This window comes from Cyanistes caeruleus, chromosome 14, assembly GCF_971803275.1.
Source record: "Cyanistes caeruleus chromosome 14, bCyaCae1.hap1.1, whole genome shotgun sequence".
In the NCBI taxonomy this organism is placed as follows: domain Eukaryota; kingdom Metazoa; phylum Chordata; class Aves; order Passeriformes; family Paridae; genus Cyanistes; species Cyanistes caeruleus.
The window spans coordinates 20,308,648-20,379,085 of NC_141714.1; the positions used below are offsets into that span (position 1 = coordinate 20,308,648).

The 70,438-nt window shown below is 49.3% G+C and overlaps 2 protein-coding genes and 1 long non-coding RNA gene across 10 annotated transcripts; 1 reads left to right on the forward strand and 2 right to left on the reverse strand.

Annotated features, from left to right (window-relative positions):
* Positions 1–2,480: 2,480 nt before the first annotated feature.
* LOC111928534 (uncharacterized) lies at positions 2,481–45,191 on the reverse strand. Of its 7 annotated transcripts, XR_015276131.1 has the most exons (7): positions 14,698–14,725; positions 8,421–8,573; positions 5,950–6,914; positions 5,592–5,870; positions 5,400–5,454; positions 4,944–5,118; positions 2,481–4,224 (listed from the first exon to the last, which is right to left on the reverse strand). XR_015276131.1 is itself a non-coding variant. In XM_086850093.1 (6 exons), the coding sequence occupies exons 1-5, from the start codon at positions 45,143–45,145 to the stop codon at positions 5,066–5,068; spliced, it is 462 nt and encodes a 153-aa protein (XP_086706219.1). In that variant the 5' UTR covers positions 45,146–45,191; the 3' UTR covers positions 2,481–4,224; positions 4,944–5,065. The 7 variants fall into 7 exon arrangements, 2 of the variants coding, with proteins under 2 accessions (XP_086706219.1, XP_086706220.1); XR_015276133.1 differs by lacking the exons at positions 5,950–6,914; positions 14,698–14,725 and adding an exon at positions 44,070–44,196; XR_015276134.1 differs by lacking the exons at positions 5,950–6,914; positions 14,698–14,725 and adding an exon at positions 44,076–44,177.
* On the forward strand, positions 14,252–18,338 carry LOC147650622 (uncharacterized). Its single transcript, XR_015276136.1, has 3 exons — positions 14,252–17,163; positions 17,233–17,418; positions 17,505–18,338. It is a non-coding gene; the product is annotated as an uncharacterized LOC147650622 (long non-coding RNA).
* A 222-nt stretch (positions 45,192–45,413) lies between the features above and the next one.
* Positions 45,414–49,248, reverse strand: ZIC3 (Zic family zinc finger 3). Of its 2 annotated transcripts, none has more exons than XM_086850091.1 (3): positions 47,849–49,248; positions 46,945–47,108; positions 45,414–46,313 (listed from the first exon to the last, which is right to left on the reverse strand). In XM_086850091.1, exons 1-3 carry the CDS (start codon positions 48,891–48,893, stop codon positions 46,131–46,133), a joined length of 1,392 nt encoding a protein of 463 aa, XP_086706217.1. In that variant the 5' UTR covers positions 48,894–49,248; the 3' UTR covers positions 45,414–46,130. The 2 variants fall into 2 exon arrangements, with proteins under 2 accessions (XP_086706217.1, XP_086706218.1); XM_086850092.1 differs by having other exon boundaries at positions 46,062–46,313; positions 46,996–47,108; positions 47,849–48,903.
* Positions 49,249–70,438: the final 21,190 nt, after the last annotated feature.

The following is a 70,438-nucleotide window of genomic DNA, read 5'->3' on the forward strand; positions in this document are numbered from 1 at the left end:
AGGCAAGAGAGCTCAAAAAAGGCTGAATTTTATTCATTAGGACAGGGCAGCAACAGCCTTGCCCTGCCTTCCCCCTAACATGACATTTAATCATCTGTTCTTCACAAAAGTGGGTGAGCACGTCTGATTTCAGTGTCCGTTTGAAGGACTGTTAAAGGACAGAGCCAAAAGAAAGGAATAAACTGAAGTGGGATTGAGGAGGTCCACAAGCACCACTGGGGGACACAGCACGGGGACACAGCTGGCACATCCTGCACAGCTGGGCCACCAAGCCTCTCCCAAACCCCCCCACAGCCCGGGCAAGATGAGCCCAGGAGGTACCAGAGCTAGTGACCCACCCTGGTGACCATCCCAGTGACCCACCATAGTGACCATCCCAGTGACCCACCATGGTGACCATCCCAGTTATCCACCCTGGTGACCATCCCAGTTATCCACCATGGTGACCATCCCAGTGACCCACCCTGGTGACCATCCCAGTTATCCACCCTGGTGACCATCCCAGTGACCCACCACAGTGACCATCCCAGTGACCCACCCTGGTGACCATCCCAGTTATCCACCATGGTGACCATCCCAGTTATCCACCATGGTGACCATCCCCATGACCCACCATAGTGACCATCCCAGTGACCCACCATGGTGACCATCCCAGTTATCCACGCTGGTGACCATCCCAGTGACCCACCCTGGTGACCATCCCAGTGACCCACCCTGGTGACCATCCCAGTGACCCACCCTGGTGACCATCCCAGTGACCCACCCTGGTGACCATCCCCATGACCCACCCTGGTGACCATCCCAGTGACCCACCCTGGTGACCATCCCCATGACCCACCCTGGTGACCATCCCAGTGACCCACCATAGTGACCATCCCAGTGACCCACCCTGGTGACCATCCCAGTGACCCACCATAGTGACCATCCCAGTGACCCACCCTGGTGACCATCCCAGTGACCCACCATAGTGACCATCCCAGTGACCCACCCTGGTGACCATCCCAGTGACCCACCATAGTGACCATCCCAGTGACCCACCCTGGTGACCATCCCAGTGACCCACCATAGTGACCATCCCAGTGACCCACCCTGGTGACCATCCCAGTGACCCATCCTGGTGACCATCCCCATGACCCAGCCCGGTACCGCCCAGCCCGGTACCGCCCCACAGAGCTGCCCCACGCTGCTGCTGCTGGGGCAATTGTCAAATGCAGGAGGTGGTTCCTGTGTGGACACCTGGGGAAGAAAGGTGTTTAACAGTGTCCATAAATGATGCAGACCCCACGATCACTGGCTGAAGCCGAGATGGCTTCTTTGAATTTCACACCAGCTTTTCACACGCCTTCTTTCAGGTGGGTACTCTTCTTTTTTTAAACTCTTTTTCCCCAGGTACCTTTTTGAGCTTATTGCTTATTTTCCACTTTGTTGCTTAAAAAAAACCCCAAACATTGTTACAAGACCATAGCTAAGCATCTGCAACTTATAAAACATTTAAAAGCTTTACATTTAACCTATCTATTGGCAATAAAACATACTCCAACACAAATCCACTATTTGAGACAGATGTTTGAAATATGAATGAATGTTTGAATATTCAGTTTTAAATACTCATGATAAAAGAAGCTGCAGAGACATGCCATTGATCTAATACTTGTTTGCACATTCCTTAGGGCTATGCATGAAGCATAATGGGATTTCTATGTTACTAAACAACAAAAGGTGTAAAAATGCCTTTTCAGTTGCAAACTTTGTTCATTTATTCCTGTGGCAAAAGAATGCAAATCTTAAGTCATTTTTTTGTGCGCTGACATCAAATCTTTCTCACACAAAAAGTTCCTTAAAGAAACAAGAAGAAAGTTCAGAATAAAGTCATGCTTCCTCCCCCACACGTCCCTGCAAAAGGAGAAAAGAGAAGGAAATGTCATTTAACCCAATTGTACCTGCCAGCTAAAAGCAAAGGCCAGTTAAGTGGGTGACTCTAAGCTATTAGGCATGTATGTCAGAATAAACACGGGTTTGCAAGATCCAGGCTAAGCATTTGTGTGGTTAAGCCTTCAGCACTTCCACTGCAGGAATTTCTGCAGGAATTTCTGCCCCAGCCCTGGGGTGAAGTGACAGAACCTCTTCACAGATGGAGGTGGCAGAACAGCTCTACATGAAGGCAAATGATGGCTGGCAACTTATAAACATGAGCAAGAAGACACTCAACACTCCCTGTTAATACCTCTAGTTTTGGTCTTTTCAACCTTTCATGTGTAGAGTAGGAGAGGAGCTTTATTTTCACTATGAAATTGCAGATATTTAAAATTAATACAAAATCAGGAACTGAAAGAATGGGGTGGTGGGATGCATTTTCAAGGAGTGCACAGAAACAGTGTTAATGTCAGAATCAATCCTTGAGCTATGAATAACTTAACTTCAAAGCTGATTGTACTGTCTGACTGAGCACCCTATGTCTTCAAGGAAGATAAAGCCACATATGTAGTCAAACCAATGTTTAATTCAGATTACGCAGAACAATACAGAAACTTGACTGAAGCCAATTAAACCAAGCTTTCACTGACTGATAAAAATGCCATTTCACATCCTTTCTGTATACAGCAGGGAGCAGTTTGAGAGTGTTACAATTCTGAACCACATTCACTGACCAAACACATTTTTATGCTTAAAACATCAACAGCAGAATTTCAATTATGACAGTTGATATTCTCCAGCTTTCAAGATGTGAAGAACCTTTACCTCCACCAGGAACAAACCCTCATAAGCCTATACCGACTTCGTAGAAGGACAGAGAATATTTTCCAATGAAAAATACCATTTGTGTAGGAGATTGTTTAGAAAATGCAAGATGCTTTGCTCAGGCACTGTGCATTTGTTCAAGTGCACTCCACTACCAGTATTACTCCTGCCACTCAAGAAAGAGGTGAATGTAGGCCCTGTTCTTGCCCAGGGCCAGATTTTGGTTAATCTGTGATGCCTCATAGGAGCCAGTCTGCCCAGGGCCCTACCAAACAAAGAATAGGGACAGTTGTCTCCCAGCTAATGTCCCTGAGAAACAACACACCTCAAGAACCTGCACTTAATAGCTGAGCTGCCCAGACACAAAACATTTATGTGGACTTAGAAAAGTGTAATGAAACATTTCAGACTTCAAAATTTAGCATTGTGACTCCATTGAGTCGTTATTTCCAAAATAAGAGTTAACACAAAAGTATCCCAACCCAAGAATTTAGAGTTAACCTAACTTAAACCTTTTGGGATCGAATTTCATGACAGCCAAAAATTTTACAGGTAACTGATGGGTGACCATAAAAGGCTACAAGTTGGCACAGCTACTGGGCAAGACAGACTGGTTGCCATGCAGTCAGGTGGAAATGGCAGCATCTGAAACCTGGGAAAAAGCCCCTTTATCCCTGCAAGGAAGAAGCCAGAAGATTACACTATTGATTATGTTCAGCTACAAGTCTTCCACAAAGCCCTATTTCTAAAGGGCTGGCCCCAGTGCTCCTTCCCAGTTCCTTAAAGATCTATTTTCCCTGTGCTTTAAATCCCCACTTGTAAAGCAAAAGCAGCCTCATCCCTGTCCTACACCCTGCCCACCTGTCTATGCAAGTCCTTTGGGGTGAAAGAAGTGCAGGTAAGGCCTCACCTGGGGGTGTGTTCCTTTAGGAGTGACAAATACAACCAAAAACTGTATGCAGGAAATAGTGAGAGCCCAAGCAACTCTTGGAAAGGAGCAAAGTTGGAAAGCAGCTGTTATCACCTTAAGTCTAAGCTGTGCCATTGGAATCAGACAAATGGCATGCAAGCAATGTTAGCTGCCAGCACTAAACTTCTCAAGAGAGAGCCAGGAGCAGAGGGAGAGAACAACTGAGCTACCTTCCAAGAAATTCTGTGATTTTCCAGCTGATGGTGCAGCTGTAAAACTGAAGAGTCCAGGCTGGATTATGCAAAAAGAGAAAGCCAGTGAGCAGTCAGCATATTTCAAAACACACTGGTGAGCTACCTGTGGAATTCTGTCTTCTTCCTCGGCCCTCATGTCCATTTTATTCAAAGTTTCAAAGGCACACTGCTGACATCCTCTCAAGGGCTTGGTGCTGGCCAGCACTCACTCCTCGGCCATGCAGATGCCCCAGTCCCCTGTCGCTGGCACAAACCGAGAGAGATTAACACAGAGGAGAAGAGGGTTTCTTCAGAGCTCTTCAGAATGGACAGTGTCTGACTCTAAACAGGGGGATAAAAGGAGAGCGGTAACTGTTTTTGTCAAGATGGAGAAGAGCGCTTTAAAAGCCTTTGAAATAAGCAATTTCCCCTCTCATCAGTATCCTCTTGACTGCTAAGCTCCCTCCTTTGTCCCTCACCTGAATGGCGATCAGCAATGCATGACTGGCCAAGGGGCATCAGCGGTGACAACAGCAGCGCAAGCACTGCGGGAAGGAAAGGCTGATCTCTAAAGACCTCTCTGTCCCATGGACAAGAAGGAAGGAATGGAAAAGCATGACAGCTTCATTTGTCCTGCCTATTTTGGCACAGGGTATCGGATTTGCCATCGCTCATATTGGCTTTATTTGGCATCCCATCTCTGAAACGAATCAGAATGGAACGTGCAGGAGCCCCTCTGCCGAACAAGCTTCCACCCTACAATCGATATTTTTGTTTCTGACCTCAAGGATGAGGCTGAGCAGCCCTTCCACTCTCTGCTCATTTGCTGTCCTGTCCTCAAACAGCTGCAATGCAACCAAGAAGTTTCCTTTTTGCAAAGCTTGTTGTACTTCTGCTCACACTGGTCTTGTGTTCCACCCAGCTGGCATGTGCCTAGCAGCACCCTGAGCACAGTCAGAGCTTATACGCAGTTAAAAGAGCACCAAAAATCAGCTTCATTGCCATACTCAGAGGGAAAAAATTTATTCTTTAACAAACTTTTCTCGTTAGGGATATTTCACCTGTGATACTTTAACACTGCTGTTGAACCTGACTGCATGAGGAAGAGTTCTCCAGAGTTGTCTGCCACGTAGAGATTCTTCAGGAATCCAACTCCATTCAAGTACAGAGCATGATCACCATGTTAACACATCACTTCTGAAGGACCAGACTCCTGTCTTTTACAAGGTTTAGAAGCTAAAAAATAAAAGTTTTAGAAAACAAGAAGGGAGTTGAAATAAAAGCAAGCAGAAATTAACAGTCTGTTACTTTCTCTGTGTGGTCATTTTCCTAGGGAAAAATGATATTGGGACAATTCTCTGAACAACAGTGACCTAACAGAGACATCACATGTAACACCATTTGCTCAAATAATTACACATCATTTAGATATTAGTCTTCTATCTCAGTGCATCACAAGGGAGTCTTAGCTTTTTGAGCACATGCAACTCCCATTAACAATAATGAGAGCTACTCACATATTCAGGATGGACAGCACCTCTCTTGGGAATCTCTGCCTTCCTCGTAGCTCATCTGGGGAAACAATAGAAACGTAACAAAGGCAGACCCTAAGTCAAGGAGGATTCAGACACTGACCTGCCATGAGTGATTCCCAGCATTCCTCAGCAGTGATTGCTCCCCCAGCTCCTCAGGAAATATGGAAATATTACCGGGATGCTCCTCGCTGTGCTCCGGAGCAGCACACCTGCCCAAACTCTCCCCAGAGCTGCTCTTGCTCCAGGCTACACCACCAGGCAAACCCACATTAGCAATGAGTGAGAATCACTTTCTGGCCATCCTGTTTCACAGATTCAGCTTAGTGGATCAGATGCAGATTTTCAGATGGCCATGTTTTACTTTGGCCAGCCAGTTCTGCTGGCAGCTTCTGTCAGGGCTGTGTCAATCAGCATCATCCTCCTCTGTGGTGCTGGTGCCTTGAGAACTGACACCTGCAAAGGACAGCAGAAGTGTCACTCTTTCCCCACACAAGTGTGGCAGCCATGTCCCACAGACTGTACAGGCATTTACCCCGTCTTCTCCTCCACCTCCTCAGCCCTGTCACATCTGTAGAGTTCTGATCAAACTGCTCTGCACAGCTGTGCCCATGAGGAAAGTGCATTTCCATGTGCTGCACAAGCTTTATTCCTGCTTAGAATTCAGCAGAAGTTCCAAGAGAAGAGGATGGAGGTGTCACTGTTGAAGCAGAGGACTGGTCATCAGGGGCTTTGAGCTCTATATCAAACTTTCCTGTTGGGAATGAAACCTTTTTCACTGATGTTTCAGCCTCCAAAATCGTGACTGCACTACTTCTCAGCTCTCTGGAGGAATGCTGAGAAGACAGCCAGTCTTTCTGAAAGCATTTTAAAAGCAGAAATGCTTGTTAGCTTTGTGTGTCTACACTAGGCCTTCCATCATGTCCCTTGCAATGTCTCTCCAGTCCCTTGCTTTTGTTTCACACCCAAATGCTTGTGACTTCAGCTCACACCAGCGGGGCTGATGGAGAGCACTCTCCCCTCAGCAATCAAGTCCAGCAGTAAAATTCATCAAGCTTAACCAAATCAACAGAATTTCAATGTGACACTTCAAATAATAGCATAAGTTACAGGCTGAACCTCATGAACTGTTAGAAAATTATCACAATTAATTCTTCGTTTTTATCAGTAGCCTCAGTGCTCAGTAGATAGAAATAACACCAGAAATAACTTCCAGGACTGCATCTCCCAAATCCAGAGCTGCTGCCTGCTGTGATGGGCAGCACGGCCTCATGTCCTAACAAGTCCTTCACTTACATAAACTGCTCATCTAAACAGATCACTTTTCATGGCCAACGTGGTTGATAAATGGTGTTCCCTTTATTTGCACCACTCCACAGTCATTATGAAACCTGGTAAAGAACCTTCTCCAGAGCAAAGCTGAGCCAGGTTCATGCTGCTGCAAAGTGCTGATTCAGCTTTCTGGTTGTTTATCACTCAGAGGAAAACATCACTCTGCAACTGAAGAGAACAGTACAGAACACTCCAAAGAAGAGAAGCAGTATTTTTTCAAAAAACCAAAAAAATCTACTTAGCTTCTCTTTCACTAGTTATCATAAAATCAGAGCTTAAAAAAAAAAAAAAAAATTATTTCAGAGTAAAACAGCTTCCAAGATCACGATGCCATATTAAATTCTTTCCCAAGCTCAATAAACTATGACTTATAAAACTTGTAAAATCCTTACTAGACTCAAGACAGCTCCACATGTGTCTGTGGCAAGAAGAATGGAACCTTTTGCTAAACATCTGCTAAATCTTGCCTCTTGGCTGGAACAACTCTACCCATCCCAACACAGTGTCCTAACGCTGCTGACTGCAGTCTGGGACTGATAAAACCTCTGTCTTCACAAAAAAACTGCTCTGCCACGTGCTTTATCTTGGCTGTGGCTGCTCAGCCTTTCCAGCAGTAGTGCATGGAGGCACAACTCTTAGGGCAGCTACACCCCAACAGTGGCATGAAATGGTTCATCACAGGCTGAAATCACCCAGCTGTCAGCTACAAGAGGATGCACCAACAGCATCTCCATTTCATACACTACCCTGGGCTTCTGGAGTCCAGCACCCTTCTTTGTGAGCAGCCAGGTTATTCAAAGAAATTGCTGAGAACAATCAGAGAAGTTACAGAAAGTAAATCTGCTTGTGCACTGTATCAGCAATCAAACACTTCCCACGTGATTCTCTGTAAAAGATTTTTAAGAATAATCTCTCCTTAACGCAACAGGCATTTTCCTATTTTGAAGCCACACTACAACTCTTGATTCAGAAGAACAGAAGTGTCCTGTGTTAGTTAATACTATTTGGAATAATTTGCTAAAACAGTTCAAACCATGGAATTTACAACAATTTTGCTTGTGTTTGCTCAGAGCAGCTTTTCAGCTTTAAGAAGCCTGTGATATTACACTGACCTGCAGAGATGCAGAACAAAGTCACTGATGTTTCCAGAGTCTGCTGAGAGTCGTTTCAAAACACAAGTCTTTATAGCCCAAGGAACAGATCTGCTGAATGGGAGGTTTGCCCATCTACAGCTTTAAGAAGTGCTGGTCCATGACATGGGTGTGAGAAGTTGTACATCTACAGACCAGCTGAATTTCCCACTCTTTAATGACACAATCTCTCCAGCTCAATTCTACTTCTTACTGTGAGATACTCAGCATCCCAAATATTATTTTTTAAATTAGCTACACCACAAGACACTTCTCACTTCTTGTGAGCATAACAGATATTTTTTACCATTAAATACCTCTTTTTAAAAAATTCTCTTTTCTTCTGACAGTCCACCCAATGCATTTGCAATAAACAGGCAGTTCCCCCATTGCATCTCTGCACAGCCTTATTAGTCTCTAGGTACTAGTCTCATGGACTTGACTGATTTGTGGCAATAATTTATTTCCCCACATTGTAAAGCCTTCTATTTTCTGAGGCTGTCTCAAACACTGTAAAATACTATATATAACCCAAGTAATTTACCTTGGAGCACAGCAATGCTCAAGATGGTCTGACTTGGTCTTTAGCATGTGGTGCACCATAAGCCATGAATATAGAAGCAATTCTCCCTGGATGTCACAAGTACTTTCCTTTGCTGGGGTGCATTTTTTTGAAACTGGAAGTCATCTTGACAACCTAAGCAAGGAGACCTTTCAGAAAATTGAGCACTGTATCACCATATTTATCCCACACACCTCCCTCCTCCCAGATGGCAAGAGGACAGAAAGACAAAAAGCAGTCTGCATTCTCACAAGATAAAAAGAGATCTCTCACATCTAAAAAAGAAAACACTATGGCAATCTGGGAACTCCAGTGCATTAGAAGATTAAAGATAAATCATGTTCTGTGAATGTCAAACATGTTGTTGTTATTATCTCTAAGAGGAGGACCCCATTGTGCTAAGTACTACACATGCTCAAACTAACAGGCTCTTCTTGTCCCAGAGGCCTCATAACCCAAGATAAAAGCAGTATTGTTGCCCCTTTTTATGAAGGGGAAGTGGGACACCAGAAGATTCAGTGACTCGAACAAGTTACTCAATGAAGCAGCAGATCTGAGAACTGAACCCAGATCCAAGTCTCCATCTCATGATTTAATCCTCACAGTGTTCAAAATCAATTTCAGTTAAGCAGCATCTAAGCTTCAAATTGGCACCCATGATTATTTCTGCTTCTACAAAAAATTGATCTATTGTTCATTCCCTCATTCATTTTAGATTCCTGTAAAACTCATCCTTCAGTATATGTCCAAAAGATACAACACAGCCACAAAAGAAAACACTTCTACAAGCTGATTACTTCCACATTCAAATTCAGAGTACTGACATCTATCTTTAAACAGGCACTTAAAAAAGAAACCCCACACTAAAAACCCCATTACATGGAAGTACACACAGTAGCAGTACTGTGCCTCACGTGATCACAACTTCTAAAAAAATTATTACAACACTAGAGGAGGAGCAATTATTGTGCTGCCCACGAGTGCAACATTAAGAACTGAATTGCTCAAAACTTTCTGAAAAATCAAGGTAGTACAAACCAGGAGTTGGATACCTAAAAAACACAACCTAGTAGCTATCCAAGCCAGTGGCTTCAAATTCCTGCCTAATTTCATAGTATGAAGTAACTGGTGAAATCACACCCTGAGTAAGTTACCTAAACATTTGTCCATTTAATATCTGAACCTAAATCAGTATTTCAAAAATCCTGAAAATGTTTTCTTCTCTTGGGAAATAAGAGAAAAAAGTTTTAAAACAGAATGAAGAGGGATGTAAGTTTTCTGGAGGTGCACAGAACAATATTAAACATTCTAAATTTAAAAATAATGTGGGAACAAACTCAGTAATGTAGAGAAGCTGAAGAGGTGCACACTGTGGAACTGTGACCTTTAGAAGAGTTAACCCTGGGTTTTACAGAAGAGCTGAGGTAGAAGATGACATTTATGAGGCAACAAGGCTAGACAGGGAGCTGACCCCGGGGAACCATGAAGTTTGTGCAGGGTGAAGAAAATGAAAACTCATAATGAAGTTCCAGCACTTTGGGGTGGGGAAAGAGAATAGTCTTGCCAAACTGGATGGCTCTACTAGGCTGGAAAATGTCCTTTCTCATAATCCAAGGGCTACGTGAACTGCAACAAGTTCTTCCAAATATTTTAAAGAAAATACTGGCAAAGTGAATTCTATTCCCATCCAGTGGGCTTTGTATACCTTCTTCAGACAGCAATCAAATTTGATTTGTTCTCAGTATGCGGTGAGAGACTGGGGTTTGGCTCAGTTTTAAGGGAGTTTGTCAGAAAAGGTCAGAAGTACTGGAGGAGGGAGCAGAGTTCTCCCAGCGGAGCAGACTGCTACTGCATTAACCTGGAGATCACCAGTGACCACAGCAAAACTCTCACCTTCTTTGAGAAAGCATTACATTCAGCTCTTTAGAGTGATTTAGATGATTGTCACTCATCCCTCTGGAAGAGAGACTGGGAAGTGCCTCCCACGACAATTGTTGGGATTTAATAGAATAAGAGTTAAATAAATCAATACCAGAAACTGAGATTCCACTGAACATCTTGGAAGTGCATGCAAGTGGACTGTTCTTCTCACTGCTGGCACCAAGCCATTCTGCTAACCCAAGTTTTAACTCATTGAACTCGATTTGTTCCTATCCTTTTCTTTGCCTTAACAGCACATTTTTCCCCATTTTCCACAAAGAAAAAAGTACATAGGGCTACCTAATGTTGCCAGATGCTGTGTTTGGCAAACTGGGAATAGTAAAGCTATGTTGGATTACTGAATGTGTCCAGAAAAATTTCCCTGTTTATGTCCGACATTTCAACTTGGTCTGCTCTGACAGGTTTCTGGCTTTATAGCAAGAAACTCTAAACCAAATATTTCCAAACACTACCTCAAGAAAATGAAGTTTGCGGAGTTCTTCTTTGTAAAGGCCTTCTTTAAAAATAATTTTAAAAAATAAATAAATAAAACCTATAAACAAAAAAAACCCAAAACAACAACAAAAAACCAAACAAACAAACAAACAAAAACCAGCACCAACAAAAAACCTCAAACTAACAACACCACCAAAACCTTCAATAACCAAACCCACAAAGTTTGGTTTATCCTCCTCAAAAAAGAGACCATTTTCCTGTTAAATGCCTTCAAGGACTAGCAAACTAGAGATATTTTAAGTAACTCCAGAGAGTAGTACTAGGACAATCACCCTTCCCATGCAAATTTCTCTCCAGTATCAGCAACCCCGTATCTTTATCCTCCACTGAGTGAAAGTACACTTGGAAATTAACAGAAATTTCTGTCAACGTGTTCCCTTTCTCCAGGAAATTCTGCAGCAGCTCCAAATCTGTCTTCACCGCTGGAATGCTTCAGTTACTATCTGGATAGAAACGTGTACTTCTTTCATTACCACCTTTGAGAGAAAGAGCACTCATTTCTTTCAATCTTCTCCCTGGTAATATATCATCCAGTGTTTAGGAGGGAAAAAAATAAAATAAGAAAGAAACATTGTATTCTCACAGGGAAAGTCAGATCTGGGACACTGCTAGGAAAAAATAATTGGTCCCATTATTACCACTGTGTCTAGCTTTACACTTAAGGGAGAAATATGTCTGAATAGCTGGTTCCATCAGCAATGCAGATAGAGGAGAAATTCCCACAGTGCGAGGAAGTTTTCACACACTTTGAGAACGTGACCACACACAATACACACGACAGTGGAGAAGAACAAAGCAGCCAGCCTCAGGAAGTGCCCCTGATTGTTTTCGGATGATTAGGGACATATGCCAACAAGCCTCGAGTTGTTGAGGGAAGCTTTGCAACTTGGGGAGGTCAAATTTACATAACACAATTAAAGATACCAAGTTGTTTGGCTCCATATAAAACTCACATGCAGAACAATGTGAGGTACAAATTTAAGACAATTTAGTTGCTTCAGACCAGTTCAACCAAGGGACAGCTTTATCTTTCAAGTTGAATATGTAGGGGAGAGGTTAAAAGTCAGTTACTAATATAAAAAGTTAATTTACGTTAACACCATCCTCTTCTTTTGGAATCAAACCACACAGACTTCAACTAATTACAGCAATTTTGGAAAACTGCATTAAACCAGCACGAACATCAGGCCTTCAAACAAAAAATACTGCCTACTATTTTCAGAAGTCACCATACAGACCTAAATATTCCTGGATCGAATAAACCACCTGAAAAATAGCTGCACTTAAGTTAGCAGGGATTTGCCAGGTTGGAGCCCTTTCCAAGGAGAAGCCAGAATCATTCCATTCCCATTCCAGGTGTGAAGGCACAGTCAGCCTCAAACGCAAAGGTTTCCCTGAGCCCCGCAGCCCTGCACTGCTGCTGGTGCCAGCTCCCAGAGCCCTGCAGTGACCAGCATCACCTCGGGGCTGGGCCAGCAGTACCAAGGGATGCCTCGAGAACAGCTCAGCTCCACAAGGACTGCTCTCCTCTCTCCTCCCCAGACAGCCAGCCCAATAAAAACGCATTACATTTCCCTACAAATCAGTCAGACTTCTTCAGAGAAGCATTAAAAAGAGCCACTGCGGCTTAAAAACCCCCAACAAGATAAACTAAACACAGTACTTGGAGAAAAATGTAAGGCTTCCTGTAAATTAAACTGAACCTTTTTACATAATAGATCGCTCACAGCTATTTGTAAGGAAGTGACAAAGCTGCTGCAGATCTTAAGATACTGTAGGGAGGTTCACAGATGCACTTATGTAAATATTTTCTGACAACTGCTACCGAAAACATTTTTGAAGTTATCAAAAAGAATTTAAAGTATTTTCCACTCTAGTCATTAACGTTTTATTTGCAAAAAAGCATTACCAGAAGTGTCGAGCAAAATGCTCGGTTCTGCAGAAGGTGCCAAGCGCAGGCAGCAGCGCTTTCAAACACGCCTGGGGTTTGAGCCCCAGCGCTGCCCCAGCCAAGGAGCAGCGAGTGCCCACCGTGCTGCCAAGCTGCTTTTACTGCTAAGCTCAGCAGGAACTCACATTATTAACAGGAGCTCCACTGAACTCTGCTTCGGGTGCTACAAGAACTTAGTGCTTGAGACTTGACACCAGCTGTCCGGCTTTTGCCCAAATAACACACCCTTTGAGGGGGACCAGGGGCAAAGGACATGACAAATCTTCACTGCTGGGGAAGACCAGGTGAGAGCAAACTGCCAGGAGACCACATCTGAGCTACAGATCTGAGCTTGACAGCTCCTCAACCATGTAATTCATTCCTCTTCTCAGAGCTACACAGGGCAGACCTCAGAGCACAACAGATCTTCAGAGCTGCTCCATCTGCTCTCAGAGTTCAACACCACACTGCACTAGGGATGCTTACAGAAGTGTAAAAGACAACTGGACATATTTACAGCACCATCTTCTGACCAAAGCACCCAATTAAAAAATCATAGATTACAGAAAAAAAAAAAGAGAAATTACCTTGTGTGTGTACTCACATATTAACCCCACACATAACCCATTTCTGCAAGTTCTTGTTAGTCTAATAGAATTAATAAATGCCTTTTTAGTTGGCTCCTTTTAATTATTTGATTTCTCTGTATGGGTAAGAAGTATTTATAATACCCTTCACTCTACCAAGATATCAGGCAGGTCACACAATCCTGGAGACATGAAACAGATTCTTCTGTCCAGAGGAAAAGACACATTTAAAATTAAGAAATGGTCAATACTGGAGCACGCTCTCTCCTGACTATACAAAGGAGTGTAGGGAGTTTAACCCTACAAATACCCACAGTTTTTCCTTCTGCTGTCTGGACACAGACATGTGAGGTCAAGGGCTCTGGCACTGAAGCTGTGACACTTATTTTCTATAGAGGAACACCTTTAAATGCTATAGAGCTTCAGCAGCAAAATGGACATAACTCCAACTTTCCACACACAGCTGGGAGAAAAAATTGATGCTACTCAAGTCCAGAACAACACTGTGCGCTGCCTGGATTTTACACTAGCTTTGCAAGGGTTCTCGTTTTTGGCTGGCAGGATTTCAACTCTTTTTAATTCCCAGAAGCTCAACCACAAATCCCTCTTCTCCTCCCACACAGCTGCACTGAAACTCCCCAAGCTCCCAAGCGAGGCAGCAGCAGAGCAAACCTCCTTGGGAAGACACAGGGCTTTGCTTTGCTCCTCTGAGCATCTTTTAGCTCCAGAAAGGCCAATCTGTAAAAATCTTCAGACTGATAAAGAGACACCCCCTGAGCTTGGCTCTTCCCCTCAAGCTCTGTTATCACTGCCCACAGCACTGACTCCTGGCTTTTCCTGCAGTTCAGTCAAGGGAGCACAGCCCTGGCACAAGCGGGACTGACAAGATCTGGAAGCACCGCCCAGAGATCCAAATTACACAAGCGGCAAAAATAGGTTCGAATTCCGGAGCACTTCCAAAGCCGGACGGTGCAGCAGTTCCCAGGGCTGAGACAGGGCAGCAGAGCCCGCTGTGAGTCCCAGCTCGGCCTGCAGGAGCTCGGTGCCGGTCCCCGGCCCCCCTGAGCAGCCCGGCCCGGCCCGGGCCCAGCTCGGCTCGCTGTGGGGCAGAGAGAGACCTCGAACAGCCCAAAGCAAAGGCCGAAAAGCTCATCCCCACCGGCCCCGGGCTCAGCCCCACGGGCCCCGGCCTCATCCCCACCGGCCCCGGCCTCATCCCCACGGGCCCCGGCCTCATCCCCACCGGCCCCGGCCTCATCCCCACGGGCCCCGGGCTCATCCCCACCGGCCCCGGCCTCATCCCCACCTCTGTGCGGGGCCAGCCCCGGACACCCCTCCCTCGTGTCCCCGGGGCAGCTGTGCCACACCGAGGAGGTGATTCGGCCCTTCCCGAACCCTTTCCAGGCTGCTGCCATTGATGTGCCCCACAAATGTATTCGGCTTCGCTTGCCAAAAACATACAGGAGCTACAAAAGAGGAAGATGTCTTTCAATAGCTCCTAAAATGACTTTTGCTCCTTTCCCTAAAAAGCTGCAACGTAAATTAGGGCAGAGATGGGCTGCTAAAGGAAGCTCCTTTGTCCCTGTTTTGTTAGAAGAGAAAAATAATTGTTGGCTTTCCATCAGCCACCAGGAACAACTGCTGTGGTGCCATGCCAAAAGGATTTGCACCTCTCTGTACTTCTTTGTGGACAGCTCAGATCTGCTGTTCTCTGAGTCAGTGTTTCTTTATTATGGCATGTATCAAAAGAGCACCATTGTTTAGAATATGCTCCTTATTTCACATCGGAAAGGGAAAATGATAGGAACACAGGGGCTCAAAGTTTGGAAGATGAAAAGGCAAACACAATAAAGACAGTTGTCTTTGAGCTTACAAGCCTCTGACATGTCACAACTGCAAGCACTGAATCATCTCCTTGGTGTACCTTGTGAACCACTTTCACTTCAAAAATAAAAATAAAGCACCAGGATTCTTTATGTCTTGACAAAATCTGCAGTGCCTGGCATTCAGCAGTGTCACATTATTTCCCTTGCAGGTGACCTGGGAGGGGTTTTCAGAAAATTGATTTCTGTTTACTTTCATATGTTTCTTTACAATGGATAAATAAAAGTCTGAAGGACCCTCACCTCCCTCAAAATCTTCTTCTGTTCTCATACACTCACTGCCCTCAAACTACTTTATTTCTCAGTAGCATGAGGAACTCTGAACACAGGCTCATCCCTCTGTGTTGACTGGTATCACACTGATATTGTGAATTTTACAAGTTGAAGTGCTAGGAACACCTAGCCCAAATGTACCTTACCCCCAAGCAATTGCCCCAGTAATCCACTGGACAGAGAAGCTACAAGGCTCTCAGCTCTGGCATCCCCTGCCCAGCCAGCTGCAGTAAGAAGGTGCACAACTCATGCAGGTGCTGCTGTCACACAGAGCTTTGTATCAACCCACATATTCAACTTTTCAACAGCCTGAAAACCCAGGTGGGTACTAGACACAGCACAACAAACCTGTTGGTTTTCACTGGGAATGACAGAGACAGGAGCTAGAAGATTCCTGCCTTTGCTTCCAAGCAAGAGACATTCCAGATGTGTTTAAGCTTCAGCAAGCACACTCAAATCCACTAACCTAGAAACATCTGGAAAGCAGAAACTCTGCAACTTCTAGATTTCACCTGGACCTTAATTATTTTTGCATCCATATGAGTATGAGGCAACTCTGGCCTTCTCTCCACCAGAAGGCTCAGAATGCACAGACCACACCAGAGACCATCACAACAGCCTGGCTTTCGCTCCAGTGCAGCACACAGAACCTGTCCAAATCCAGTATCAAGATGATGAGCACATTCTGAGCTTCTGCAACAGGTTTCTGCAGGAAAACATTCTGCCTTGATATCAGACTTTCCAATGACATTTAAATCACCATATTCCTCAGCAAGCTGTTCTAATGTTATGCAGTACTAAAGTGAAGATGGGTCTTTTTGACCCTGTGTGTGATTCCTGTCTTGAGGAATTGGGCTGTATTGTGCCTTTCTTTGGAAGATCAAAGAGCTCTTTATTAAGAAACACCTGCTCCCACATAAAAATGTGCAAACCCTGAGCATCCAACAGGGCCTTCATTTGCTCCATTCAGAGATGCCTCACCTGGTCTGGATCCACTGCTGTGCCCTTCTTAGAGGGCAAACAGCAGTGTCGGGCAGCATTGCAGCAGAAGTTAATCCAGTAATCCCATTCCTAGTACTGCCTGCTAGACCTTTCCAAGCACTAAAAACACACAGAGACTTCAGTCATTAGTCAGACCTTTATTTTTACAATTGAGCAGAAAGACAGTGGGGTTTGGCAGCCAAACACAAGCCTTGGTTCCTGACCTGTCTCGTCAGTACTGGTATCCCTTCTCCTCTCTCTCCTCCTGGAGAGGGACTCACGGCCCTTTGAACCTGTCCAAATTACCAGTGCACCTTCGGGCAGCATCCTTCCTCAGGGACCAAGCTGCCCACGCCCAGGGCTGGGCACTGCTTCCCCTCCCACAGCGCCGTGCACAAAGGTTCTGCTGCAGCTGCCAGCTCCCATCCCACTGCAGAGAGAGGTTATTAACCTGGCACTGCCAGCTCTCCCCACTCTGTTTGCAGGGGCAGCCGCTGCTCCCTGTTTACCCCTGGCCCTCGCAGCAGAGAATGGGGAGCTCAGAGGCTCAGCCCAGCTGCTCCCCACACCCCAGCAGCTGCAGCAGTGGAGCAGGGGCACAACAGAGCAGGAGCTGCAGTGGAGCAGGGGCTGCAGTGGAGCAGGAGCTGCAGCGGAGCAGGGGCTGCAGCGGAGCAGGAGATGCAGCGGAGCAGGAGCTGCAGTGGAGCAGGAGCTGCAGCGGAGCAGGGGCTGCAGCGAAGCAGGAGCTGCAGCGGAGCAGGAGCTGCAGTGGAGCAGGAGCTGCAGTGGAGCAGGAGCTGCAGCGGAGCAGGGGCTGCAGTGGAGCAGGGGCTGCAGCGGAGCAGGAGCTGCAGCGGAGCAGGAGCTGCAGTGGAGCAGGGGCTGCAGTGGAGCAGGGGCTGCAGCGGAGCAGGGGCTGCAGTGGAGCAGGAGCTGCAGCGGAACAGGAGCTGCAGCGGAACAGGAGCTGCAGCGGAGCAGGAGCTGCAGCGGAGCAGGGGCTGCAGTGGAGCAGGGGCTGCAGTGGAGCAGGGGCTGCAGCGGAGCAGGGCTCAGCACTGCTGGGTCACTGGCCCAGGGCTGCCCACGGAGCGTGGCAGGACTCCCCTGGGTGACCGGCTGGAGGAGTTCCGAGAGCCAGAACAAAGCCCAGAGCACTAACTATCTAACTGGTAATTACTTTCTGGTGAAGACTGAAAAATGGGTCATTAAAACCGTATTAAACTGTTTTCATTAATACAAAAACCTGATTTACATTTTTTTTCCCACAGAGTCATTATGTTCCAAACACGCTGCACGGATGATTTATTTAATCACAACCACATGGAATAGCAATTGTAAGGGCCTATGACAATCACTTTTTTAAACCAGGAAACCTGGCTTGCAATAATTGTCATGTTTTCTGTTAGCCACCCTTCCCACTGCTGTCATAAAGCCGCTCCTTTCCAAACACTGCCTTCCTAGTTGCACATAAAAGCAGCACAATCCACTGATACAATTAATAACGCTGAATATTTAGGTCAATGTCAGTTCTATTAATTTTATCTCTTAAAGACTCACACATTTTCTAAACAAGTCTAGCCCTTTGGGGGGTTAAACTGTAATTTGCAGTCTGGTTGTGAGTCCCTATCACATAATAGATCAATTAGGTTGAACACTCTAGTATATTAATCTTATTCACACATAGTAAAGGCAAATATGGCTAATTACTGTATTACAATATTGCCTACTTTTTGCAAATATGTATTAAGGAAAAGAGGAGTTTACTACATTGAACTATCAAATAAAATTGTCTTGATATTAAGCTGACAAGGAAGGTGAATGCCTGTATTAATCCATCTTATTTTTCCCAAATTGATATCCACTGGAAAATCTGTTTGTTATTACTAATGTCTGCATCTGTAGAAGAGGCTCTTTCATATCAAGAACTCAGTATTTCCCTTCGAAGCATGGTTTGCCTGTCACGGTATTCTATGAAACAGTATCTCACAGTAGTGAGATCTCTTCTGCCATAACTATCAGCTTTATTTTCGTACTTCCCAGTTATGAACAAATGGTAGGATTTCAATGACTCCAGAGAAATGCAGGTACTGATCCAAGTCTAATTTCTGTGCCTCTCCCTGCAAACTCGCATGGCCAGAGGGCTTGTCTCTACGATGAAATTAATTGAATTCAGTTTTTAAATGACCAAGTTAATCAAGATTGGCACAACAGCTAACTGGCCAGCAGAAACAGGGAAGAGTCACGGTCAGCATTAAGTTTACCTGAGGCAAGCTGAGGTGAGCCTGAGCAGGATTTGTCCTTGTCTGCTTTCACTAATTAGCAGGTACCAGTTAATTCATCCATAGATTCATAATAAAATGGGACAAAGAAAGTACTGTAAGAAGTTACCTAGTCTGCCTTGAGGCACCATGAAAAATTAGTTTAGATGTGACTAAATATCCTAGCAGAAACCTAATTCTATTCCCTGTTCTACTGATCTGCTGTGTGACCAAGACAGCTCCTCTCTTCCCCCGCTGTGGTGGTTTCCCTGGCCCCATCTCATTCAGTTCCCACCCCAGACCCCAAAGGGAGGAACTCCCTCTCCTGCCCACATGGCACGGGCACAGTGGGGCTGGGGGAGCTGCTCTGGGCATCGCTGCACTCAGATGTTCCACACTATTAGGAGCGAACACAGGACACAAATTAAGAGGATGGCTGTGCTTAGTGCTTCCCTAATGTTTTGCACATTTGAAATTTCCAGCAATAGCTCACAAGCTGTGAATTTGCTAAAGTGGAAACCAGGCCAATAACAATAAAGACAGAAATCTAAATGCTTGAACTGCTGCAGCAGAAGTCTTGTATGAAACACCTGACAAAAACACAGAGATTAGCTTGCCCACATAACAGACAGTAAATTCAGTGAAAACATGTTCCTTCGGGGAACCAACAAAAAAACGAAAAAACAAAAACCCGAGGGAAAGAAAATGTGTAATTTCTTCTATCCCGCTGCAGCATATGGAATGTCCTGGATCTCAGGATCAGTCCACAGGACACAGGTGAAAAACAGGTTCCTCAGCTTTTTTAAGAGCACACAAAATGTGTTTATGCTAAGCACTTACACATCCCAGAAGCCAAGGCAGTCCCTCACCACATGAAACACGCTGGGGTGTGATTATTTATACAGTTCCACACACATGCACACTCCCACATACAGGAAAGAAGCTGAGCCATGGAGGATGCAGGAGCCAAAATACTGATTTCCTGTCTTGGGCTGACATCACTGGTGTACTATTTGCTATTGGAAACCTCCTTGCTTAGGAGCATTTCCCAGACTTCTTCATCTCTCTTCTGCAAAATTTGGGAAGATCGACTATTCTCAGGTGATCCACAAAATAAAATGTTCCATAATTGACTCTGCTAAGAGCTTATACAGCTGCATGAATTATAAATTATTATTTCTGCCTTGAAAAGTATTATGACATAGTCTGAGACTACCCTTAGTCTTTTCCATGCCTAGAACTGTTCCCAGCTAGAGCTGCTTCACACACTGCTGTTCCATAAGCAAATATCATTTCTTAAGTGGGTCATCAATACTTTGGGTTCCCCTTCTCACCTCATGGGCCCCAACTTCAAATCCTCTCTAGAATTTTTTAACTGCCAAATAGAAGGAATGCATAGCCAGAAACATCCAGATGTTTGTTATAAAGGATCCAAAATGAGAGTAACAATGGAGAAAAATTTCCTATTGGCTTACAACAGAATCAAATGATCTCTGTGCTCCACTTACCAAAGTCAGTTACTGAATTAAATCTGTTTCTTTTGTTTAATAGAGCAACCTCAAAGAATAATCAGTCTCTCAGTTCTAGGAAATCTGTGCAAAGGACCACATTTTTGTCCTTGGTTGGACCTAACTGTACTAATCGATAGTTTAATTGCATCATATGGAGCCAGCACTTGGAATAATTATTTTGACAACAGCATGATCAGCAATAGGATTATTGACTTCATAGTGCCAGAAGCTCCCAAGAAGCCAGACTCAAACTACACAAAAGAACAACACTTAAGGATGCCTGGAGTGAGGCAGAATTCTCCAGGACAATCTCAGACACGAAGTGAAGTATCTTCCACTTGTACCAGCAGCTGCGATCTGGAGCGCATGGTCAGTGCTCAGCAGGGAAAGGCACACGGAGGAAACGGCTGGGGGAGCTGGAGCTGACTCGTTTCCACCAGTGTCCAGCATGAGGGGAGCAATCAGCTCTGCCAGAATTATGATTTCAGACAATACCTGCTCTCTTCAAACCATGACTGCGTTTGGGGAACACCAAAGGCATTTCAGAGCCACAGGCACTGGGATAAGGCTTGCTCATACCACAAGTAAAGAGCAATTAGGCTTGCAGGTTTTTGCCTTAGCTATATTAATTTATCTATACTTCACTTATTTTCCTGCACTATTTTCAAATAAGGCATTTTAAAGATTTGCCTTTGTTCTGTGCTGCATATTATTTTAAAGTACACACCAACCATCAACAAAGCATAATTTTTAAGACTCCAAAGAATCCAGGCATATCAATAATCCAGGAAACAAGACAACTCATACAGAATAAACAGGAGTCAAATTTGGAGGTGTAAAGTATTCTACAGCAGAAAAATTAACACTCAAAAAGGAAAATGTAACTAAAAGAAAGGTTCACAAGGAACTGTAAGAGTTAATACTCTCTCCCTCCATTAAGCACATCAAGAGTGTTCCTTTTCCTAATGAGTTAACCTCTTATTATTCAAGTTTAATGGGGACATATATTTGTTTAACCCTATAGCCTCAGGAGCCAGAATTTCCTGGTGTTAATTATATGGCATATATTCAGACTCTTCACTAGCAATGTGAAATGACAATTCCTGCCAAACCTTGAAACCAGAAAACTCCAGCAAACCTCAGCCTGCCTGACAGAAGAAATACACCTGAAGGTTGTAACTCCCCATGGTTCCTGTAGTCCAGTTCCTGCAGGACAGTGGACCGTAAGCTTAGCACTCATCCTGCTCCCTAAAGCCGGCTTGGACTCCTGTAAATTAAAGAGGCACCAGAGAGAGATTCCTGGGGAGCAGGGCAGCATTACCTTCCCCTTGTCAGGAAAGGGAAGTCAGCCAGACAGATCACACACCTGGGCAGAAATTCCACCTCGAGTTTCTATTTTAACTCCAATGTGTATGGAAGTGACTGCGTGTGCACAGGACACTCTGCTCTGCTGTAACAACCCTACTCCAGATGGAATTTGTGCTGCTGCTTTGGTCTCCTTCTTTCAAGAGAATTTAGTAGGAAGAAGAGCAGAAGCCATCCTGTAACAAGATCTCCAGCAGCACCAGAGAGCCACTTTAAGCACTGAGCAGGGAATGGATACAGAGCCCAAGGGAAGGGATGTGCACATGGGACAGGCACATACACACATCAGACAGTGCTCACTGTGGAACGAACACACTGAGCCCCGCAGAAATCTCCTCCCTGAGTTTTTGCACATAAAAGCAGACATTGGTGAACACAAATATCTTCAGAGTCAGGGTTACCCTGGTGGTTCATTTAATGATCGTGCAGACCCAGAAGAGCATAAAGCCCATGAGAGCAGCATGGCATGTATGAATTTACAGGACAGATACACAACAAACTGTAGTAGTTCCCCCAAAAGCCATCTCCTAAAAACAGTCTCTTGGACCATTTATTGTTATCCCAAGAGAGAAACATTAAGTCACAGTTTCAGGGTGAAGCAGACACACAAGTATCCTATTTTTATTTTTTTTTTTATCATTTAATTCATGATGCAAATCACTGTTTAAACAAAAACCAGATGTCTTTGGTGTCACTGATTCAGCATTTCCCTACCACCTAATTCTCTGCTATATGTGGGCACTCAAAAAGAAGAAGGCTATTTGCAGCAACACAGTGGTGAAGAGGAGGCTGAATTTCCACTTTCACAACATATCTTGAAATGACAGCAAAGAATGAGTTGCTACTGAAACAGTAGATCAAGCCCATGAGTACTCAACAAATCCTGATTTCTTCTGAATCAGGAAAAAGCCTGTACTTAACTCTGTGGAAGTTAAACTACACCCTGTGTCTTCCTTCGCTATTTCAGGCTGCAGACAGGATCACCCAGATGACATTTAGCAATCGAACTATTTCTCTTAAATAGATGGAAGGTACACACACAAGCTCTTTTCAATCAAATCATGGAGCTGTTCCTAGGCCTGGAAAGGGAAGACTCCTCCAGAGTCCCACCAGCACCAGCAAAGCAGAGCAGCAAGTGCAGCAGGCACCTCCTTGGGAAGGTCACAAGAAGTCAGTGTACTTCCATCCACAGACAGATCAGCTGAGCCTACCATCACCCTACTACTGCCATCCTGCTTATTGCAGTGAATTAATATATCAATAATTAACAGCAAGTTAAGAAGATGATTTGCACTTCTGTAGGGCCCTTCCTCTGAGGAGCTCGTTAACAACACAAAGCCTTGCAGAGCCATTGTTCTCCCACTGCACAGACAGGGCACTCCATCTCATCCAGCTGGGGAGCGCCTCCTCCAAGGGCCCTGGAACAACCCACCAGCAGGAGAGGCCAGTGCTGAACACCCCTGCTGTCCCCACCAGGCTGCACTTCACTTTTGGGGAAAAAACACCCAGAGCACAGGCTGCCTCCCCAGCCACCTGAAGAGAAGTGACTGCCCTCAAAGCTCTCCTCCTGTGAAAGATGCAGGTTCCTTTTTGCTGTGTAACACTGAAAAGACAAGATTTTTGGGGTGGCAGGCAAAGTCAAGCGAATGGGAAGTGGTTATTTGTGAATAACCCTGTAGCCATGCATGGCTTGTGAACCATGGTTAATTCAGTACCCACACGTGCTCATTAGAGCTATTCATGCGCCTCCTGCAATCAGCTTGTTTACACACTTATCAATGACAACTTCCAGATTACTACTTTAATTAAGAAAACCCCTTCATTCATTGGGATTATATCACCAAAACTCCGTTTCCACGGGGGCAAAACTAGTATTTACAGGAAGACAAGGAGCTGAGCTAGTCACTACAGCTGCCAGTTGCTACATGGAGTTCATGCTTCAAGGATCAGGAGCACAGGGAACCAGCACCAGGTGCCTCCACCATAAGCAGCAGGAGACAGGAGCGTAATGACCCAGCTCTCAGTTATTGACCTGCAGTGAAGAAGCTTCACAGCAAATCCTGTGGGACTCATTCACCTCTGAAGGAATTCCCTGTCAGGAGCAGGCCCACAGCAGATTTATATCCAGCCCTGGTGCTCCTGGTGTTTCCCAGGTGCCCTACCCACAGCCTGTCCCAGAAATGCTGAACCTCAGAGCCTCGGCAGGACCTCAGTGGCTGAGAGTCCCCCAGATCTCACATATTCCCCACACCTGAGGGGACATGTCCTCACCCCCCCATCAGGTGTGTCCCAGCTGGGCCACCCTCCCAGCCCAGCAGGGCACGGTCAAGTCCAGACCCCACAGCCACAGAAGCATCTTGCTCCCCCCAGCCCCTCCGTTCTGTGCTGGGGCAGCAGCTCCTCCAGATGTGTTCCAGATGCTCCCCAGAGGGCTGGGCTCAGGAAGGTGCCCTCCAGGAAAGCCAGCAGCCAGGGCTGCCAGGAGGCTGCCAGGAGGCACTGGTGGCCAGCAGCGGCTGCTCCTGCTGCCTCCAGCCCCACAGACACCTCAGCACCTGCTGACCTGCCACCACATCAAAGTTCAGTACCAGCTGACCTGGTTTTATCATAGGAAAGAAAGCAAGACACCACGTTCAAAACAAACCCACCTCCAAGTCAAAATTATCATCTGATTTTCTCCAGTCCAGCTAGAGCAAGACTTGGCTGCAAATGAGCAACTGATTAACAAGTGGTTAACTCCACCAGCATTTGCTAATGCCCTCAAGTTCTATCAGTGGCAAACCATGTGACATTATCTCCCAGGATGGGATTTTAACATTATTACCATTTTATAGAGCTAAAAAGGAGATGTTAATAAAATGCATAATTGAAATTTACCCCTCTTCTCTTACTACGAAGCTGTAAAATTTTTGACATGTCCGTCCTAAATATTTTCTGTATTCTACATTTGCAACTCTTTCCCCACAAAAATTTTAAATTGACACATAAATCAGTGCATTTGTTTACAGCTATTTCTGAAGGCAGTAAATTAATCTAAGTTATTGCATCTGACTACAAAGTATCCTACAGATTACTTCTATGCATTTGCCAAATACTTTCCAAAATGCTGCATGGAATAAGTACCAGATAAAGAATATACTCTGAAAAACACTTAAAAATATTATTAGTATATTTTTTTCCAGCTCACCAATTTTTCTGTGTACTTTTTTTCCATGCATATTTCCAATTTTCCAGTATTCATCTGAAAATCCATTTTTCTCCCCTGTTTAAAATTAAACCCTCAGCTATTGACACAGAGGAGATTCACTCCCACTCTCAGCAGACTGTGATAATAAGTTGTTGGAAGAAGGAGCCTTGTAGGAGCTGGTGTAAACTCGGGCTCCCGGCACTGGGAGCAGGAATACGAGCAGGAATACTCCAGCCAGCAGCAGCTCTTTGGTCTGGTTTTTCTCCACATTACCCATGGTATGTTCTACAAGCTTAAAAACAGAACAAACTAAATCACTTACTCCCTTCCCCCTAGCCCTTTTATTTCAAATTCTCGTCTTTGATGCTGACACAAATGTCAACAGAGTAAATTTCTTTTGCTCAACAGTAAAACATCCCCTGATTTAGCAAGCCTTTATTTGTCTCCACACACAATCCCTGCCCCAAAGACTTTACATCCCCACAGAGTGAGCCTGAGCCCTCAGAACATCTTCTGGAGCAAATGACTTTGTATTACTAAGAATCATATCTATCCTTTGTATAACCAAGGCCTGTCAAAGCCTCTTTGCAGGTACTGGCAGGTGGCCACAGAGTCATATTAAAGGTGTCTGCATCAGTGGGACAGTGCAAGATACCGAAGAAGCCCAGCAGAGATGCCAGGTCTGAAGCAAGGCCCAGAGCAGATGAAGCACTGCCTTTCAGAGTCAGATCTGACTTCTGGAAGCATTCTAGACCTTTAACTCCAGCCCACAACCCACACACGGATATTCTGATAAAGTTACTTACATTTTCAGTCTCTGTCCCGAAGTACCCATTCCTGGGATAAAGGCTTTGCCCTGTACCTGCAGTTACTCGTATACACCCCCACTTAAAGATCATCGGGTATGGGCAGGAAATCCATGAAACCTTTCTTCCCCTCTGCAAAGCAGGGCCTTTGCACTGAAGGTGCCCTGCTTGCTCGGCCGTGTGCTGCTGGCACCCAGCTCTCTAGATGCCAAGGTGCTGTTCCTGCAGGACGAGCCAGGAGCTTTCTGAGAAGACAACATACACTGGTGTTTCATGCCTACAGAGTCCTTGGTAGATGCAGAACTTCGGCAACTTCTGGAAATTTCTCAGTTTTTGTCTGGTGGGTGGGAGGGGAGGAGGGATGGTTGTCATTACCAGGTTAGAGCAGTCAAAAGACTATCAAAAGAGGTACCAGTCCGTCTCTGTGGAGTTCACTAATGCATAAAAATCATCCCAGGATCTGTTCCTGGACTGTAACTTGGAAAGGGTAAAGACTCTGATGGGCAGAGGCAAAACAAACATAACCCACAGTCCACACCAGAACAGCCTCTGCTGCTCCAACGCCAACGGGAGCACTGCCATCCCCCTGGATGGGGTTAGCTCTCAGCTCTAGATAACCAGCTCAAGGGGAAACCACCAAACATGTATTGCAACTGGAACTGTAAGGCAGAAATAGAAAGCTATGGGCCAAGTTCTGTCACCTTTATTCAACCTTCTTTCCTCCACCTCAAGCAAGCACAATCCTGCTTACTAAACCAGCCTGTTTGCTGCCCAGCAGATTCTTGGGCCTTGGCGCTGGATCCCCAGGATTTATGAGCCATGTTTAGACATAAATAGAGATCAGTGTCCAGGCAGGATGACACAAGGGCAGCCCAGCACTGATGGCACCGGTTAAGAAGGTGCACTCGGAGATGAAGAGCAGGACACTGCAGCAGTGCTGGCACAGCACTGCCATCAATGCCAAGGGCAGCGAGAAGAGAAAAGCCCAGCGAGCACCCGCAGCATGGGAAGGGTTAGCGGGCACTTGCAGTGCCCCAGATGTGAGAGCCGAGCATCGCTGCGGTCCCAGGCTAGGGCTGGGTAACAATGCAGGGCACAGACAGAGCAAGGGCTGGTCATTAAAGCTTGAATAGGCAGAAAGGAAAAGGAATCTCCTAATCATTTCCTTTAGCCATCTCAGCTCCTCTCCCATCCTTTCCCTCCTCCTGGCCTTTTGAAGATGCTTGCTAATAAGTGTTAACGAGTTGCCTGACAAAGGAGGAGGGGGAGGGGGAAGACGCTACCAAGGAAGAAAAGGGACCAGCCAGAGGTCTGTGCATGCCATGGCAGATTCTGGGTGCAAAGGATCCCTGCGAGAGGACCCCCACTCCTGGCAGGCTTATTCCAAGCTCTGACCTCTCTGACTGAGCTTTTATTTTTTTATTATTATTATGTTTTCAATTTTTTTCTGCACGCCGCACATCTCCTTCCCTTTCTTCCAGTCCATCTGAGACACGCCTGCAGCTTGCACTCGCCATCTCACCACTGTGTCAGTACTGCCACCTTCTTCAATTGCACCACTTGTTTTCTTTCTCCCTCCATTTCACCCCTCTCCGCTGTGAGCCACAACACAGCTGCACACACTGAAACACCCGGGGCTGCCTGGTGATCCCCTCCTTCCTGCCACAAGGGCATAACTCTCCCAGAGCCCTAGCAAAAGTCTCACAACACTGCATTTTCCAACCACCTCTACAGCAGCTGCTCCTTCCACCTTGGAGGGTTCTCCATCTCCATCAGGTTTAACCCTTACAGCCCTAAATGCACATATTCCCGTTCTTCACAACACTCACCCTTTGTATGGAGGGGCTCTACCCTCACCCCAGAACTTCCCTGTGGGCACAGGATGCCCCCCACCCTCCAGGAACCACTCATTCCTGGTGTAATCCACACCACTTTTGCACTGGGCCAGCGACTACAGAAGAGGGTAAGGGAATGGAGAATCAGAACAAGCATCTTTTCCCGTGGTAGAGTTTATCTCAGCTAGCTTCTGGCATGGCTCCATTCCCATGGTCCATCACCCAAGGCAGCCTTGCAGCACCAAAAGGAGATACCACAGAGCTTGAGGACCACCAACCATTCTGCTCTCACCTTGGACAAGGGACACCTCCATTGCAAAAGCAGCACCCCTCTTAGCAGGACCCTGAAGAAGAGTGCAAAAAAGAGTCCCTCTCTCACCTAAATCTGGAACAACAGACTGGGAGACAGCTCCTTGCAACCAAAAAGCGCAGCTGCCTGTCCAGCAGACCCTTCTGCCGAGACAGTTTTTTATACAGACCCCACCCCAAAGCCATCGGCTCCTTCTCCCAGCTTTCCCATCCCAACCCTCCTACAAATCACTACCTGCTGCACAGAGCCAGGCTCTGGCCGCTGCGAGGGGCTGATTAACTCCTTCCCTGCCAGCCTCTGCAGCCTTGTCTGTCCTGGGGCAGCTTCCCGTCTGTGGTTTTTCTTCCCAGTGCCTCTAGGATTGAAAAAGTCTCTCTGCCACAAACACATATGGGGCCTGCTCTACAGAAGGAGGTCGTCTGGCTGTTCACCTCATTTGGAAAATCATTGACCTCATTTATATTCCTAAATTCAAATCCAAGGTTCCCAACTACGAAGTAGATCAACTTGAAATCTCAGCCCTGAGAAATCTCCCTCAAGGGCAGCTGTCCTTCCTGGCTATTGACCTCTCCCCATTTCTTGTGCCAGAAAAGAGAAGGCGAAGCCAGGCTCCCCCCTGCTACAGCAGCATCGAGAGGTATTTGTGCCAGCTGAATCCAGCTTCAGTGGTGTTACAGACTAAATGAATTTAATCCATAACTCTGTTTCCCACAAAGTATTACTGAGACCCTCAACATATGGATACATCTTAAGGAAGTGATTTTCCAAGAACAATAGGGAATTTGAAGAGACTGACAATGCCTCTTGAGTGGTTTGGCTAGCACAAGAGGGTTATCAAGTTGTCCCAAGAACAAAAAAAAAAAAAAAAAAACAAAACAAAAAAAAAAAAAACCCAGAAAAAACACTGAACTAGATACACAATTTCTGAATTGCCAGAAAATAACTGATTTAGTATCTAATCAGATCATTGTGGTTTTACTCATTCATCCTCAATTCATCAAGAAAAGCAGTTCATTAATCTAAAGAACCAGGCATAAAATTTATATATCGACTACTCTGTTTTATTGCCAAGCCTACTGTATTATACTTCAGTTTTATGTGCATTATAATAAAAAGCATGTGTGAATTCTCATCTTCTAAAATAGTTGTGCATCCGTGTGGTTTGAGTTAATGCTTTTGAAAACAGTCTCCACATGATGCTATCTGCAAATAGAATCTGACTATGATAAAACTTTAACTCTTAAGATGTGGTCTAATATTGTGATAAAAAGAAATCCATTTTCAGAAAATGGACTTTACCCACGTGCACAAAAAATATTTTAAAAATATAAAACTTCTAAGGAGGTAAAGATCAATGCACTGCAGTACAAGCTTCACCTCCACTAAGGAGAAAACATACTTCAGCTACTACAACATGTGGGAAAAAATGGCAGTCCCAGCCAGGTTGAAAGGCTACAGTGAGTACATCAATAATTAATCCTCTTATCTTACCCAAGAAGGAAAAAAAAAATATTTTTCAGCCCAGGTTAATATTAAGATAGTTGCTTGTGAGTACTTATATAAACAGAAACTGGGAGCATGCTGTTGGCAAATGGCAGACTTAATCTCTGTGTTCTTCATATATAATGAAGGCAGCAGTTGCAGGAGGATTATGAAACAAACATTTGTTCCCGTTTTACTGAGTCTATTTATCAGCAGTAAATATCAGCAGCGGAGGTAAGAGTAATATCCACTTTGTATTTTTCAGGACACCATCAGAGAACAAGACCTCCTGCAAATAATGAAAAGAAGATGAGGGTAAATGAAGCTCTAAGTATTTGTGCAACATAACATTCACATTACTTACGTGCTGAGAAAGAGTGCTTATGTCAAATGCTGGGTGGAATTTAACCATTTGTAGTTCTGTATTTTTACACCAGCCCTGTGCACTTGGAAGATGTGTTAATGCAAGAAGGGACACATTTATAATACTCAACCCCTGTCATATAGCAGTGATACACCATCTTCATTTGCTTCATGCTAACAGGTGCTACGGTCTCCAGTCGTCACCAAAGGTCAAGCACAGCTTTCTTAGAAATCCTGAATTCTATGCCACTAACAGACTTTAATGTAAATGGGTTTTTTTCTGCTTAGGTAGAATTCTGTTTAACAATCATGTCACAATATGGGATATTGTTAGAACAAATTACCCAGTCTATTAATTACACAGCTATCTTTCCATCAACCAATAAAAATGCCCCCAATTACATACATATCGTAAGTAACCTGTTGTTGCAGCACAGTCAAAATGAATGGTGATGTAAAAAACAGCAGTGTATCACCCTGGCCCTCCTGAAATTAAACCAGGATGCTTTTGGCCCTTTAGTCTAAAGAAAACAGTGTTCTTGGGTGACTGATTTTTATGGACAATTACTAAGTACTTGTCATACTCTGAAGTTGCTCACGCTGCCCTGCAGGGACAAGAGGCCCTCTTGCATTCATACCTGTGTCTGAGCAGTGGCACTGACTGCTGCCCTCCTGCCCAGGGTGCAGAACCAGGATGGAACCATCACCCTGATCACCTGCAGCACCTGAACACTGCCATGTGGCCACGGACGTCCTTGAGCCAGACCTCTGCTCTTCACTGTTCTTTGTATGTAAAACAGAAAATCCTGTCATTAAGAACCAGAAGCTGGAGCTTCTCATTCCCAGGAGAGACACCTGGGCTTTTGGGTCTGCACTGGATCACACCCTGAGGCTGCAGCAGTATTTAGAAGTATTACATGAATGAACCTCTTAGCAAACCATCCACTGCACACTCACTGCAGTTCCCAGTGACATCAGTATGCTTCAAGTGACTCAAAATGACACTCAGATATATAAAACTTCTTCAGAACATTTCCTTTTCACAAAAGAAATAGCTAATACCATGCAATCTTTTGGGGGGAACTCTTAGACTTCATTATTCCACCCAAACAGCTGCTAAAAGGAACGAAATGTTTCATATGGAAAGAGGCACAGAAAGTGGATTACAACGACTGGAAGAATGGGGACCTCATGAAAAATGAGTGTATGGTTCCCCCTGTGACAAGATATGAGAACTCCAGCAATCCTGGAAACCCTTCTGTCATGTCTGCTTACTTCTGCTGCGTATTGTGCCTGCCAGAACATGTTCCTGTTTGGCACAAGTGGGAAATCTTTATTCTCAGATGAGTCTAAGGCAGTATCTGGTGACACAGGCAAGCAAGCCCAGCACTGCACCTTCCACAGGCGTACAAAGCAGCAGATGAACATACCTGCAGGAAGAGGCACAGACAGACTGGCTTTCTCCTGCCTTCAGACAAGCACCTGAGACCCACCACCACCTACACCAGCTCTCCCTGACAAAGGCTGTTCTGGGCTTAAGCAGCTCTGAAGAGGCAGCAGGAAATGGGGCTGCCTGCATATGCCCTGAGGGATATGGCCAGTGTCTGACAAAGCCTGCAGCCCGTATCACATCTTTATTCATGGCCTGGAGCTTCCAAAGTGGCAGTGGAGAAGCAGCACCTTGGCGGATGTTTTCCACCTGGGCTCCCACTACAAAGGCACACGAAGCAAACAAGCCACAGCAGATGATGGCTCTGATGTTTTTCCGCATTCCAGCCTCTCTGGTTGGATCCCGCTCTTTGGTTTGTTGTTCACAATTAAGATACAAATGATTCGCGGGTGGGTACTTCAACCAATCCTCTGCTCACAGAGCATTATTATGCGGTGAGGTTGGAGACCTGCATCGTACCTGAGCAGTACAAATCAGCTCCACCATTACCTGGTTTTGTCTTGGTTAATAAGTCTATTCAGCAAAGCAGGGGCCATCAGGAAGATTTAAGCATATACATAAAACTAAGCATACATCTAAGAGCTTTACTGAATACATGTCCCTTGCAGCCTGGTGATAATCATGTCTCTTCACAGAAACAAAATGTTAATGAGTATTCGTCAGAATCCTTTTTGCTTCACATTAAAAATACTCCGTGTGCAAGTGTTCCCAGGAGAACAAGAAAGAGAGGATGGAGATTTCACAGCTCTCTGAAGGCTTTTATACAGCATTCATCCTATTTTGTCCAACAGCAGCTTCTGCTGCAACCAAAGTATACATCACCATCGCTACTTTCCCCTAAAAAGGCAGATAGGGATTCACACTAAAAATGACTGCGATGAAGACAAATTTGGCTGACTATCATCATGTAAAAGAAAGACAAAATAGACTGAGTGGGGGTTGTAAAAGAGAAACAGTGGGTGACCAAGAGCACAGGCAGAGAATAAGAGCAGAAAGCCAAATGCATTTAAGAAAGCCGAATGACAGTCTCAGAGAGAGATCACTTTTTTCAGATGGCTGGAAGAGGCTTGGAGTGGGAACACAAAATGACTCTTGACGTTTCACTGACTGCAGTGTCCAGGAGCTGGTACATCTTCTGGGTGAAGACATATAATTGCATCAAAGTCATTTCTGTTTTCCATCCTAAAAAGAAACAATTTTAGTCAAGTTTTGACTAACCACCTGATTTGAAAGCAGTGAGGCTCCAGAGCAGGCAGCCAGAGCAGCTGTTTTCGCTCAGGGAGCAGAAATTACATTATGACTGCAGTTAAAGACACTGAGGCTGAAGAAAGTATGTGTCTGGACTTCAGGTTCATGCTCACACTTCAGTAGGCTTCAACACAAATCTATGGACATATGGTGTCCTTGACTCCAGCGAGTCAAGTTTTACTTCACTGACAGTCAATAGTGTGACACCATCCTCTGGCACCCAGCCACATCCTGGCACTTCTCAGCTCTTCTCAGACATTTGGGTCCCATAAACAAAAAGCAACTTTTGTTAGCACTGGTTGTGGAGGGTCCCTGGGCAATGCCACCACCCTTCCCATGGTGAGCACCCTCCATTTTCCAGCCCCCCCAGCCAACAAGGCCTTGAGTTTTAGGCTTTGGGCTGAAATAATGTTTATAACTTCCCATTAATTCCTCTATGACAGTCACTTGGAGAAATGCACCACCAGAGCAAGCACCTTCCCAAACATTCCAAGGGCTTTGCATCATCTCCTGACAAGCATTAAGAATAGGGGAGTATGGAAGTGAAATGGTGCCCCCAGAAAGTGTGTCCACCTTGCTGTGATCGTGCTGTGCGGGCAGCACCTCTCCACATTGCCCTTCATGCAGTCCCAGCGGCGAAGCAGAAAACAGATTCCCATTATTAGCAGCTCTCCAAAGTGTAAGAGACAAATTGCAGCCCAATAGTAATTATTCATGAGAAGACTATTCTGTACTATCAGATTTTTGTGTTTGTGACTAACAGGTTTTGAATAATCTCTCAGCCAAAGGCACAGACACAGGTACTAATGCAGCATCAAAAAGCACTTGCTCAGGCCAGACCCAGCTCAGACCCGAAAGGCTGCCCCAAGCCCTGCTGCCCAGGTCTGCTTTCCAAGGAGCCCAGCAGCTGGAGCACAGCAGCACTGGAGGGATCCAGCAGAGCTAGCTGCCTGCGTTCCGTCACTCCCAGAAGCCAGGGCTCGGACTTCCCAAGCCTGTCTCCTAACTGCAGGAGCACAGTGCCCTCCTGAGCCCTCCCCACCCCTCTCTCAATGCCCTAAACTGACTGACGGAATCAGATTTGTGGAGTGAACTCGCTTGCTTTTGATCTCTATTCAAGGTGCCATCAAGGGATCTTAATAGGTAGTATCTTAGCAAACGCTTTAAGGCCTGAAAGCGTCATTAAAGAAACTCCTGATTCTCACACTTGTCTGAAAGAATAGAGGAGCAAGCTGGCTTCAAATGCCAGTTGACAGATGGGAAGACATATGGACTATAGGATTGCTGATCTAAAGAGTCAGAGCCATGGTCAGGCTGAGGAAACATACATCTTTATTTTGATGTTGACCTCAAAGGGAAGAGGTCTGAGCCAACAGAAAGGGGAAAGGGCAGAAAATATCACAAGTCTGAGGCCAGGATTGCTTTGAACTTGAAGACAAATAACACTAAACAGTACCAAGTTGACAAAAAGGCTTCTTGACACTCCGTGTCTACAAATTTAGCAGTCTGACCCAAATAGCTGCTTGATGCATTTTCAGTAACGAGCCGAGTAAGGATCAGTAATGCTGATGCAATCTCTTGTGGCACCCAAGAAGTTTGTCATTTCTTCCAGCTCCAGATACTCAGAGAGCTCTGGTATGGAGCAGGACAGAGGCACAAGGGGGCACCTTGGGTTAAAGCCCTCATTATCCTTCTGGCAGTCCTTGGAGCCATGGAGCAGTGGATCCCTGCAGAACACTTCTCATCAAGTCCTGTATTTGTTTCCCTACTGTCTCTCCATGGAAAACCTACAACCCCATCCCAAGTCATTAACATTGCACACAGCATTTTCTATAAAATTCCCTCTGGGACACTTAACTGTATTCCTTTCCAGCACTGAAAAAAAATGCTCAGGATAAAGTTTAGACACTTGGAGCCTTCTGCTGAATTTAAATGGCTGTGCAAGGAAGCCATGAAACAAATGAAGGGACAGATATCCTATTTTCTCCCCAGAAAAAAAAAAAAACAAAACAGGGCCTTTTAGTTCACTGTCTTTCTTCATGTTGTCTTTTTATCACAAGTGTGCACTGATGACACTACTTTAATGCAGTCTGTTCCAAGAGATTAAATTGAATGTCTGTGTAGAGTTTCAGGGCTCAGCAGCATAGCATGGCAGCTTCGTTTCACATCTCTGGGACACTGGGCAGGCATAAAAATAATTGCAGACTCAGAAACGATCAAGGAATGTATCCCGGCTGCAACAGATGCTGTATTAAAAGGAAAGACAAAAGCCAAAGTGCATAATGAATTTTAAAAGATTTCTTTATCAAACATGTCATTTGTTTGAAGGACTGAATTGCTGGCATCAGATGTGGCAGATGAGCTTGTTACCAAAGTGAAACACGAGGACTGCTATGCAATGGCAATTGATGAGTCAATTGAAATAACTGATGTTGCTCAAATGCTCATCTTCATTTAATATGTCAGTGGTCAGAAGTTAACCAAAGACTTTCTAGTTTTGTCACCACAGAACCAAACCAAAGGCTACAAGACATGGTGTGCTAGCACTGAACATCAGAGGCCCTAATATACTTAATGGGAGCTGACACTCCAACTACACTTGTCTGTGAAAAATAATTTCTGACATAGCCCTAACAACTGAACTCAGGCTTGTGAGCATCAGTGCCTTGTCCATCAAACATTCTCTCAGCTGCATTAAGAGCAAGATATTAAAATGGCATTAGATTACCAAGAAACACAGTTGTTTGTCTAAGCTGACACCAACTCTTTCGGTTGATTATTTCAGCACTCTCGTTATGGGGATGTTTTTGAAGGACACAGTTTGTTAAGTACTTGGGTGCTTTGCTGGTTGATAAAAATACAACTAATGCTTGTAAAACAGAGAAAACTATTTTAAAATGCTTCCCTCATCCAAAACAAAAAAAAAAAAAAAAAACCAACAACAAAAAAACACAGAATAAAGCAAAAAGAAACACCCCAAAACAACCCGACCCCCCCCCAAAACAAACAAACAAACAAACAAGCTGCCAAAAACATTCAAACAACACAAAGCCCCAGACACAGTTCCTCTATCCTTCCTAGCCATTTCCTGGTTATCTGGTCTAATTTCTTGGTCTTGATACAAGAAGCCTAAGTAATCTTGGAAAATCTTTACAAGTTGAATTCTTCTACTTTAGAAATCCAGAAATGTAAAGCAGAAAGTGTGACTTCATACAAACCAGTTTTCAACACAAGCACCCATCTGGATTTTTCACTAGGGAGAAGAGCAAACTGACTGAGAGAGTGTGTAAAATCCCTCTCTGGGTCTGTGTTTTGAAGATTTTAGTGCAGACAGGCAAGTCTCCTCTGAGCTTGGTAAACAACCGCTGGCTAAACTTGCTGAGCACACGCAGGCAGATTTAACTAGCTGGGAAGAGCTTCAGCATGGGCTGCACTGCGACTGCTTTCTTCTGCCCCAGTATTCCCAGTTCCCCTGCTGGGAACTCCCATTCCAAACGGGAATTAGCAGGTTAGCAGCCCAGGAGGCTGGGGCTGGCACCCACGGGGCTGACCCGACAGCAGAAGTTGCTCTGTGTCTAAAGAGACAGAGAGCAGTCCCTGTACCTCTGCCCAGGACCAGCATGCAGTCTCAGCCCAGCTGCAGCACCATGCCTGGTAAACGCTCTGGGATTTGTTAAAAATGAGGCTTTGCTAATATGCTAAAGATGACAGACCTCAAGTTGTCATATATTAAAATGGTGCGTAAATTCCTTCCTCTGAGTAACCAATAATGGGACAAAAATCCTTGCCAGCTCCAGTCTGTCCCTCCTGCCAAGGATTGTTTGAGCTCAGCTCATCCCGAGTACCCCCATCGGGATCCAGATATAGATTAACAGAGTTTTGAAACGCACAAGGGCCACAATCATGCAAGGCTTGATCCAACCCCGACTGGAGTCTGTGGAAAGGTCTGCATTGACGCAAGTGGATGGAGCACGGCCCCACCGCTGCTGCTGCTGAGGAGCCAACCCCAGTCCCTCTGCCAGGGCAGCACCCACTCGCGGCCTGCGAGAATGGAGGCTACTGGGAGCCATGGGGAGGGCAACAACAGCTCCCTGGGGGCCCCTCAGCCCCCGAGCCTGGTGGGCACGAAACTGCCTGCAGGACAACAGCTCGTTCTTTCCCTCGCCAAGGGGCTCGCTCCCATCCCCACCCCGAGCCTCAGCATGGGAACGGCGCTGGTGCCCCCACACTGCACCTTCAGCACCCTCAGCTCCCTCAGGAGCCTCAGGAGCCTCAGGAGCCTCAGGAGCCTCAGCACCCTCAGCACCCTCAGCATCCCTCAGCTCCCTCAGCTCCCTCAGCTCCCTCAGCTCCCTCAGCTCCCTCAGCACCCTCAGCTCCCTCAGCACCCTCAGCACCCTCAGCACCCTCAGCACCCTCAGCACCCTCAGCACCCTCAGCATCCCTCAGCTCCCTCAGCTCCCTCAGCACCCTCAGCTCCCTCAGCACCCTCAGCACCCTCAGCACCCTCAGCACCCTCAGCACCCTCAGCATCCCTCAGCTCCCTCAGCTCCCTCAGCTCCCTCAGCACCCTCAGCACCCTCAGCTCCCTCAGCACCCTCAGCTCCCTCAGCTCCCTCAGCACCCTCAGCACCCTCAGCACCCTCAGCACCCTCAGCACCCTCAGCATCCCTCAGCTCCCTCAGCTCCCTCAGCACCCTCAGCACCCTCAGCACCCTCAGCACCCTCAGCTCCCTCAGCACCCTCAGCTCCCTCAGCTCCCTCAGCAGCCCCACAGAGCTGCAGGGCAGCAGCAGCAGTGTGGAGCACGGAGGGTCCCTCATTCTGAGTGTCACCTGCACCCTCAGCAGCCCCACAGAGCTGCAGGGCAGCAGCAGCAGTGTGGAGCATGGAGGGTCCCTCACCCCGAGTGCCACGCACTGCTTCCCACAGGGCAAATCCTGTGCACGTCTCCAGAGACTCACACACTTTTGTGGGGGCTCTGCCTGAACAGCCTGCAAATGCAAAAGGCTCAGCTGGATGTATTCACACACAGGGACAAGGAGCAGCTCCTCACTGCTGCACCAGCCTGGCTGCTTTTCACTCCACTGTTCCTCCTTCGCCAACCCGCATCTCTTTTGTTCCTCCTTTCCTCATTCCCACGTTTTTGTGCTGCCCTCCCACGCATCCCTTGTGCTACCCACCAGCCTGCCCTTCTATGCTCTTCTCCAAGTTTACTTCTCAGCCATCATTTCTTTGGGATTTGCTGCAGTCAGAGGAGCAGGAATTGAAATGGAGAAATACCAGCCTTGGGGCCCTCTCCCCTTCCCAGTCTCTGGTACTGGTATAGAGCTCACAGAAGACAGTACCAAGCCAAGGGGGGCAGCATTCATGCATGCAGTAGCCCCCAGCTTGGGGCCTTCTACTCTGTAACAGCAATAAAAAACTGCCCATTCAAGTCCTTTGTCTTAAAGATTTCCATCCTGGCTACAGCAAGTGCAGATTTATTGGTGGGAGCAACTGCAGGAGGAATAGTAAACAGCGTGCGCCTGCGTGTGGATGTGCCAGCGCACCAGGGCCGTGCCTCCACCAGAAACTCACCACAGCCAACATTAAGTATGGGACTAATATAAAATGGGCTCTCTGGTACGTGAAAGAAAACCAAAAAAATATCTCATTTGGCACCTGATTTGATGAAATCCACGGCACAGTCAGAGCTTGGGGGGGAGGCAGGGACGGAGAACCAAAGGCAAGAGACGGCTGCCTAAGCTGAGTCTGAGGAATCAGACACCTGCCTTAGCAAGAACAGTGACGCACAGCGTGGCCCCTGCCTGCTCACAGGCCTCCTCTCCACAGCTAAACTGCCCAGCCTGCACTGCCTGCCTCCACCCTTGGGACAGGTGCAGCCTCAGCCCCGCACACAGAGCCCTGCCGAGGGGCACACAAACCCAAACCTTCACAGGTTTGAAACGCAGCCTCCACCCCTTCCGCAGAGCCACACACAACTCCTCCACGCTTGTTGACACGTCAAAATAATACACTGCTAATGAGAAAATCAGCAGCCGCATCTTTTGTTGACTTCTGTAGGAATTTTGCCGGAGAAAGGATGGCAGGACATGACTCCAAGCTCACTGAGTGACATCTTATATTTTCTAAACCATCCTCAGATTTTTCATAACATCCAGCAGGCGAGTTGCTGACAGATCAGGACGGCTGCCTGTTTGTTGGGCAAGAATACTTTGCGATTCAGTAGAATACCAAATTTGGTAGAAGGTCTTCCACTTTGGTAGAAGATATTACAAACAACTGTGCATTTTAACACGTTTTCACATTACACATCATTCATTCTGGGGAGGGGGTGGTGATCGCTCTGTGCAGCCAGCCAGCAACGCTTCCAAGAATGAAAATGCTCATCGAAAGATAATGAAAAACAGATATTTAGTAACATTTTCATTTTGCATGTTTAAATATTTATAACTATGTTCATAAAACCACATGTTTGCTCTCCTAATGCTCCAGTGATTTTGTTTATGAAATGCAGTATTTCTCCAATGCCCCTTCCTTGCGTCAGCCTCTCCACGGAGCATGATTTAGTCCCGGTGCTGTGCTGACAACCAGCAATTTTGTAAAAGACTGGCCGAGATGAAGAACAGAAAACTAACAAAAAGAAGAAAACATATTTTCAGGGCATTAACGTTTCACTAATACATATGTGATTTTATACTTTGTAGGGGGCATTTATGCCACTTTAATTTTTTCAGTGCAATTTATTGTTAGTCTGGAAGGGAACTATTTCTCACTCTACAGCAAAATTACAAAATCTAGAATTTTAAGTGTGATAAAACCAAGGTGCTGATATAAACTATTTTTCTATATTTTTTTTTCCCTAGCTTGGATGAAAATTAAATAACAAAGAAATTGCTTTAATACTACAGTTCCTCAACTTTGTGTTACAAATTTCTGGAGTTTTGAGTTATAATTTTTTATAAAGTTGATCAAGTGGGTATAGTCAGAAATTGGGAATTAACTATGCTATTAGAAAAACCCCCTGTAGTCTTCTCCTCTGTGCTCTGACTGCAGACATCATGACATAGCTTACAAGGTCCATTCTGGTTTCATGTTAAAGATGCAGAGAAACCACGGCTGTGAGATGAGGCTGCCAGGGCTCAGCCCCACAGCAGGAACCCATTCAGGACCCAGTAAATTCTTCATCAAATCGTAACTCTTAAAATGCCCCAGGTAATCTCATAGTTTAAAACAGGAGGTAATATTTTATTTTAAAAAAAAAAATTCGTCTTTTTTTTTATTAAATATTTCCAAACAAGAGATTTTTTAGAGGGTTGGAAAACTCCTCTGAAACCAAGTCCTCAGCAACATAAAGTGAGCACCAACAGAAAGGGTTTTTTTTAACCTCAGCCCAGCATCCTCCCAAAGGTACAGGGAGTGTCTTCAAGGCATATTTTCAACTCCTTTGGTCCTTTGCCTGTCTTCTTCTGCATCAGCAAAGAACAAAAAAGAAACAGAAAAAAAAGTAGCAGATTGCAATGACACATTGGTATCTCATTTTAAAAACGAGTGCTGCAAAGCCATTCAAGTAAAACACTCCACTTGCTGTATTATTTTAAAATATTCCTGTGGGTCAAGATTAAAAATTAAATATATATTTTACTGCTGCCAATTTTTACAATGTTGGCAATAGCCTCCTTTTAAAAAAAAAATGTAAAAAAAAATGTAAGTCAAGCTCTAGAATCATGAAATTACACAAAAACTCAAGATCACTTTAAAACACTTAGAACTTTTTAAAGCAAGTTAAGTACCCCTTTGCCCTCAAAGTTGTCACTGGGGAAAAAATTAAAAAAAAAAAAAGCAGCAAAATAAAATCTGGACAGTGAGGCTCTGAAAAATAGGAGAAAAAGGAAAAGAAGATTGTCCTTTTTTTTTTCTTTTATAATCTTGTAAAATTGAGCAAGTCCATTTTTCAAGTGTGCTTAGAATATGATTTTAAAATATTTATGATTCGCAGTCTCAGAAAGCTCTTGTACCATGTTCTTCCTAGTAAAAATAAAAATACTGCAGGGAAATGAGTATTTTGGGGCACATCTGCCTTCCTCACCCAGAGTCTTTGCACCAGTGAGCAACCAGAGACCAGTCCTCGTAAACTCTGCACTCTGCATGACTCAGAGAAACTTCAGTCACATCACCTGCTGCATGACGCTTTTTCTCTTAATCAAAGATAGTATTTGAGTCCAAATTAAGATTTTTTCCTATATTTAAGACTGAGTTTCACCAATCTCAACACAAGCTTTACGTTTTTTCTTGAATTTACCAATAATCCCTGAAAAGCTCAAGTCCATGGATTTAATAAATGCAAACAAAAAAAAAAAAGTTTATTTTCAGTAAGAACACATTGAAGAAGTGAAAACCCCAAATCCAACAGCATTCTACTAAAACAGGTAAAAAAAAAGAGAAAAAAAGATCAAAATAAGGACAAAAGAGAACAAAAAGAACAACATCTTTCTCAGAATCAGAATTATGCTACGTGAACTACAGAAAGTGGCAAAAATACTTTAAAAAATAACAAACACCGGATTTTGCACTGAAATAATGTCTGACTGAAGCTGGGACGAATTTAAAGAAGACAGAGACTAATAACTAATTTTATGTCAGGGAAGGACTGTATGCTAATGCCCTGCCTCTCCAGCCGTTCCGGATGGAACTGTATTTTCTGAAGTGGTTCTTCTCTGTGGCACACAAATGCAGCAAGGCCAGCAGAAACCAAAACCCTGGCGTTTTGTAGCCTGCTGTGAGCCTGCCAGCTCCAGGCTGCACATCAAGCTGTGGATAAAGCACCAGAGCCCTTTCTGCTCCCAGCCCCACTGCGCACACAGGCAGCGGTGACATCCCACACCTGCCCGGGCACGGTCTGTCTCCACACAGGCTGCACACAAAAACACTCTTCCCCCTGACCAAACCCTCCCGAGGTTCCACATCTCTCCTCCCAGGGAGCAGAACAGGAGGAAGAACGGGCAGCCAGGTGGGCCCCGGTGCCAGCAAGGCTCGGGGACTCTGCCGTGCCCAGTGCCCCGAAACCCGCTCGGAGCCATTTTGTAGCTGAGGAACCCCCACGGGCCTAGACTGGATTATACCATGCTCTGAAAACAATACAAACAAGGAAACAGCCTGTTCTGCACATATCCTTTACGATCCTCTCAGCAGCGCCAGTGACTTTTCCCCTCCCTGAGTTTCCCTGTCCCAGGCCAGGGTACCTTGTCCAGCACTCAGGAATGAATGCCCAAGGTGCAGAGGCTGCCTCTCCCTCAAAAGAAACTCTATGTATCCCTCATTTCAAAGTCCAGCCGTGACAATTTCAAAGCTGCCACTATTGAACAAGTTGCCAAAACAAAATCCTGCAGCTAAACTCAGGTTTTTTTCCCCAGCTCTTTTTATTAAAGTTTCGTTTCACACAAATATTTGAAATGGGGAAACATTACCAAAGTATCAGCTGAAAGAAAACCTAAGCAGCACACAACCTTCTTTACTGAGAATAAAATTAGCATCTTAATATTAAAATATGTCCCTTTTGACAATTGCCTCCCCTGGATTCTGCAGGGGGTTTTTCCATGACTAGAACAGAACAGATGTCTGTAAAGCCATCCTAAACTATCTCCAACCAGGTCTGCAGGGCAGGTCCTTGCTTTGCCATTCTCACTCACCACTGTAAGCTCTTACAAAAGCATTTTTACTGCCTGCAGTTATGTTCAGGTGAGCAGGCACTAGCAAGACAGATTATATTTTTATCCCATACGAACAGCATAGAAAGGTTAACTAAATGTCTTAGTTCAGGGGATGTACATATTAATCACTACAATACAAACTATTTCCTTCTGCATGCTCCATTATAAAATTAGATTTCTCAAAGAATGCAGGCTTTCTCTAGAGTTTCACCTCTCCAAACCAGGAGTGCATCTCTGCAGAAATATTTTCCTTACAGGTAATCACAGTAGCAAGCATAAATAACAGGGATGCTTTAGCAAGCAGTCATCAAAGTTACCCTCAGTTAAAAAAGCTGGTGTTAGTAGCTTTTAATCTCAGAACATTATATAAAAAAAATAAAATGCACACACACAATACTACACCCTATCCAGTGCTTTGGAGCTTTACAGCAAACAGATTCACTATAGAAACTTAATTCCTGGTGCCGTAAGGCTGAGACACTTGAACACAACCTGATCAAAATGCCTTCAGGACTCTGCCTTCACACAGTATGCAACCACTACATGCAGGCACAATGCTTGAAAACAAAATTTTTTTTCAGAGGATTACACCAGACACAGAGCCAGTTATGCAAAAACAATGACACCAATGGAATCAAAATATTCATGGCTCATAAAGCATGGTAGAGATGGAATGGCTCCAGTTCATCGCCTGCCTCTGCTTAGATTCGTTCTAGCACAATGAATCAACATTACCCCTTTAAGAAAACCATCCCGAGTTGTGTTTATCTGGGGACAAATCCACCTAATCCCGCTCATACAAGCAAGCACAGCAACGTCAAGAGAGCTGCCAGTCTGGGAGAGGACAGCAGAATATGTCCCCTGTTTGTGAGCAGTCCTGGGATTCTTCTGGGGTGTGACACAAGTCCCATTTATCGTGACACGCTAGAAGCTGAGCTATCAGGGCACCTGCCCTGCCAGTACTGTCCTGCCCCAGTCAGCTCTATGATGTTTTTGTCCAAGCAGTGAGCAGAGGTCCTCACTGCCAGGCTCTGGCTTTAAAAATCATGATCTGTCTCTTTCCAACTCACAAAACCAGCCTAAGACATCTGGGAGAGAGGATCTTTCCCATTCCAGAACTCTCTGTATTTCCCTGCAACTGGCAAGGGTGAGGAATAAGGACTTTTTACCTCTTTTTACAAAAAAAACCCTTCTTATTTGTATGTGAAAGCCGAGGACTAGGCTGCAGGGTGAGACAGCCTCTGGCCTTCACTCCCAATCTGTCAGCAGCAGCTGGTGGGGCAGAGGTGTTGGCAGCAGCACCCACCAGCACAGCGTACCTCGCTCGGGGGGCACGGCCCTCCTGCCCCACCTCACGGTGCTGAACCCTGTGCTCTGCAAGCATTTCAGAGCAGGTCCCCAGCCTATACCCATCCTGAGCCCACTGCTTCATCCCATCCCACACACACAGAGCTGCACCTGCCCAAGCCATGCCCCGTTTTTGCAGGGCTGCAGAACGGCCATGGGGGACCCGGGGCCTCAGTGGGGTGCGGTTTGCTCCACTCTTCCCCAAACCGGCTGCAAGCCCCGTCTAGATGGGGAGACCCGAGCGTGGGACACCAGCGGTGACCCCAGGGAAGCCAAATGAGCCAGGATGCTGGTTTTAAAGTCCTGGCTATAAAAATGGCAGGGGCGGCGCTGCCAGTGGTAGGAAGCACCTGCGGGGGCAAGCAGGAGGGCAGCTTTGCCAGCACGGCCCAAAGCCCCCGGGACCAGCCAGAGCCACAGTGGGGCCAGAAAGGGCCCCTGCACTGATCCTCCAGTGGGGCCACTACTCCAGGGCCGGCGCTGTTTCATCCTCCCAGCCACAAGCTGGGCAAGCCCAGCCACAGCAGACCCCAGTCTGGGCCGGCGTTTCGGGGCCCAGCAGCAGCAGCAGGACCTTTCCTTCCCGAGGCGCTCCCGCGGAGTCCTGCGCGCCCCGCGCCTCCCCGGCTCCGAGCAAAGCAGGAACGAAACCGAGCCTACCGGCACCTTTTCCAAGCCTGGCGCGGTCCGGAGCAACGCAGACACGGCCCGGGTGGGTGTCCGAGGAAAAGCCGGCGGCTCCGCTGCTCCTCGGCCGCCGCGGTGCAGGGCGGTCCCGCCCGGCCGGGCCGGGCTCCGCGCGCAGCGACAGAAACACTTCACAGCAAAAGAGAAGCAGACATCCATGGCTAGCCGGGACACTTCGAAAGGAACTATTTTAAGGGGCCAGTGGGGAACTCGGGGGACTTTTTGTTTGTTTGTTTTAGGTGTGCAGCCGCAGAGGCTGCAATCCACCTTTCTCCTGTCTTTTTCTGCCCGAGAAACCTTTTTTTTTTTTCTTTTTTTTTTTTTTTCTACCTTTGGAGAACGGAGAGGGTAAATTTGTTCAAATGTAAATTTCAAAGCATGCAAGGTTCCGCGGGTTGCTCGCCCGCGGCAAACAGGAGGAGATGGGGCACCCCCCGTCCTTCCACTGCGCCCCAGTCAAGTTCAAGCCGGGCCGGTCTGGGGCCTGCCCCGCTCAGCGAAGGTCGCAGCGCGGCTCCCCGGCTGTCCCGGGGCTGGCGGCAGGGCCGTCCCGCCGGCCGAGGGTGCGGAGCCTGCGGGCCGCGCTCGGCCGGGACACGAGGCCGCGGGGCCGCGGGGTGCAGCACCGCAGGCCGGGGAGCGGCGCTCGCTCGGGGCTCCTGCCTGGCGCCGAGAAGTGGCTCGGGGGAGATGCTTCACCTCGATCCCTTTCCTCTCCCGAGGACGGGATGGCTTTTCCGCATCCTAGTCAGAAGTAAAAACAAAACAAAACAAAGCAGAGGTAACGGAGACAGTCCTGCCCGCCGCGAGGTCCCGGTTCCCCCCGGTCAGCAGCCCGGTGTCGGCGGGCGGGCCGGGCGCGGTGCCCGGTACTCACCGTCGGGATCTCCCCGTCGGGGCGGCCCCGCTGCCCCCGGCGCTGCCCGGATCCCGGCCCGCTCGGGAAGCTGGCGGGGGAGCGAAGCCGCTGGCCGTGGAGGGCGGGGACAAAGGGACAGGACGGAGAGCGGCGAAGAGGAGGAGGAGGAGGAGGAGGCTTCCCCCGGCATCGCCGGCTCGAAAACAACGGCCTGGCCCCGGTGGCAGCGCCAACCGGGCCCGCGACAGGACCGCGGCTGCCCCGTGCCCCGGAGGTCAAAAACGGCTCTTTCCAAAACAATAAACTTTTAATGCTAGAGCAGTTATAACCAAAAGCTGTACAGAGTTGGATTTTTTTTGTTCGTTTGTATTTTTTTGTTAGAAAACAATTTTTTCTCCCTCATAAATATTGTTCAGTTCCCGGCACTTTGTATCAATAATTAAATTACGAACGATAAATATGGCATCATGGGTATGTATTTACAAAAAAAGTTATTACAAAAAGGCAACTGTTATACTAAACGTCACAATCTGGGTAGAATAAACACCACATCCTCATCCTGAAAAATACTGACTGACCCCATCAGACGAGAATACATTCACAAGTGTAATGCTTGGAGAGAGAAGGAGAAAGAAGAGTGGAGAAAGAAGCAGCAGGAGAGCTAGAAAGGAAAGTTCAAGACATAACAGGACTTTGGCACGGTTTAAGACTGTAAGTTTAAACAATCACCACTAAGGCGAAGGAGAATTTTCATCCTCATGTCAACATCCCACCGAAAGAAAGAAAAACGAAATTAAGAATATTAAAATAGGGGGGAATTGGAGGAAGATAGACTCAGGCAAGGAGGGGGGGGAAAAAATCAAAGAAACGGTTGTGACTGAAAAAAAATGACAACAAAAAAAAAGAAATCTAATCCTGAGAAAAGGACATGGCTAGTCCAGCGTCTGGGATTGCAAAAAAAATAGTAATAATTATAATATAATAATAAAAGATCCCCCCCTCCGGATCCTGGCAGTTAAGGAGGTGTAGCCCTATGCGGTCGTCGGTGTGGAAACTCCATTTCCGTGGGAGCGAGCTGCAGTTGGCTTGGTTTGTCCTTTTTTTTTTTTTTTTTTTTTTTTTTTCCATCGTTCTCAATTCATTTGGTCCAGTCTGTGGCTGGGCAGCAGCTGCCTTCACACATACCACTCATTAAAATTGGGGGGCAGTCCAGGGTTGTGGCCGGGGTTACTCTGAAGGGCGGCCGGCGGAGTTTTAGTGGAGTCCTTACTGCCGGCGGAGCCCACCGCAGGGGGGGTGGAGGACTCGTACCCCGAACTGGCTGCAGGGGAAGAGTCCGACCCCTGGGATTCGTGCACCTAAAACCAAGAGGCAGAGATGGGAGCGAGCCCGGGGCCTCCACCGCCCCGCTGCGCCAGGCCGGCTGTTCCCCCGCGCAGGAGGGTCCCCGTGGAGCACCGGCCCGGCCCTGCCCGGCCGAGCACCGGCGACAACCGCCCGCCGTGGCCCGGACACTCCCGCTCAGGGGGCTGCAGCATCCCCGCACGAGCGGCTGCAGCATCCCCGCACGAGCGGCTGCAGCATCCCCGCACGAGCGGCTGCAGCATCCCCGCACGAGGGGCTGCAGCATCCCCGCACGAGGGGCTGCAGCATCCCCGCACGAGCGGCTGCAACATCCCCGCACGAGCGGCTGCAGCATCCCCGCACGAGGGGCTGCAGCCGCAGGCCGAGCTGCGCTCGCACAGCCTCCCCGCACCGAGCCCCGCGCTGCAAACCGGGCAGCGCTTGCACCAGCGGGAGCGCAAAAACAAACTACGCCATTTCCCCGGGCTGTGCTCCAGCCACAGCCTGGACACCGGGCACCGCTCGGGCCGTGCCGGGAACACGGAGCTCGGCTGTGCCCTGCTCTGCGGGAGTGAGCCCTGGGCGCACCAGCGACTGAGCATCACTGCTCAGGGAGGAAAGGGCTGGAGCACCGGGGTGATTTACCTTCATGTGTTTCCTAAGTGAGCTGGGGTGGGTGTAGGATTTGTCGCACACCTTGCAGATGTAGGGCTTGTCCGAGGTGTGGACGTGCATGTGTTTCTTCCTGTCACTGCTGTTGGCGAAGCGCCTGTCGCAGCCCTCAAACTCGCACTTGAAAGGCTTCTCACCTGTGAAATTTAGAGACGATGAAGGAGGGCCGCTCCCCTCTCCATCCCTGCCCGCCTCTTCCCAGGACAACGTCTGCCCTGCTCACCCCACCTTAGGGATGCACAAGCACCACAACAAATGACGAAGGGCAAGATGCACAGCAAGATTTGTTATGTGTCAGATAAATTTGGATCAGCCTTTATTACTTTTAACTCACCTCCCGCCAGGCCCACGCTGGGCTCCAGCAGGGAAGGCGGCTGGGCGAGCTTGGGGAAGGAGAAGACCCGAGAAATTCAGCGGCTCGGACAGCTTTACAAGACCTACTCGAGGATACAAGCCAAAGTACGTTTGCTTCCAGCCTTCTCCCTCTCTTCCCTCCACCCATGCAGGAGGGCTGAAGGAAAGTCGGGGCTGCAAATAAAAATACTTTGACAAAAGTATCGCCGATTTAATTAGAAGACACGCCAATCAGGCCTAAAAATAAAAATAAAAAAGGAGCGGAAGTCACCGAAAATGAGAATTCATTAGCATTTCTATGGTTCCCTCCGCTCAGGCGCTCAGGAGGCCGAGAGCGGAGGCAAAGCCGCGCACCAGCCCGGCCCCGCAGCCCCCCGGAGCCCCCGGAGCCCCCGGAGCCCCCGGAGCCCCCGGAGCCCCCGGAGCCCCCCGGAGCCCCCGGAGCCCCCGGAGCCCCCCGGAGCCCCCCGGAGCCCCCGGAGCCCCGCGTCCCGGCCGGGGCACACACGGGCACGGGCCTTACCTGTGTGCGTCCGCTTGTGAATCTTGAGGTTCTCGGAGCGGGCAAAGATCTTGCCGCAGCCCGGGAAGGGGCAGGGGAAGGGCTTCTCCCCCGTGTGCACCCGAATGTGGTTCACCAGTTTGTATTTCGCCTTGAAGGACTTGCCTTCCCGCGGACACTCGTCCCAGTAGCAGATGTGGTTGTTCTGTTCCGGCCCCCCGACGTGCTCCATGGTGACATGGGTCACCAGCTCGTGCATGGTGCTGAAAGTCCTGTCGCAGCTCTTCTTGGGCCGGCTAAGCTGGCTCTCGTCGAGCCACTTGCAGGACAATTCTTGCTTGATGGGCTGGCGCATGTACCGAAAGAAAGCGCCGGGGCCGTGGTGGTGGTGGTGATGGTGGTGGTGGGCCGCCACGTTCATGCCCATATTCATATTCATGTGGTTGTAGTTGTGGAACTGGGCGCCGGCGTAAGGGTCCGTGCGGGGGCTGGAGACGGCCCGGTAGGGATCCGGCCGCCCGAAGAGGTCCCCGCGCAGCCCCAGGTGCATCTGCCCGTTGTCCACATGCCCGTTCGGGGACGTGTGGCTCGGGCTCTGCTCGTGCAGCCCCGGGAAGAGCAGGTAGCCCGGGGTGTCCGGGATGCCGCCGGGGCCGTGCAAGCCGCCGGGGGAGCCGCCGAAGAGCCCGTGCTGCGCTGTGCCGGAGGCGGCGTCCGCGATGCCGGAGCCGCGGTTGCGGAACAGAAAGTCGCGGGTGGAGTTGAAGGCGGCGGCCCCGCCGTAGGAAGGCACCTGGCCGGCGTGGTGGTGGTGGTGGTGATGGTGGCCCAGGGCGCTGGCGTAGCCCGGCGCCTGCGGCGTGAACGCCGAGCTCTGCCCGGCAGCGAGGTCGTGCGGGGCCGCGTTCAGCTTGAAGGCGGCGGCGTGCGAGGAGTCCCCGAAGGGCCCCAGCCCCATTCCGCCGCCGGCGGCGTCGCGACCCGGCATGTCGTGGTGGCGGGGCGCCGCGAAGCCGCCCACCCCCAGCGCCGGGAACTGCGGCCCTCCGTCCAGCAGCATCGTCATGGGAGCGGGGCCGTCGGCGCGGCAGGAGCCTGCCCGCCCCCCCTCCTCCCGCCCGCCCGCCCCCAGAAAAGTACAAAACCACCCCAAAAAGCACCCCCACCCCGCCCCCCGCTGCGGGCAGGCGTGGGCAGGCGCGGCCCCGGCCGGGCAGCGAAGCGAGCACCCCCCGGCCGACACAAAAAAAAAAACCAAAAAAACACAACAACAACAAAAAAAAAACAACCCAAAAACCAAAACACAAAACCCAAAACAACCGGCCCCAAAACAGCCACCCGCCCCCCGCGCCGGGCCGGGCAGGGCGGCGCAGCAGGGCGAGGAGGCGCAGCGCGGCCCCGCTCCCGCTCGGCGCCGTCGGGGCACTGACGGGGCGCCCGTCCGCGCCTCGCACATAAACCAACTCCGGGCCAGGCCGCGCCGCGCCAATGGGGAGCCGCGCGCCGCCGGTCACCTGACCCGCCTCCCGCCGCCCCATTGGCCGCTCCGCGCTTGATTGGCACTCGGCCCGCGCCGCCACGGCCGCTGATTGGGCGCGCGCGCCCCGCAGGTAGAGCAGGGGCGCCGGGGGCGCCGGGCAGGCCGGGGCGGCGGGAGCGCCGCGTGTGTCCCTGCGTGTGTGTCCCCCCGCTCGTGTGTCCCCGCGTGTGTCCCCCCGCTCGTGTGTCCCCGCGTGTGTGTCCCCCCGCTCGTGTGTCCCCGCGTGTGTCCCCCCGCTCGTGTGTCCCCGCGTGTGTGTCCCCCCGCTCGTGTGTCCCCGCGTGTGTCCCCCCGCTCGTGTGTCCCCGCTCGTGTGTCCCCGCTCGTGTGTCCCCGGCTCCGTGCCCGCTGTCCCCACGCGTGTCCCGGCTCCGTGCCCTGCCAGCGCCGCCCCACGCCGCGCGGGATGCCCGCCCCAGGCGGGGAGGCGAAAAGCCGCTGTATTGCCGCCGCGTTGATTCAAAAATAAAATTCAGTTTAATTTAAAAAAAAATAAAATTTAATTTAAAGAAACCGCTAATGCCGAGGATGTTTACAGTTTATTTATGTGTTCATGCATACATATATATATCTAATAGTATCTATTTTATATTTGTTTTATTTTCCTATTCTCTTTACTGATTAAACGCGAGAGCAGCACTGCCCGCCGCGTGCGTGGAGAGCTCGCTCCGGGCCCTCGGTGCGCACGGTGACCGCGCCGGGGTTCACCAGCCCGGCCCAGCCCAGCACAGCCCAGCACAGCACAGCCCAGCACAGCCCCCTTTTCTCCCCCTCGCTCCGTCCCCCACCCCCTGCTGACCCGCGGAGCGCGGCCGAGCAGCGCCCGGCACGACGGCTCCTGCCTGCTTTATTCCCACTCCTTTCCTCTTCCTTTCTTTTCTTTACTTTCTCTCTTTTCTTTCTCTTTATTTTCTCTCTTTTCTTTATTTCTTTCTCTTTCTTCTTTTCTTTCTTTCTTTCTTTCTTTCTTTCTTTCTTTCTTTCTTTCTTTCTTTCTTTCTTTCTTTCTTTCTTTCTTTCTTTCTTTCTTTCTTTCTTTCTTTCTTTCTTTCTTTCTTTCTTTCTTTCTTTCTTTTCTTTTCTTTTCTTTTCTTTTCTTTTCTTTTCTTTTCTTTTCTTTTCTTTTCTTTTCTTTTCTTTTCTTTCTTATTTTGCAAGGGAAACGTTCGGCCTTGGAATAATTATCAGTTGCAGACAGCGCTATAAATCCACTCATTTTCTGTTCTGGAAAGCATTTGCAAAGAACTATGGGGAGCAAGAGTGGAAATAAAAGGCAGAAAGAAAGATGGCTGTAATTGTAATATCCTGAGGTTTGCTGAGCCCCCAAGTCTGGCTATTGGGCAGGTCTTAGTCTCGCCGCCGGCTCTCTGCAGGAAACGTAAAATCTGATCAAGTTCAGAGACGCATTGAGAGCCCCCTTCAAGCAGCGCTTTATAACCGCGGCCCTTTCACATTCTTCCCCCCAATCAGCCCCGGGAAAGGCTTCGTCTTCTTTATTTTAAGGTTTGCAGGGAGCGAGGAAGGAAAAAAAAAAAAAAAAAAAAAAAAGGAGAGAGAGAGAGAAAGGGGAGAAAAAAAAGCCACCGATATAAAATCTCCCCGAGAGATAGCACCGGTGCCGGTCAGACACTCAAATTTCCCAGGCCACAGCCGCCAAGAACAGTCCTAAAGTTGGAAGGTGAGTCCGTGGCTGCCGCTGGTGCACGATCGCAGCAGAGCAGGAGGCGGGAGCGCGGGGGGGGGCCCACCGGGACACCCACCGGGACATCCACCGGGGACACCCACCGGGGACACCCACCGGGGGCACCCACCGGGACATCCACCGGGACACCCACCGGGGACACCCACCGGGACACCCACCGGGACACCCACCGGGGGCACCCACCGGGGACACCCACCGGGGGCACCCACCGGGGACACCCACCGGGACACCCACCGGGACACCCACCGGGGACACCAACCGGGGGCACCCACCGGGACACCCACCGGGGACACCCACCGGGGACACCCACCGGGACACCCACCGGGACACCCACCGGGGGCACCCACCGGGGGCACCCACCGGGACACCCACCGGGACACCCACCGGGACACCCACCGGGGGCACCCACCGGGACACCCACCGGGACATCCACCGGGACATCCACCGGGACACCCACCGGGACACCCACCGGGACATCCACCGGGGACACCCACCGGGACACCCACCGGGACACCCACGGGACACCCACCGGGACACCCACCGGGGACACCCACCGGGACATCCACCGGGACATCCACCGGGGACACCCACCGGGACACCCACCGGGGGCACCCACCGGGACATCCACCGGGACATCCACCGGGGACACCCACCGGGACACCCACCGGGACACCCACCGGGGGCACCCACCGGGGACACCCACCGGGGACATCCACCGGGGGCACCCACCGGGACACCCACCGGGGGCACCCACCGGGACATCCACCGGGACATCCACCGGGACACCCACCGGGGACACCCACCGGGGGCACCCACCGGGGACACCCACCGGGGACATCCACCGGGGGCACCCACCGGGACACCCACCGGGGGCACCCACCGGGACATCCACCGGGACATCCACCGGGACACCCACCGGGGACACCCACCGGGGACACCCACCGGGACACCCACCGGGGACACCCACCGGGGACACCCACCGGGACACCCACCGGGGGCGGTCGGGGCCGTGCCGCTCTCGCCGCTGCAGCCCGCGGCGGTGAGAGCCGGCAGGACCGCAGCCCTTCCCGCGGCTCGGCCGGGAGCCCGGGCGGGGGCAGCGGCGGCCAGGGGTACCCGGGCACAAACGCACGGCCCCGGGGCCGGCGGGGCCAGGCCGCGCACTCCCCTTGCTGCTCCGCTCAGCCTCTCCCTGCCTGTCTCCGGAGGGCTGCGGCGGGTCATTAATTATCTCCCGCACGTGTTGGGCTCTCTCGACCGCAACCAACCCACCAATAAAAATTAAAAAAAAAAAAAAAAAAAAAAATAGAGAGAGAGAGGGAAAGAATGAAAAAAAAAGTAAATAAAAGGCGGGGGGGTGGGAAATTCAATTATTCCCGTCAGCCGAGCGCCGGGGAGGGCAGCGCCTCTGAAGTCACCGACCTGGGGCGACTGAGGGCGACTGACCCCTGCTCCTGCAGAGGCCTCACGGGTGTCATTGTGTCCCCAGTGGGTGGGACGCGCAGAGGCCGGGCCGGTGGCCGAGCAGCGCTGCCCGCCCAGGTGCCCGCGCCACGCGGGGCTGCGGCTGCCCCGAGCGGGCGGCGTGCCTGTGAGCTGGGAAAGCCTCCGGCTCGGAGACAAGGAGCGAGCGTGGCTCCACGGCGGCAGAAGCTTAAAAAAATACTAAGTTATTGTTCGCCTAAAAAAAAAACCTTGCCGCGTCGGCAGCGGCAGGACCTCGGGGCTTCGAGAAAAACATCCCGAGGGTTTGGGATTGGGAAGCAAAACGAAGCGATCGTAGCTTTGGACGAGGACTCCTCGTTTCGGGAGGGCTTGGTGACCACAGCCTGCCTTGCTGCTGTGTACTTGCGGATCGGGCTACATCAATTAACCTATAAATCTCTTTTTATACGTTTCCCACTGCTACTCTGCCAACTTTGCCTGAGTGTGTGCACCCGGCAGCATCCGCACTGGTATACTGTCACTATTTACACCCCATCACTTCCTGACTGGAATTTGCCAATTCGGAGAGCAAAAATTGTGTAAAAGGAGTTATAGTTTGTTTGTGGGTTTTTTTGGTGGTTTGTTTGTTTGTTTGTTTGTTTTTTAAGGCATTGTCCGTATAGCCTATGATATTTCTTTTCCCTTACTGACCTTTCAGAATATATATGTGTGTGTGTATGTATATGTGTACATACATACATACATATATATATATACATATACATACATACATACATATATACATATAATGTTGTACTTAATCACTTCAGTAATTTCCATTTCTATTCAGCGGTATTTCTGGCCAAACTCAATTTATTTTCCAGAAGTCGGAGTACCTCGCATCTCTTCCATTTAAAATCTATCTCAATTGCAAACGTGCAAACAGCGACCGGAAAAGGCTCCAGGCTCCCTTTTCCCTCCGTGCTCCCAACGCGAGGGAAAGGCAGAGAAAGACCCCCGGCTTTACGTCAGGAACAAATACTGTGCATTTCTCCCACCTTTGTTTTGTTTTGTTTTGTTTTGTTTTCCCTTTGAGTGTTTTTGGAACTCAAGAGCAACAGAAATGTACAAAGCCCTGGGAAGCGTCGCGGGTCCCTGGGTGCCCCGAGCCCGCCGGGACCGCCCTGCCGGGCTCCCCGCGGAGCTGCCCCGGCCCGGGCACTCCCGGGGCTCAACGCTGCCCGTCCCGCCACGGGCACGGAGAGCACTCCGGGGAGAAAGAAGACCGCGAGGTCTGGGCCCTCCACGGGTCCCAATGGGTTATGGGACTCGTTATGGCAGATTTCGCAGCGGGGCAGCGGCAGGTGAAGTTTTAGCAGCGGCTCCAGGAGCGGCAGGTCGGTGGCTCCGTGGATTTCCCTCGTCCCTTACACCGAGGATGCTAGGAAAAGGCAGAACAAACCCGGGATAACAGCAACAAAAGTCCCCTCGCGCTGAGCTGCGAGCCGGCGGCGAGGGAAAGATTCCATCCACCCAAAAGAGCGTTTAAACCGCGCTGTATCGCGGTTAAATGAATATCCTTAACAAGCGTAAAGACAAGTAGTTTTTCTCCTGCCATAAACATATTGCATCTCCGGTGTAATTATATGCAAACCAGGAGCGAACGAGACATTTCCATTGTAGCTGTCACTCAGCGGAGGGGGAAGCACATGTACATTTGAACTTCAGAGATCCGGGCTGGAGTAAACAGGTCTGAACTTCGGCAAGGGGAGGGGGCGAGGAATATCAAAGGCCAGACGGAGGCAGGCAGAAAGACTTGAGCGGCGAGGAAATGGAGGTGCCAGCGGGCTCCATCCTGCACCCCGGAGAGCCGGCACCGACACCAGCAACCTCGCCTGCGGACCAGGGCTCGTTTTGTGCTGATGGGGAGAAGTTTCCCCCCTAAAATGAAGATCACCTTTCAGCTGCGTGGGAAATACGCAGCGGGCTATGAAACGAGTGGGAAAACCACGAGGACCTGTTCAAGTGCTGCAGAATAGATTGTGTCCTGTCGCTGAAATGGGGCCGAGGCAAACCTAGGAGTAGGGAACAACGGGTGTGACAGCCCTGGGGAGCTGAGGCGGCTCCCTGCACCTTGGGAGCTCACGCACCGGAGCGACCCCAGGAAAGGCACCCTTTAGAAGGGGGAAACCCCCACTCTTCATCTCCCCCACCCCCTGCTCCTCGCTGAGCCATTAGCAGGAGGAACGGTGCAGAGCCGCGGGCGGGCAGCCGGGGAAGCGGGGCCTCGGCACCCCGGCCCGGCCGAGAGCATCCGCACCCTCCGGCCGCTCCCTTGAAACCCCCCCACGCCTCCGAGGAGCAGAGAGGGTGGGGGGAAGTGGCGAACATCTCAATCAGCGAGGAGGTGACCTGTGACCCGAAGGGTGGCTCTATTGTCCCGCTGTTGCGGGGGACACGGACTTTAGTCAGCCTTTCTGCGTGACTGAGCCCTGAGGGGCAACCGCAAGCCCAGGGCTCCGGGGAGGCATGCCGGCCTCGGGAGGCGCCAGGCCGGCATCAGCTGCCAGGGCACAGCCGCCCCTTCCCCAGCGTGCCGAGGCCGCTGCCTTTTCGCCCCGGCTGTCTCCGAGCCCGGAAAACGCGGCCCCCTCTCGCCCTGGACCTTCCTCCGGGAGCCAGGCGAGCCCAGTGGCGAGCACGAGCTGGGGTTTGATGTGCAGAGGTTCTCCGAGGAGCCGCAGGGGATAAAGCGAGAGGAGGAACACGGAGGGGAGCGGCGGCTGTCCCGGGAGCCGGGGAGCCCTCGGGCCGGTTGTTCCGGGCGCTGCGGAGCGGGGGGCCCGGGCCCTGCCGGCACCCACGGGCCCGTCAGGCGGAGGCTGTGGGACAGGCAGACATGGGGTTCTGTCCTCGTACCAACTCTGCTCCCGCCGGCCCCGGGCCCTCCCGTCTCTCCCCGGGGCCGGAAAGCAAATAACACCGGCAACAAGCCCGCTTCCCGGGGGCAAATGGCCCCGTTTGAACTGGCACCCCTAGGGGCTCTAAACAGCGGTCTCTAGCTGCCCGAAGGTCAGCCCCGGGAAGCTGCCGAGCTCCGGGGATGGAGACTCAAGCCCATCCTGGGGACCCTCCTCAGCCTGCAGCAGGTCCCCGAGGGGCTGCGGGGACACCCGGGGTGTGCCGGGGCCCGAGCGCTCTTCCCCTCACTTCCAGCTCTTCTTCCCCAGCACGGGGCACAGCCGCCGCCCGAGCTGGGGGCTCGGCAGCGGGACTCACCGCTCCCCGTGGCCCGGGCTGGGACCTGCACCGCTCGGTGCTCGGGGGGAGCAGGGGGGCCCGAGCCGGGGGTGGGTCACACACCGGCGGGCACGGCGGGCACCGAGGGTGTCTGCAGCTTCGGCATTCCATGGAGACGGGGACACGATTTCGCCCGCCCCGAGGACGCGTTGGAACAAAGCGTTGAACGATTAATTTAACGACGTATTTTAAACAATTAAAACGACAATTTTCCACTGCGCGTCTTTCGCCATCCTTTCTCCGGCCGCATCGCCCAGAGACTCTCCCCTCAACGGCCGGGGCTTTTCCCCAAGGTGTCGGGGAGAGATCCAAGCTCCCCTTCGCTCTCCGGCCCGGGACACATCCCCGACGGTCCCCTTGGGGGATCCGCTCACCCCTTTTTCTCTTGTGTTCTTTTCCTCTCCTTTCCTGCCGCACAGCTGTGGGTCCGGCCCGCTCCTTCTCCTTTCGGCCCTGCCCCACTCGTTTCTCCAGCGCTCCCCTGCCGCCCGAGCCCTCAGCCCCGACGGGCTCCGGCCGTCCCGGGCACCCTGGGTGAGCGGCGCCCGGAGGGAACCGGGCTCAGCCCTCTCACGCATCCCTCGGTTAAATCACCCTGCAATCGGGGCCGCTTTCACCGCTAAAACCCGCTCGAAGCTTTGGGGCCATTTTTGAATCTCAGCGGCGCGGAGTGGGGTGAGGGCTTCTGCCCGAATGTCCCTTCTGCCCGAATGTCCCCTCTGCCCGAATGTCCCTCCTCCCCGAATGTCCCCTCTGCCCGAATGTCCCTCCTCCCCGAATGTCCCTTCTGCCCGAATGTCCCCTCTGCCCGAATGTCCCTCCTCCCCGAATGTCCCCTCTGCCCGAATGTCCCTTCTGCCCGAATGTCCCCTCTCCCCGAATGTCCCCTCTGCCCGAATGTCCCTTCTGCCCGAATGTCCCTTCTGCCCGAATGTCCCCTCTCCCCGAATGTCCCCTCTGCCCGAATGTCCCCTCTGCCCGAATGTCCCTTCTGCCCGAATGTCCCCTCTGCCCGAATGTCCCTTCTGCCCGAATGTCCCCTCTGCCCGAATGTCCCCTCTGCCCGAATGTCCCTTCTCCCCGAATGTCCCTTCTGCCCGAATGTCCCCTCTGCCCGAATGTCCCCTCTGCCCGAATGTCCCTTCTGCCCGAATGTCCCCTCTCCCCGAATGTCCCCTCTGCCCGAATGTCCCTTCTGCCCGAATGTCCCCTCTCCCCGAATGTCCCCTCTGCCCGAATGTCCCTTCTGCCCGAATGTCCCCTCTCCCCGAATGTCCCCTCTGCCCGAATGTCCCCTCTGCCCGAATGTCCCTTCTGCCCGAATGTCCCCTCTCCCCGAATGTCCCCTCTGCCCGAATGTCCCCTCTGCCCGAATGTCCCTTCTGCCCGAATGTCCCCTCTCCCCGAATGTCCCCTCTGCCCGAATGTCCCTTCTGCCCGAATGTCCCCTCTCCCCGAATGTCCCCTCTGCCCGAATGTCCCCTCTGCCCGAATGTCCCTTCTGCCCGAATGTCCCCTCTGCCCGAATGTCCCCTCTCCCCGAATGTCCCCTCTGCCCGAATGTCCCTTCTGCCCGAATGTCCCCTCTGCCCGGCTCCGGGTTGGCACCGGGGTGGTTCATCCCCTGCCTGTGTTTTTCTCGGAGCTTCGAGCAGAGCCAGCTCCATTCTTGCTTGCCGATTCTTGCCGATATCCCCACACAGACATCCCCTGGTGGGTCTGACCCCTCCCTTCTGTATTTTTGCCGTGGAATACCCGCAGGCCCCGCTCTGCGGGACGGGGGCGAGCAGGGAGCGCAGCCCGGGCGCTGGGGGCAGCCACGGGCCCCGCGGTACGATTAACCCGCCTGGAAATGATGTGCTTGCCCCTGGGTGAAGGAGTCGAAGCCTTTTCAAGGACTTTTATTCCCCTACCCGGAGAATCAGTTCTGTAACGAGAACCTTGTCGGGCAGAGGCGGGGGAGACGGCGGTGGAAAAGGCGCGTCAAGTGATCAAGCCCGGAGCGGGCAGTGCCGGGGGGAGGACGGGCTTGGGCCATCTGGGCTTCGATGAAGACCGCACCAAAATAAAAAATTAAAAAAAAATAAAAGAAAAAAAGAAAAAATAAAGAAAAAGAAAAAGAAAAAGAAAAAGAAAAAGAAAAAGAAAAAGAAAAAGAAAAAGAAAAAGAAAAAGAAAAAGAAAAAGAAAAAGAAAAAGAAAAAGAAAAAGAAAAAGAAAAAGAAAAAGAAAAAGAAAAAGAAAAAGAAAAAGAAAAAGAAAAAGAGAAAAAGAGAAAAAGAAAAAGAGGAAAAGAAAAAGAAAAAGAAAAAGAGACAGAGCGATCAAGAGAGAAGATAAATCCAAAACGCAACCGAGCAAACGGAAAGCCCCATGGCAGCCCTTCAGCTGCGGCTCCCAGATGAAGGCAGCTCCGTGCCCTCGTTGCGTTTCAATTCTCTCGGCGGGGCTGTGAGCCCGCGGGGCCGGCGGGTGAGCGCTGCGGGCTCGGCTGCCCGCGACACTCCACATCCTCTCAAGTTTTCACAGCCAGGAAACAGCCATTTCCCGCTACCTTCACCCGCTCCCCAATAGCTTTCAAGGCGTCCACGTTTATTTTAAAAACTCTTCTGAGAGCCGTAGTAAATTGAGTTTGCTTGTAGCTACAAAGGAGAAAGTTAAGCATTTGTCTATGCTGTTGTATAGGCAGCCAGTTGTTTTAATTAAAGGGTGGGGATCCGTGATATATACACCAGATAAAAGCAAATGCACAGAATAAACTAATTAAAACATTGTGTTTGGAACACATTTTATTTCTTTTTTTGATCTTAGTTGTGTTTTAAAGAAATGTCAGCGCACTATAAAGCAACCTTATTTCCCTTATAGTGTGCGGCTCTTTTCAAAGGCTAGTGTGATATATTTTAGAAAAGAAATCCCGCTGTGAAAGCTTGCGTGTCTTCTCTTTACCAAACTAAGCTCTTGTCAATCATGCCAAGGCATAACCAATCACCAAGTCCCTTTTTGGAAAGCAGCTCATCCCGCTGTGCTTTTATATATCACACCGCAGCATGTTTAGATGCATTTTTACTATCACTTCAGGAGCGGTGACTGATGAGAGCGCAGTTACAGTACCGGCTTCCCCAAACGCCGGAGTTATTAACAATTTGCCTGGCTATTGTGTGCGTGTCTTTCTCTCCCTCCTCCCTTTTCCCTGTCTCTCGTTGTCTCTATTTGTCACGGACACGAAGATGCAGGGAATATTGGGGCCGGGGGTGGTGGTTGGCTTTCCGAGGTGCCCATCCCCTGCCCGGGAAAGGGTGACAGGATGTTTCGTGGCTGCCCAGCCTCGGGGAGGGAGAAGCCCCGCGGCTCGGGGCTCTCCCGGTAACACTGAGAAAAAAGAAATAAATAAAATAAGGACACCCCACCTTGTAACGTGCTGGCCCTTCCCACGGCCGGCTGAGGGGAGCCCCGGTGCAGAGTCCCCGGGCCCCCGGCGCCGGCTGGCCCCGTCCCGGCGCTCCTGAGCCCCGCGGGAGCCCCGCGGCCCCGGGCCCGGCTCCGGGCGGGGCACGGCGAGGTGTGAGCCGGGCCAGGAGCCGCACGGCCACGGACCGCGACAATGCCGCCTGCATTTCCTCTCTCCTTTAACGCGGGGGCCCGAAATCGTTGCGGGAGCGCCGCGTTTACCTCTTGATCCAGACAGCAAGTGAGGAAAAAAATAGACATTTCTTCTTTTCGCTAAATTTCTAGATCCTAATTGAAGACAAGTGGCAAATGGTTTTTATTAAAACCCGCCTCCAGTTCCGGGCGTTTCCAGACAAACTGTGCAAACCTCTGGCATCGTGCACGTACAGACACATCCAATATTTCTCTGTTCAGTAATATATCACTATCGTCTGGTTTTGTATCTCTTTCCAGGCGCAAATCTCAGGGACTCTGTTGTGCACAGATCCGCCCGGCGGGTCCTTTGATGTGACCGTGTCAGAGAGCACAGAAAGGGGAGTCGGGAGGGACGGGCACCCCGACGCCCCTCCGCCTTCCAAGGCGACCTGAGCATAAAGACTGGCGATGTTCAACCTATTTACAGAGATCTCCCACCTCCCTCCATCATTTTATCTCAAGATTCCGCACCTCTCGTTTGCGGGAAAAGGCTGCACCTTCTCCCCAGACTTTGGGGTCTCTCCACGGTCCTTGAGCAGATTTGGGTGTACCGGGAGACACGAAATTATTTTGTCGTTTGACTTAAAAACGGGGCATATGCGGGTATTTATTTCTATTTTATTTCTCGTTTAATTCAGAGGTGGCAGCGGCTGCTGCTTCACATCCAACCTGAAACGAGAATTACAGGTGCAAATGAACCCGTGGCTTACTGATGCAGGGGGGAAAAAATTAAATATATACTACATATATTTCATATCCTTTCAATACCTGCCACTTCGATGCCGGGAGCCACCCCATGCTCTCTCCATTTGCCCTGCAGGAAGAAGCTCTCTGGCACCCGCGCTGTTGCTCGGCATCCGTGGAAAGCCCCTGCACCCATCCCGCTGCCCCGCAGCAGGGCTGGAGAGCCCCGCTACCCCAGAGGAACCCCATCCCAGGACCCCCAGAACGGCGCTTGGTGGAAGCGGGGGGCGAGCAGGGAATGCTGCCAGCAATGCCACAGCCCCTCCTCACCCTGCCAAGGGCTCAAGGGCTCTTCCAGCCTCACCCGCCGTGTTTCTCTCTCCATACCAGCAGCAATTAGCCTTTTTTTTTTTTTTTTTAAATTTCCTACGTATTAGGCAGAAGAACGGTCTCCCTTTTGTCCTGCGTTTTCCAATTCCCCCAAAAGCTTGTCAAAACAGATGATTTGAGCAGGTCTCAGCCCTTCTTGTCCGTAATGTCGGGTCGTGAGACGGGACCATGCAGAGAGACCCACACGTGTGCCAGAGCTGCTGTTGCATTTCTGGGACGCTCACACTGTTCCTCCCTCCCTAAATCTCTGCCAAAGGGGCCTTTGTGCCCCTTCATCCAACTGCCAGAGGGCAGAGCTGGAACCGGGGCTCTCTGGGGGCTTGGGTAGGAACGATGCTGAGAGGAGGGGGCTGCAGGGGCAGAGACTTGCCAGCTTTTGGGGACAGGAGGCCACCTGGCTGGGTGTGTGTCCCAGGGCGTGCTCACCTCACCCATCTAGGACACCGAGGGCCGCGGGAGTGAAGAGCAGAGCGCTGATGTGGCACTTGGCACTGGGGCTGAGGACCAGCCCCTGCTCGTGTGCCAGCACAAGTCCCAGCACAGACCCTGCTGTCGCATGCCTTGAATCAGCAATATTGCCACTGCTGCCTCTGCCAGGGCTCGCGTCCCCAGCACAGACGTGACACGGGTGCTTTGCCTGCCCAGGGGAACAGCCCTCCATAGCTTTGCTGGCAGGAGAAGGGACACTGTGGCAAAAGCACCTGATGGATTTGCAGCAAAACACACACAGACGCAGGTGCCAGGAAAGATTTAGCATCACCTGCATGAGCCTGCCTAAGAAGCTGTTATCGGGTCTCCAATACTGAAAAGATTCATTCTAAAACAGTTTTCAAATATTGCTGTTTCAAAATGCTTGATCCCTTCCTCCTCCAGAGTTTTGCATTTCCTGAACCTTCACAGTGCAGAGATACACTTACTTGGCTTTACCTGGCTTTTCTTCTCTGAATAATTAATTTAGCAAATGTTAAAAAAAAAAAAAAAAAAAAAAAAAGGCAACAACCAAAAAAACCACCTAAAATCCAAAGGTAAAAATAAGCATGCAAAACTAACCCAAAGATATGGAAAGAAATAACACAAGATAACCTCCAGCTCAAAGATCCAAGCAGTAAACACAACACTAAAATGAACCTCCTGAAATTCAGGGGGAAAAAATAAAATCCAGCTCCACAGTCAGAAGTAGAAAACCTTAGAAATGACCATTTTAACAGATTCCTCCCACGTTGCCGGGAGGGCACTGTGCAAGCGTCCCCTGCTACTGCCGTGACCCCCTTCGTCAGCAGGCGAGGTGAGAGGGGGCCAGGCGGGAAGCAGGGTGCCCTGGGTGGGTGTGCCCCCGGGTGTGCCCCCGGGTGTGTCCCTGGGTGTGTGTGTCCCTGGGCGGGTGTGCCCCCGGGTGTGTCCCCGGGTGTGTCCCTGGGTGTGTCCCTGGGTGGGTGTGTCCCTGGGTGTGTCCCTGGGTGTGTCCCTGGGTGGGTGTGCCCCCGGGTGTGCCCCCGGGTGTGCCCCCGGCTGTGCCCCCGGCGCTGCACAGCTCAGGGTGCTCACCCTCAACAGGGACACAGCGCATCACATTTGTGCCGCTGCAGCGCAGGACTTCACTTCCCAACAGAAGTACTGATTCCTCTAAAAGGTAGGATTTGGGCCATAAGGTCTTTAGCCCATTTTTCCACATGAAAAGTTTTCCACCTTTCTCCCAGTGCCAGCTCTGGGAAGAGAAGCAGCTCACAGCACGGCTGCTTTCCCTGCCAAGCGCTGCTGCCAGGAACTCACGCTGCCCGTCTTGGAGCAGCATCAGGCACTGCACCAGTTACCTGTAGATTACCCAAAGCTCCCCATGCAGCATGGGCAGCTGCTCCAGCAGGGAAACATTCACCAGCATGGACACAGAAAAGCCCAAAAGCAAAGCGTAAATACTTTTGAAAAAAAATCTGTGTCAAAAACTTCAGAGAAAGCCTGATGATGCAAGCGCAGGGAAGGCAGCGGGCTGGAGTCGGGCTGGAAGTGCAGCTGTCCCTTCAGAAAACCTGAATTTTCCTGCTATACACAACCACCCCCTGCAAAATTCATCCCTTCAGTCCCAAGCCCAGGCCTCATTTCCTCAAGCCAGTGCCCCTCACCTGCTGGCAGCTAAGGCAGCCTGAGGTGCCCTGCAGGTGTGAAGTGCTAAGGTAGGAGCAGCAGGGGCCTGATTCGGCTGCTCTCACCCAGTCTGGGGGTCAGAGCTTAAACCAGAGTAAATTCCTCAGCTCCACACTGCCACCGAGCTGGGATGATTTGTGCCTCTTGGCTTTAAAGAGGATTCAGCTGGAGAAAAGCAACAAAACATCAGACTGGTATCTGAAGAGATAGAAACAGGATTTCTAGCTTTACACTGGAAATTATATCCATTTCTCATATCCATTTTGAATTTGCAATGTATTCATGTTAGAATACATGAATACATATTTTTTTATATATCATACCACATCATATTTGCCTTCTTAAAAAGGGTGAATTTTGTTGCTGGAAATCATTTTACACACACTTATACAATGAAGATAGGAAATTAAAACCTTTCAAATCTATCTGCCTGGGGCAGTGTGGCAAGGAACAGCACACAAATGGCCATGTTGGCTCTCTTCTTCATAGGGTGAAAATTAATTTGGGGTCCTCAAATCCTCACCAGGAAGATAACAATGTTTAAATAAAGTGCATGGCCTGAGCTCTCCAGCCATTACCAACTTTAGCTGATATTGGTGGCAATTAGATGTATAAACACCTTTGGAAACGGGGTTCTGGGGCCCAGAGGATAAAGCTGTGTGTGCTTTCAGCCTCACTAAATCCCAGGCAAGAATGAATTTTTTGGAGGTGCAGATGTTGGCATTATTTAGCTGATATTTTAAAGATGATGTCGTATAGTTCTGATACGTTTCTTCATAAATTCATCATCATTTCGTATTTTTATGAAACTCCAGAGAGCAGACAGAAATATTATTTGGATTGGAAAGTTTTCAGGGTATGAAAGCAAATTATACTCAGACCAACTGTGGTATCACTATAATAATATATATAATTATAATAATTTCCACCTTGAGAATTAGGAGCTGCATAAAAGAGCAGTATAAAATTGGTGTTTAGAACAGAAACTTGGCACCAAGTTCTTTCTGCAGCTGCTTCAAAACTGCACACAAATCTCACCACAGGACTAGTGCTATTGTTTTTAACGGATTACATTTTATTAGATTTTTGAAGAGCGTTCACATCATAAAATGCATGCAGGAAGTACTGAGTATGTAAAACACAGCCACATTAATTATGAAAGCTAGTAAATGAATCATACATTACTGCAAATATATTATGCATTGCTTACATCTCTTTGCTATGGCATGTTTGCACGATAGAAACAGAAACTAGAAAGGAAAGTTGGTAAAAAAACTGAGGGGAAAATAACATCAGTAGAGGAGGCAAGAAGAAAGAGGAAAATCACAGAGGGAAGATGTGGTAGCAGCATGACCTTATTTTTATATGAAGTCAAACAAATGGCCCTCGTGATGTTTGAGTACCTGGGCAAAACCCTTGAGCCAGGGAACTCGCAGGGTGATTTCTCTGACAAGGATAGGGGTGATTTTGATAAGAGAATCAAATGGCCTATCTCACACAGCATCGTTAGGGCTTGTGGATTGCTCTCTGTCTTTCACAAAATCATATGCCTGGTTACAGATTTTAGCAAAGAGTTGGTGGTGTATTGTATATGAGGAATGAACTGGCTTTTTAAGATGATGACTTATTTCCTGCCAAATTTGCTTTAAGAAACCACTTCAGTTTTGTGCACAAGACTTCATGTTGCTTTGATTTATTACCCAGGATATAAATGGGGAGCTGTCTGGTTATGGAGGAATTCAGAGCAAAATTAAATTTTTCTCCTATAGGAATAGCACAACTATTTCATGCAGCCAAAACACATTATCTTGTCTGTAAAACTCTCACTGTACGTTTGGATATATTAGATGGGGAGGAGATGCACACCATGAGCCTGCCGAGATAATTCACACTGGGCTCAACTTGCAGCCAAATCACGATGTGATGTGGGGCTGAGGATGCATCTTAAAAACTGCAGAGCAGGCTGCTCAAGTACGGGAAACACAAACCCTCTGTCAAACACGGAAAACACAAACCCTCTGCAAAGTACGGGAAACACAAGTGCTCGGGCAGCGCCGGGATCGGTCTGTGTGTCCTGGCCGGGGTTTGTGGTGATGGGGAAGGGAAGGGAAGGGAAGGGAAGGGAAGGGAAGGGAAGGGAAGGGAAGGGAAGGGAAGGGAAGGGAAGGGAAGGGAAGGGAAGGGAAGGGAAGGGAAGGGAAGGGAAGGGAAGGGAAGGGAAGGGAAGGGAAGGGAAGGGAAGGGAAGGGAAGGGAAGGGAAGGGAAGGGAAGGGAAGGGAAGGGAAGGGAAGGGAAGGGAAGGGAAGGGAAGGGAAGGGAAGGGAAGGGAAGGGAAGGGAAGGGAAGGGAAGGGAAGGGAAGGGAAGGGAAGGGAAGGGAAGGGAAGGGAAGGGAAGGGAAGGGAAGGGAAGGGAAGGGAAGGGAAGGGAAGGGAAGGGAAGGGAAGGGAAGGGAAGGGAAGGGAAGGGAAGGGAAGGGAAGGGAAGGGAAGGGAAGGGAAGGGAAGGGAAGGGAAGGGAAGGGAAGGGAAGGGAAGGGAAGGGAAGGGAAGGGAAGGGAAGGGAAGGGAAGGGAAGGGAAGGGAAGGGAAGGGAAGGGAAGGGAAGGGAAGGGAAGGGAAGGGAAGGGAAGGGAAGGGAAGGGAAGGGAAGGGAAGGGAAGGGAAGGGAAGGGAAGGGAAGGGAAGGGAAGGGAAGGGAAGGGAAGGGAAGGGAAGGGAAGGGAAGGGAAGGGAAGGGAAGGGAAGGGAAGGGAAGGGAAGGGAAGGGAAGGGAAGGGAGCCGTGTCTGTGGCCCGGGCTCGGCGCTGCTCGCCCTCCTCCTCCCGCGGCTTGCGGGGCTCTCCCCGCCTCGCCCCGCTGCTGGCTCCGGTGCAAACTGCGAGAGAAACAGAACATTCCGGCAGTCAGGAGGTGAAGCCGCCCCAGCTCTGCCCGGGCAGCCAGGCTCTGATCTCACAATGCATTCCCAAAAACGACTTTCACTCAATTTTCAGACGTTTACTGCAGGCTCAGAGTGGCACTCAGGCTGCTCCGCTCTGTGGTACCCGGCACTGCGGGATGCTGCGCTGGGATGCTGCAGCTGCTCCACACAAGGGCGATGGAGCTGGGGAAGGCTCTGGAGCACAAGTGTGCTGAGACTCACAAGTGAGGGAGACGGGGATGTTCCACCTGGATAAAAGGAGGCTCAGCAGGGACCTTATCATTCCCTAGAACTACCTGCCAGGAGGTTATACCCGATGGGGGCCGATCTCTTCTCCCAGGCATCAAGCGACAGGATGAGAGGAAATGCCCGAAGCTGGGCCAGAGGAGTTTTAGACTAGATATTGGAAAAATTTCTTCACTGCAAGAGTTCTTAATTCCTGTCACAGGCTGCCCATAGCTGTGGTGGAATCTCCATTCCTGGAGGTATTTTAAAGACCTAGATGTGGCCCCTGGGGACATGTCTTAGTGGTGGACTTGGCAGTTCTGGGTTAACTGCTGGATTTGACGATTTTGGGGAGATTTTTGGAACCTAAATAAATCTATGGTTCTTTTAAACGTTACTGAAATCTTTCACTTTTGTCATATATTGAAAGGACATTTCCATTAAACAACTCATGCTAACAAACCCCATGAAAAAGGCCGCTGATTTTTACTAGAGAAAAATCTTTGAAAGAAGGAAACTTGAAAAAGGGAGTTTGAGATGAGCTAAACCCAAGGAGGAGGAATGCCAAGAGCAGACACAAGGGCAGGCCCTTGCTGCTGGTGACCTTTCTGATAACTGCAGTCGAGGAGCTCTGTTCAATAGCCTATTTCATGTAGCCCAGTGAGCAGCACTGTTCTGGCACTCTGCTACGCAAACAGTTGTGAGAAATATTCAGGGTTTGATGTTCTTACTGCCCTCCAAGTCTGAATAGCCAAAAAAGCTAGTTCATTTTGGGCTTAGACCTTTCACTGTGTCTCTGAGATGAAGGAAAAATGTTGGAAGGGACCTCTGGAGGTCTTAGAGTTCAGCCCCTGCCAAAGGCAGGGCTGATGTCAAGGTCAAACCATAATAAGCTTTTTACAGAACACAATCTGGAAAAGCCAAGAAGGAATTACATCGATCTCTCTCTCCCCAGGTGACTTTGATGAGATTTTCAACATTAAATTCTGGGACCTGATGGACTCTTCAGAACATCCCTCTTCCTCAGGATGCAAATCTGCCCTGCTTACCATGGTCAGCTAGATAAATCCACCTGTCAGGGGATTGTTTCAGTGCCATTTAACACTGGCTCATATTAAGTTATTTACATTGCAAGGAAAATTCTGGGATGTTGGCTGCAGGAACCAGGTGGTGGTTGGCACACCATGCATCAGTGAGGTGGGGGTGTGGACTGGCTCTGGGCTCCATCCCTCCTTGCCTTGTGAGGCTCTGGTGCAAAATCAGAACTCTGCTACCTTCTGTCTTATATTTCCACCACCTTAGAGCCAGTAAGAAAAATAAAGCCTTTAGATGATTTCCACTAGCTCCAGGCAATCTAGAACCTTTGCCAAAGAATTACATAGAGGCAGTATTAAAAAGCAGGGTTTTCTCTGAAGTCTTTTAGACACAGAGGTTGCAACCAACACCTTCCTGGCAGGCAGGGAAACCAAGCTACCATCAGGACCCCATTTTGTGACTTACAGAGCCTGTCAGGAAAGATCGATAGTTGGCATGGTAACAAGCTCATTCCCCAAGAATAGAGCTCCTTTTTATTAAATTTGGCTGGCTATTGATCAGTTCCTGATCCACGTATCCAAACATGAGAAGCGCTTAATGACTCCCAGATTTTTATTGAGGCAAATAAAAAATTAATAATATCATGAGGCAGCTGGGGGCTGCTGCCTGCGGTCGGATCTGGGCACAGCACAGGTTGCAGGCGTGGAAAATGAGCACAGATGTAACCTAGTCCTATGGCAAGTTTAAAACCTCTTTTGCCCTGCCTTGGAGGTCTCTTAGATCAGCATCCTCACCAAGCAGCTTTGTGCTGGGTGGGATTTTATCCCTGCTCCCCGCTTGCTCTTTTGTCTTGCTGCTGTCTGCTGACCGTGAGGCTCCCTCCCCACAGCTCCCAACCCTCCAAACCCAGGGGTTTCCCAAAGGCTCCTCTTTGGACCTTGAAAGTTTTCCCTCCCCAGTGGGCTCGTGGTTCCCACTCACCTGCAGCCTGCAGGCAGCACAGCTGTCTCACGCTGCAATGAGGCCACTCATGCAGTCAGCCCATGCAGATTTGCCAATAGCAGCTGCAAAGTTTGTGTCAAACTTATTGACCTTGGTCCTCCCAAGCAAGGCTGTTTCCTCTGCAGCCCTAAGCACATGGCTACAGCCCGAGCAGCAGCTTGGCCAGGCCTCTCAGCAGCCTGACATCCTGGGGCTCCACTCACCTCCCATTTGCCATTCCAGAGGACAGGGAGCTCTGATGTGGCACAGGATAAGCCCCTCAGCCTTCCCACTGGTGGGATACAGTCCCTCAGCAAGATGATTCGCCTGTTCAAATTGCTTTAATGTGCATTTACATGAGAGATAATAACAGTTCCAAAGGCTTCTTCCAGACTATTAAATAATACTCTCTTAACAGAGTGTCTGAATTCATGCTGAAATGACAGTCTATAATAATCCGGTCATATCTATCCCACACACACAGCTGACTACAGAGGCTTAGAAAAACTGCAAGATGTATTTATTTGCATGATAGGGTATATGATAGCTAGTTTTTTCAGGTCATCTGCTGTGACTGGTCTGATACAGAGAAGTTGCTGCAAGAGGTCTTTCTATCTCCCTCTATCAGATATTTTAAGATGAGAAAGAATCCTTTTATTCCCAAGCCCTCCTTCACTGTGTGCATGGCACGGACACAGTGACATGTGGCAGTCCCTGGTGTGGGTGTTGGTGCACTCTGACAATGTCTGTCACCTCTTCAACCACAACAGTTCTGCTCTGCACCAGCAAAGCTGGACACAGCCAAGTCCTCCTGGAACCACTGAGCTCAACACAGAGCAGCTTGTGAGCATCTTGAAACCTTCAGCAGATTAACCATCATGCAGAAGTACCACCATGCATCCTCTGCAGCCAGCAACACTGGTTCTGCTTTGCAGGAGGGAAGTAGAGCCCGTTTTACCCACTTGCAGCCATGCCAACAGTGATCCTGCAACATGAACAGATCTCTCAGCCACACCATGTGTGCACAGCCATACCAGCGTGTACACCTCAGTGTGCACTGCTCTCACCCACATTCCTGTAGGACCATCACCCTGCTGGCACTGCTGGGGCACCCACCTGAAAGGTAGCAGGGCTTGTCTTTCCTCAGGCTTTCGAGAGAAAGCAAAGCCTAAAGAGCAGAGTAGCACGTGCTGGCAGGGGATGACAAAGTGCCCCAGGTCTGCAAAGTCACTGACATTCTCTGCCTCAGAACAAAGGGTGAACTTTGTCATCACATTACTCATGTTTTTTTCCCAGATGCTCAAAGAACAGGAAGAAATCAGGTTAAATCAGTAAGTGGACAAGAGAAATTCTCTTTGTCATCACCTTCCTCCAAGGGAAATTTTGTAGGAGAAAGAAGACTGCTGCCTTGTCCTTATGAAAGTTTAGCAAATCCTGCCAGCAATTCCACTGAAAGAACATCATGTTCCCATTTGTTGTCTATTTTAGGCTGCACTCCCAGTCCTGTGTGTTCCCCTCCTGAGAACATCTAGCCCACTGGAAGTTACCTAAGCAGCCTGAGCACCTGAACATACCTACAGGCAGATATTGCCAGAGGGTGTCTGGAAATACAGCAAACCCATGGTGTCATTTAGCTGCTCCTGAAATCTGACTGGAGTGTAAAACTGGAGTCATGCAGTGGAGCAGTGGGCATTGTTTGCCTTGAGATTGAGCAGCTGAGCTTCAGGCAGAGCCTGGCAGCAGGATGAGCTTCACAAACCGTGGGTGGTTTTCTGCACACAGGCCCCAGCTACCCTGTGCCAGCTCCTGCCCAGCTGCAGAGCCAAAATTCAGCCCAAAAAGATAACTGATCCTCAGGTAGAGAGCTGCAGCAAAACCCTGTTTCCCACTGACCACTTATACCAAGGATGCTCAAAATTACGTCAGTAATGTTGGCACTTTCTGCTTACAAATTAACATCCAATTACTCAAGCAGCCAGTAAAAATTCCAGAGGCAAGCTGTGGTGTGTATGTGTGGGAATCAGCCATTTGCCACTTGGAGTGCTCTGGATGGATGTAAAAGGCCTGTGCTCTCGATGCTGGTGGGAGGCTCGGTGGTGCCCAGCGGCTCTCCGGCAGCTCCGCTGGCCTCTGCAAGGGGCTGGGAAAGCTCCAGAAACCACAGAGCATCCCCCAAACTCTGCAGGGTGGGCAAATGCAGCCACGGGAGAGCAGAGCGGAGAGACTTAACAGCCTGATCTTGCGCTGGGGTTTAATTTAAGTTAGAAATAACATCTCTTTCTCATCTAGATCATATTAGGATTTTGAAAGGGCAGTCACGCAACTTCCCCCGGCAGTTATGGCAGAACCGTGCTTGGAAATGAATGGAGCTCGTGGAAGCATTCAGGACTGAACAATTGGATTTATAATTAGGCCTAAAAAGGGAAGAACACTGAATAAAAGCAGCACAGCCAATTTTAGAAGAAAAGGAAGTTCTGGATGGAATTCATTGGGGTAGAGCACTGAAGTGGAAATGGAAAGTGTTCAAAGATAAATGAGTTTAGGCCTAAGAGTTTGCTTGACATCTAGAAAATGTACTAGGAACACAGTGTCAAGAAAAGCTAACGTGAATAACAAAGAAACACAA

Bases quoted from the DNA above. Each gene is read 5' to 3' on its own strand.
- LOC111928534 (XM_086850093.1), bottom strand. From the start codon at position 45,145: ATGCCGGGGGAAGCCTCCTCCTCCTCCTCCTCCTCTTCGCCGCTCTCC. The intron at 44,226-44,795 runs GTGAAGCATCTC...TTTGCTGTGAAG, and splicing joins GGGAGAGGAAAGGGATCGAG to TGTTTCTGTCGCTGCGCGCG. The intron at 5,455-44,069 runs GTAGGCTCGGTT...TTGTTTCCCCAG, and splicing joins CAGGCTTGGAAAAGGTGCCG to ATGAGCTACGAGGAAGGCAG.
- ZIC3 (XM_086850091.1), bottom strand. From the start codon at position 48,893: ATGACGATGCTGCTGGACGGAGGGCCGCAGTTCCCGGCGCTGGGGGTG. The intron at 47,109-47,848 runs GTAAGGCCCGTG...TAAATTTCACAG, and splicing joins TCACAAGCGGACGCACACAG to GTGAGAAGCCTTTCAAGTGC. The intron at 46,314-46,944 runs GTAAATCACCCC...TCTTGGTTTTAG, and splicing joins CACTTAGGAAACACATGAAG to GTGCACGAATCCCAGGGGTC.